This window comes from Carya illinoinensis, chromosome 1 (genome assembly GCF_018687715.1).
Source record: "Carya illinoinensis cultivar Pawnee chromosome 1, C.illinoinensisPawnee_v1, whole genome shotgun sequence".
Classification (NCBI taxonomy): Eukaryota; Viridiplantae; Streptophyta; class Magnoliopsida; order Fagales; family Juglandaceae; genus Carya; species Carya illinoinensis.
The window spans coordinates 50485186-50540096 of NC_056752.1; the positions used below are offsets into that span (position 1 = coordinate 50485186).

Consider the following 54911-nt stretch of genomic DNA (forward strand, 5'->3'; position numbering starts at 1 on the left):
TAATATAATATATATGCTTTGATACGATACGAACACGACTCGTTAATACGATTTGACACCCCTACTTGACAGGAAGAAAACTCCATATTTTGACTTGGGGATGATTTGAATATTTAGAATATTTCTATTATGTGAATTGAAATAATTTATGTTATTATAAATAATACTAAAATAGTTTAAATTAAAAACATTTTATTTAATTTTAAAAAAGAAAAGAAAAGAAATTAAAGAAAAAAATTATAAAATTAAAAAATTAAGTGACTGTACAGCCACTGTTGGAGACTCCTGCTAGTGTATTTTGTGCTTTTTTTTTTTTTTTTGTTCATATACAATTTTTTTAACTCTTTTAATTTTTTTTAAAATTCAAAACTTCATTAAAAAACACTTGTTTAATAATTAAGTTTAAAAAAATTGCAACAGGAGTGCCCAAAGGCAAGAGTAGCATTTTACTAAAAAATTATTTTATTATAAATTTATATATTTTTTTTGAGAAATTTGAAGTTTTTGATTGGTTTTTGTGTTTAAATAATGATTAATTAATGATTAGAAAAAATTATATAAAATATTCAAAAATTTAAAAAATTCATTTATTATCTCAATTAAGAAACGTTCGTTAGACCAAGCGGTACCGCATCCACAGAACGCATAGGTCAAAAGGAATACAGTTGAAGCCTAAAGAACTATTTGACTAGGGTTGGGCAAAAATTCCAAATTTTCAACTCTGGCCAAATCCAACAAGGCTCCAACTTCGACATAGTCGGAGTTTTCGGAATTCAAAATTTGAGTCGGAGCCTAACTCCGACAATTTTTTTCAAAAAACATATCTTCAAAACTTGTCAATATACAAGAATTCATCAACACATTAATAATTGTTTATATAATTTGTCAAGTCATTATCAGGACGATCAAATATTTCTTTAGGTATTCAAGGAATGCTTGGATGCTTAAAATGTCGTAATTTTGTGAATAATAGTGAAATAATTTGAGTGATAATATTTTATTAAATTTTAAAAAAATAAGATAAAAAATTGAATAAAAATATTATAAAATTAAAATTTTGTTTGAATATGATTTTTATTTTTGATGTTTATAAAAGTTATATTAATTTTTATGTTTTTTTTTAAATTATTAAAGTTGTATTATTTTTTGTGTTTGAATAATAATTACGTGCTTAATTATCAAATAAAAAATTTTCAGTATTATTTTTTGTGTTTGAATAATAATTACGTGCTTAATTATCAAATAAAAAATTTGAAAATTTAAAACTGAAAATTTTTTTATATTTGAGTGATAATTGAGAATGAAATTATAAAAAATTTTAAAAAGTCTTATATTTACAAAACGTCCCCTTAATCTATCATTAAATATAACAACATAAATTCAAGATAATCGAAGTCGAAGTTTTTCTTCTACGTTGGGGAGAGAGAAATTGAAAATTTAAGGAAGATACAAAGAAATTATTGGGGGGCGAGTGGCAGGTGACGCGTACCAAACATTTTAACAAACTGTTCCATTTTTTAAAATTTTAAAATAAAAATAATATTTTAATAATAATAATTTAAATTTATAATTTTTTATTTAATTTATTTTTTATTTTTTAAAATTTATAAAATACTGTAACTCAAACTATTTATAATTTATCTTATTTTAACTCAAATATTTTATTAATATTCATAAATCATCTTATTTCAACTTGCTATCCAAATCAGCCTTGGTTCCATTATTTATTGCTGGTGATCCTTTTATAACCACGTACAAAAGCCATCGATAGTGGCCACCGAATAGGCCATTAATCTTTCTTCTTCTTTTTATTTATTTATTATATCTTTAAATAATTTTAAAAAAAAAATCCACAATATCATTTAAAAATACTTTCTTACTCAAGAAATTAAAAAACGAAAAAAGAAAAATCGATGGTCGGCTTTTATGACTAGCATTATTCTTACTGCTGGAACACCACCCAGCCGTGGTCCCATTATTTATTGCTGGAACACCCACGTCGTTGGAGTGCTACTAATCCGATCTTCCTCTGCAAGGCACTAAAATATGGTTAGAAAGACAGAGATGGATACTGGCCGTGCAATTACAGAAATTCTTTTGGTTTTGAAAGGGTGCCTCTTTTTGGTTATAGCGAGTGCTGTTCTTGGAGTTAGCAACTCAGAAAACGTTGCTGCAGGGAACAATATTAGTCATGGTGGAAGAAAACTTGCTGAAATTCCAGGTATTTAAGTTATTGAAGTTTGGTTGCAAGTTTTCGTCTGACGCAAATTTGATACATCCTGCATATGTATATATATTAATAAAAATACAGCTATTTGTCTATTAAAGAGTTTAACAATTAAATTTATATTATGACATTATCTTCTCTGACGCCAACTCAATGAATAAGATTTGAATAATTCTTTAATTAAAGAATAATAATTTCTTCAATTAGATTTGCTTAATTTGATTACTTAAAAATCAAAGAAAGTCTTAACATTGTTGATAAACGAAGTACTAACCCCTGTTTTATGTTTGTATTATTTACATTCAATTATATTTCAGGACTTGATTTTTTTTTTTTTTTAATCTTTTAGTACTTCAAAACCAAAATGTTTGTCCTTCAAAAACTAGAATTTTTGTGAAGTTTTTAACTAAGTGAGATAAAGTGTAGAATTCGAATCCAAACTCAAAACTTTTGTTCTTTAACTATATAAAATCATCATTTGTCCCAATAGAAAAATGAAGATCTAATAATACGTATCTTTTTAACAAATAAACCCACGATTTATTTGACAAATAAACTCACATACGGTTTTTGGTGGCATGCGAGTTCTTTGACAAAAAGCTGTGCTAATTGATCATAAGGCTCAAGTCTTACCGTAAGCAGTGTTTGGAGGTTGAGCTGTTCGAAATTAATTTCGAACATGTTACAAGCTGGATTTCTAGTGTGTGCGCGACAAATTAAGACGCCGATTGATAATTATGATCTGGCTGAATTTATTTGATTAGAGCTGCAATAAATTAATCGATTGCTTTGTTCTAACTCTCTTTTTGGTGTAAAAAATTTCAAGGTTTCATCAGCATTGACTGTGGTAGCAATGAAGATAATTACATTGACCCGAGAGGTATTCCTTTCACGTCAGATAAAAGATTTATAGATACTGGAATAGTTGGAACGGTGTCTGGAAATAAATATCATGATCAGGTGAGAAAGACACTCAGAAGCTTTCCTCGCGGAAAAAGAAATTGTTACACCCTGCGACCTAAGCAAGGCAAAAACAACAAGTACTTAATCAGAGCTAGATTCACGTATGGAAATTATGATGGCAAAGACGAGGGCCCAGTATTTGACCTATATCTTGGGGTTAATAAGTGGAGAACAGTAGACAATACGAGTGGAACCTATCATGAGATAATTCACGTAGCTTCGAGGGATTACATAGATGTTTGTCTTGTGAACATTAGCCAAGGTGTACCCTTCATTTCAGCGTTGGAGCTACGGCATTTGGACTCTTCCATGTATCGCATCGAGAGCGGGGCACTGTCAAAGCTTTGGCGAAGCGATGTTGGCCCCAGAACAGACAATTCCATAATCAGGTGAATCATTTTCATACCATCCTCATGAGGGATCCAATTTATATTTTGTTAGGGAAAAGATTCCCACAGATAATTCTTACCAATAAAGTCATGCATCGATTTTCTCCCTCTTTTTTTTTAAGATTTGTCATTTGAGTTTTTTTATATTTTAGTATTGTATTTTTTATGTTTTTTAAAAAAATACTTTAAAAAAGAAAAACAAAAATTATACTATCATTACCACCATCGGTGCTCTAGTCTACTTTGTTAAGCAAGCTGCTCTATATATTCACTGTTAAATTTTTTTTAATCTCTTGTACCGGTGATTCTACATACATCTTGATTGCATGCATTATTACAATTTATTATAACATTGCGTTTAGAATTTTATAAACGAAAATTTTGATTTGTATATTAGATTTATTTTATAATAAAAATAATTTTATATATTTACTTTTAGTTATATCTCTTTACGTCTAAAACATATCTTCAATGCGTTTATTCATCTTTGGCTCGCGTTCATCAATTCATATAAAAGCTAGCGCTTGATTGTTCAAGTACGTATCATTTTGTTCTGACACTATCTGGGGAAAAAAAAATGCTGCCATTTAGGTATCCAAATGATACGTATGATCGGTACTGGCACTCTTCTCTAAAAGATGATTGGATTGAAATTGCCTCCAGCTCGACCATTAACACGGCCTCCAATAGTGATGGAGCTTATGGATTGCCAGCTGAAGTGATGAAGACTGCTGCCAAAACACAGAACGCGAGCATTCCCTTAAAAGATTACTTCACGCTAAATCCTCTTTTAAAATATTATTGTTACTTTCACTTTGCTGAGGTTGAGAAACTTGAACCTGGCCAGCAGCGGGAATTGACAATTTCTTTGGATGGTCAACGCTATCTGACTGAATCTCTCATACTTGATTATCTAAATCCACATACAATAGTCCAAGATAATCCGCCAATTACCGGAGAGTCGAGCTTGCACTTCTCAATAAATGCGGCTCAGGGAACTCATCTTCCTCCAATCCTCAATGCCTATGAGATTTTCGAGTGGGTAGAGCTACCAAATGAACCAACTGCCACAGAGGACGGTATGCCTTCTTCTCTTTTCTATTTTCTTGTACGGATTAAGTGCAGTATTTCGGTGTTTGGTGATGGTCCTCTGTATATATAAGGAGGAGTCTTTTCTCAACAAAACAAAACATAATTTATGTTCTCAATGTCGTTATTAAAGGTTGAACTATTGATTCAAAAGTTTTAAAACCGTTGATACTAATTTGATCAACTCAACTTTTTAACTATTCCCCTACTCTTCCGAATCCAACTTCCTTGAAGGTTTACTCTATTGACATTGACCTCCATAATGTGGACCTTATTATGATACTAATTATTAAATATCCAAACAATAATCTAAAAATTCTAAGACTGTGATACTAATTTGATTAAACCTTAACCAACATCATACCACTCGTGTGAGTGGTGATGGTCCTATATCTGAAGTCTTGGGAGGACTAAAGCCCCCAACATACTCTAACATTGCATCCTTTTGCAGGGGTGTCCCACACTGGGTGTAAATCGTCCAAGATGTGTACCAATTTAGTTGCATCAGTTTAGTGTGAACTGTGAACCGATCCTCTCATGGGAAATCTATCAGTACCATAGGGGAATTACATGTAACATGGTTAGAGTGTACACTATTATGATGTAATTACAACCACACATCTTCAGAAGAATAATTTTGTTGTTGTCAACAGTTTTTTTAATTTATATATCACTGAAACCTGGGTATCTTCCCTGTGGTCATACAATTAACTGCCAAAGCAAACTTTTGAGTTCTTAGAAATGGCATAGTATCATGGATGGCAATTTTACCCGTCACCATAGAATCCACAAATGAACCGTTAATGGTAGTTCTAATTCGCTTTAAGTATCATACATGCTACAACATTCAGGCAAATTTAGCCTCATGGAAAAGGCACATCTGTGCATCTGCTGTAAATTTTGGTTCAAAGTGTCACATTTCATATTACTCATGGGATGGTTTGTATCTAAAATTCTCCCTCCCCCTCTCTCCCACATTACTGTTCAATGATTGTCTGTTGATTCTAGTTTTGCCATTAATAATCTTAGTTCAAGCTATCATGGAAATCAAGACACGCTACAACGTGACTAGAAACTGGCAAGACGATCCATGTGTCCCTAGTGAATACTTGTGGGATGGTTTAAACTGCACTAACGACAATCCTCCAAGGATCATCACATTGTAAGTGCGCTTCCGAAACATAAAACTTCTGTGGAGGCATTCATGCTGTGAAACTTTCATTTTGACAGAAACTACGAAGATGGTGGCTCCCTTGTTCACAGGGGCCAACTACAAGAGATTCTTTTTTTTTTTTTTTTACTTGAATTAATTTATTATTTATTATTTAGTTTTTTATTGCATCTTAACATTAAACAATGGCAATAACCTCCTCGTTTCATAATTTCAAGCAGGAACTTGAGCTCAAGCAAATTGACAGGGGATATCACTACTTCATTCTCCAAGCTCGAACTACTGCAGTCCTTGTGAGTTTTAATTTGAAATGTGACAAATATTTAAACATTCAGTTTCTAAACACCAGTATTAGCCAAACACCAGCAGGTTAAGCAACACAGTCAGCCAGCTCGAGATTACCAATTGGTGGATGGACCCATGATTTCTGTAGATGTTAATAATTAGAGTGTGTATTAATTTGTGGGATTTGATTCCAGGAACTTTTACTTGGAAAGAATTATACTTATATGCAAGTCCTGCTATTTAATATTGGTTTTCAAGCACTGAAAACAATTGTTTAAGTTGCTAGGATTTTTATGCAAGATATTTTTTTCCTTTTCAGAGATTTGTCATTTAACAATTTAACTGGGCCACTGCCACAAGTTTTGGAACAGCTACCTAATTTAAACACTCTGTAAGTCGTGGAACTCTGATCTAGGTGTTGCAAACAATATCTTCAGGAAAGGAATTTGAAGTGATCTACTAACACTATCTTTGCAGGGATTTACGAGGGAACAAGTTCACAGGTTCAATTCCTGAGGTTCTTCTGGAACATTTTAGAAATGGAAAATTAGACCTAAGGTTAGATTATCTTCCTCCCTATATAAAATATTCCACTTGTTGGGCCATTCATTAAATGAGAGTATGGCCCACACGCGATGAGAAATGTTAATATATAAAATAAATAAAATGTTAATCCAATAAGGAGAATTCAACACTACTTTTGCCTGGAAAGATGTGGAAATAGCCATGTCGTGCGCAATATTTCTATTTCTCAATTTCCTTATTAATGTTATAACCACTTTATCCTTTTTTTCTGTACATTGCAAATGCTTGAAGAAGTATATTTCCAATTGTAATTCCTTTTTTTTTGCATGACGGATGGCATCATCTAATATATAATAACTGACCTGACATCTTTACTTGATGCCTTGATGCACTTTATAAAAGGGTTGATGCACGTCCAGATCTTTGTCTGTACAACTCATGTAAGGGAAAGAAGAAAAAGGAGTTTGTCATTCCAGTTCTTGCATCGTTTATAACAGCAGTCTCGATCCTTCTCTTCATCGTTAGTGCTCTTGCTATATATAGAAGGAAAAGAGGATCAGGTAGTTCCTTCTTTATTTTCTGCTGCATAGTTGTTATCCCAGTTTATATAGGCGAGCTTGCTTACAAAGATATAGCACTCAATGGAAATTAACCTTATTTTCTTGTGATAAACCGAAGTCTTTTATAATTAATTCGTAAAAAAAATTATAGAAAGATATAAAAAAGAACACGATCATGGAAGGAAACTGCAAATGATCGATAAATGAATTACATTAGCGGCACACCATGGTAGGTGAAAGCGATGAATGTGCTCATTCTACTCGCCTGATGCTTGGGTTCAATTGTCCCCATACTCATGTTTACACCTAGTTTTGAGAGGTCGGCAATATTTATCCTTCTTTAGATTGGCATCCTGATGCCCTTTCTTGCTCAAACATTAAGGTAATATTAAAAATAAAGAGTTTCATCCTCCCATTCATTATCCATTCATGTTTGTACTATCTATACCATATAACCATCGCAACACAATCCCCTGCTATTTTGTAAAATCAAGTATCCCCAAAATCTTGAGGCTGACCTTGAAAAGGGATCTAACACATCCCAAGCATGAAATCCAGGACTTCTTCTAGCATTACTCACTGTCAAAACTATAATGCAGAAACCCAAGCATGAGGGTTAATGTGCATTCCCCTTTAGGATAAGTGGTCTCGGCATTTAATTGTAGTTATAACAAGAATGAGAGATTTAAAACATAAACTAAGCACATGACAATGCAAGCTGCAAACTTATTTTTAGCAGAGGTGAATGATTCAATTTTGATAATCTTTCTTGCTGTAGCCACGGTTACCAAACCCAGCATCAAATCAAAGAATCGACAATATAGCTACTCTGAGGTTGTCAAGATAACCAATAACTTTAAAAACATCATTGGCCAAGGAGGATTTGGAAACGTGTACCTCGGAAAATTGAAAGATGAAATTCAAGTTGCCGTTAAGTTTCTCTCTCCTTCATCAAAGCAAGGGTACAAGGAATTTAGAGCAGAGGTTAGATGGAATAGAAGCCAGTGTTTGCAATTACTTGAAAGTTTCAATGACTACAATTTCGCGCAACTAAACAATGGAAGTCCTTTTCAAAATGCAGGCACAGCTCTTAATGGTAGTTCATCATAGAAACTTGGTTACTCTTGTTGGATACTGTGATGACGGTGAAAACAAGGCGCTCGTATACGAGTACATGGCTAACGGGAATCTGCAGCAACATTTGTCAGGTATTTGCAATCTTGTTTTTGCAACCTGACGCATGATTGCAAAAACCTGGGGTATTTTTTTATGACAACCAAACTGAATTAGACAAAATTGGAATGTTTTTGCTGCAGTGACAAACCCAAATGTCTTAACATGGAATGAGCGACTTTGTATTGCAGTGGACGCAGCACACGGTTTGCAAACAAATTAACCACATAATTATTCATCTTCAGCATCTTTGTATTTCTTTTTTCTTTGCTTGAATAAGTCCACGTTGTTTACTGGTGGAGTTACAGGGTTGGAGTATCTACATAATGGTTGCAAGCCACCTATCATCCACAGAGATTTAAAACCGTCCAACATCCTACTAAACGAATACATGCAAGCCAAGATAGCTGATTTTGGGCTTTCTAGAGCCTTTACCACCGAAAGTGATTCCCATGTGTCAACTCGCCCAGCTGGCACTTGGGGATACGTCGATCCAGAGTAAGTGTTCAGACCTACTGATTTCTGCATAGCTCTTTTTTTAGTTATACTGGAATCAATTATCATGTCCAAAGTTCTTGTACCAAAATTTTCTACTGCCAAAATATGTTTTTCCCTTGAGAATCCAAAATCTCCAAAATGTATGGCCTGCCCTTAATTCAACGTGCGAGTTGTGTAAATTGGACACCCTCGCTTTATTCACCAGTGCAAGTTGTCTAAATTTTTAGAATGCCTCCTGCTATTACTCAAGTAAGGATCAAGAAATCAAGCATTATTATAAGTAATAATTTGAAGCTTTAAATTAGTATTTGGGTTTCTTATACTGTTCTATTGACCCTCATCTGTGTTCTACTTGCAGAATTCCTACAGCTAGGAACTCCAATAAAAAAAGTGACGTCTATAGCTTTGGGATTATTTTGTTGGAGCTTATAACTGGTCGCCCTGCAATAATAAGAGGTCCTATGCGAAACAATCACATACTTGATTGGGTTAATCCTTTGATTGAAAGGGCAGATATTCAAAATATTGTTGATCCAAGACTTGAAGGAGAATTCAGCACCCATTCTGCTTGGAAAATTGTGGAAATAGCCATGTCGTGCGCACTGCCGGTTGCAATCCAAAGGCCAGACATGAGTCAGGTATTGACAGAACTAAAGGAATGTTTAGCTCTGGTATTGACTCGTGGAAGAAATCAAAGGATGACAACTGAGTGCAGAACTTCAAGCATGCCACACAACACATTCCATGTGGAGCTAGAATCAGAAATTGCTCCCATCGCTAGATAGTTTCTAAAGAAAACTATGCGCAAAAGTTCCTTCAATGCAATATGACAAGTGATATGTTTGAAGACCTTATTATATCCTTGTTTCATGTGTATCTTTTTTTCAATCGAGTATGAGACCGAATACTATTATGCATTTCAACAGCTTTCTAGGTTCCGTTGGACTTATGAAGTACAATGATTACTAGTTTGTATTTCGAATGTGTCTAAAACAGTGTTTGGAAATCCATATATGCTAATCTACATGAAGGAGAGGAAGTTGAATAGATTTTATGCAACCATGTTAAGGGACCAATAAATCAATATCAATTCAAGTCACTTTCAGAAATAAGATCCTCTTCTTTTAGTTTATCATCATCCCATTAAGAATCAAGTAAGAAGAAGAGAACTTTCCAGCAATGAATATGGGATGTAAGCTAGCAGCCTAGCAAGATGAAGCAGCGGAAGCAAGCAAAGTGTTTCAGGCCTCCAAAAGTCGGAAGAAGAAAATAATGCTTGTTGTAGAAGGAAGAAAGTGTGACTGAGTGAAATCCTATAATAAAAAGAAAACACTCTTAAAAGTGTTTACTTAGAATAAATCAATTAACTATTACAAAAATATTTACAATCACCCTTTTCCACAAAATCGTTGTTGAGGCTATAATCCCACTTCTATGTTTACTAACTTGTTTGCCTCACTGTAATATCAGTCAAAACTTTGACAATTAACTTGATTTTATTTATTAGAATTCCAGTAGCTGAACTCTCTTTAGATCATACGAAAATTCAAATTGGTGAAACTCGGTGGATTTGAAGTTTGATGAAAAGATATACATCAGGGTGCTTGCCTGTTTTATAGCCACTTGTGGAAAACAGTAAATCAGATGTCTTTCCGAGTTGTAGTTTTCATTTCTTTGATGGTAGTGATCACATATGTAATAAACTTATGGTTAATGTTTTGCGTGAGATTTCAATTCTCCCTTATTTAAATAAGGGTCTCTTGTATTTCAAAGCTACTCTGAAAGTTAGTAAGTAATGAAAAATATATTTTGGATATTGATGTCTTCGACATCTAAAACAAGTCGGCAGAGTCCGGGAAAATTTGTATGGCTTGTGTCGAGATTGGTTTGTCTTAATTTTTGGAAGTAAACCGACCCGAACTCCAATCACACCTCGTATGTATAAAATAAATATGAATATAGAGAGAATGTGAAACTGTTCTTAATCTTGAATTTCATCGTTTTCATTCGTATTGTTTGATGTATCCATTTTTAATGAAATAGCCTTTCTTGCTAACAGAATTGAGCATTGTCATGAATTGTCAAGTCAAGCACAATCCGGTTGAAAAACATTATAGTTAGGTAGGTTCATTCAAAGTCATAAATCACATAAATGGAACCTCCTATTTGTCAGCTCTTCCCTTCAATTAGTGAGCCATTGATTTGCATCCTGTCCGCGATGAAAATGACAGTGCACGGCTCATCCCAATCCTAAGGTTGATTTTAAATGATCAGCCACGTCTGAAGGGAACCTTTGGTCCAGATCTCCGATTAGTCAAGTCAAAACTCCTGGGACTTAGATAATCAGATTACGATCAAAACTATACCATTGACTTTGCTTTGTTTAATCGCCATCAACACAAATCATGTCCATTTGTACAAGCTAGCATGTATCAAAGTCGAAGAATGTAACCTTATATAATTGTTAGAGAGTGGGAAACCAATTTTCTCCCATTCAAACAAAGCTGCAAATATCTAACCAAATGCCGTGCCGAAACCCGATGCAAGGCCAGACAAGCTGTATAAATATACCTCACCATTTAACCCCATTTGTGTTCATCTTAGCAAATCTATTACATCATAAAAAAGAAAATGGCTGGAAACTCTTTGAGGTCTGCTTTCGTGACCCTCTTCGTGTTTGCAATCATCTTATCTCCAAAGGTAACATGCGATGCAGCTCGGTTCACTCAAGAAGGTAAAATCCCCCGTATCGCCTGATCATAAATATTACTTGTATCAATCATGATTACAAGATTTTTAGATTTTAATTGAACGAATCTCGTTTTGTTTTGGGTTTCAGTTGTATGTCCTGCTTGTGTATGCTGCACACCTGCACCACCGGGGTCTTGTTGCCAGTGCTGCGCTACTCCCATCGAGACATCGTCCGAGAATGGGTCACCCTGAGCTTAGTACTGATATCCATCTTTCAAATGCTGCCAAGACCTGTGCGGGCAGCAGTATAATACATATATTATGAATAAAAGGAATTTCTGCACTCTACAAATCACTTTGATTTCTGAGAATAAATTAGTCTGTTTATTTGCTGTAATCAAACGAAATGATTCTTGAATAAAAGAACTTCCTCGTGGATCCATCCTCTCTCTAAAAGAATTTCTGCAGGTTGTGATATATAATATATATAATAATATGCAGCCTTATGTGTCTAAGCTCCGTTTAACCTTTTAAAAAAAAAAATTTGGATAAATTTGTAATTTATATAAAAAAAATTATTATTTTAATAGTAAAACTCACTATATCTATATAAAAAAAAAAAAAAGTGCGCCTGACTTACAACTGTTTCTAATATACTTTATAATATTTTAAGAAACAGAGCATAAGAAAAAGGCAACGAAGACAATGGGCTTTGCTGTGACGTGCGTTGGGCTACTAATGGCGGGCCCATCCATGGAGATAAAACTCAAGGTGGTTGTATCAGTATCGAGCCCGTTGAGGTTCTAGCATAAATTATGATGGACAATGCAGGTTACCGCACTGCCATTTTATTTTTTATTTTACATTTTTTTAATCACTTTTTCCATCATTGAATAAAAAAATATATACTAATATATTTAAAATCATTTTCTTAATTATTAAAAAAAACAATTGACCAACGGTCAAAATGGGCAGTCAAGCCCGGACAGCAAAGACGCATTTCCCTAACTTTGACCCAGCTTTTCTCTCACCTCTAACTTCTCATACAAGAAAAATTCTAAATATAAGTCTATACACTATATACCACATATTTTTTTTTTAATTTTTTTATTTTACTAATTATTTGATATATAGATAATGAGTAGAAAAATTAAATTAGTTTAAAAAGAATAAATCTAAAAAAAAAATTAAAAATAAAAAAAATAAAATATATAATATGTGAGACTTATGAGTAACAAGACTCTAACATAAATGGAACCTCCTATTTGTCAGCTCTTCCCTTCAATTAGTGAGCCATTGATTTGCATGCTATCCACAATGAAAATGACAATGCAACGCTCATCCTAATCCTAAAGTTGTTTGTTTTTAAATGATCGGCTACCGGATGACGTCTGTGAGTTGGAGGGAACCTATGATCTAAATCTCAGACCAATCAAATCAAAACTCCTGGGGGCTCAAATAATCAAATTATGATCAAAACTAGACCATTGACTTTGCTTTATTTAATGGTCATCAGCACAATCATGTCGATTTGTATGGTAGCATGTATCAATGTCTTTTTAGAGAGTGGAAAATCAATTTTTTCCTGTTCAAACAAAGCTAAAAATATCTAAACAAATATCGTGCTGAAACCTAATGCGAGGCTAGAGAAGCTTTTTCCAAAAAAAAATGAAAGAACGTCTTTTTTTATTATTATTATTTATGATTATAGAATAACTTTTTCTTTTTTTAAAAAAAAAAAAAAATTAGACCTCCCATTTTGTTCATATATAAATTATAACCTCCCCAAAGGCAGGAATATCAATATTACAACATCAAACTGTCTAACCACTAAACAAAAGGAAAACGAGCCAACACAAACCAACAACAAATAACCCAAAACGTAACAATTTAAAGTCTAATTATAGGTAAGCCAATTTTGTCCAACCGAAGTAAACCTCTCAACTGCCTAGGTAGCTGCCTCCCATCCTCATATCTACACGTTCTTCACGTTGGCGAGCCAAAAAAATCGGTAGCTTGATTATCTTCCCAAAATTGATGTCCTATATTGTTGTCATATTGATGCAAGGCTAGAGAAGATGTATAAATATGCCTCATCATATAACCTCATTTGTGTTCATCTTAGCAAATCTATTACATAATAAAAAAGAAAATGGCTGGAAACTCTTTGAGGCCCGCTTTCGTGACCCTCTTTATGTTTGCAATCATCTTATTTCCAATGGTAATATGCGATGCAGCTCAGTTTGCTCAAGAAGGTAAAAACTCCATTATAGCCTGATCATAAATAATACTTTTAGCAATCATGACTATAAGATTTTTAGATTTTAATTGAACAAATCTCGTTTTGTTTTGGGTTTCAGTTAGGGGTGTGCATCCGGATCCGGATCCGGGTATCCGGCCATAACCGGATCCGGATCCGTATTTCAAAATCCGGGCGGTTATCCGCCCGGATTGAATCCGGACTCAATCCGGGCGGATAACCGGATTCAATCCGGATATCCGGATTGTAACCGGATATCCGGATTTTTCTGTTTTTTCTTACTTAAATTCCGGATAGCCGGGTCATACCCGAATTCAATCCGGGTTTTGTATAAAAAAAAAATTTCTTAAAATTCTAAAAATATCTTTATAACTTTAAAAAGAAATTATAGCACTTTTTTTTTTTAAAAAAATCTGATCTCATATTTAAATTGCCTAGATTTTTTAAAAAAAAATAATTAAAACACTAAGAATTTTCTAAAAAAAAAAAAATTGAAGAAAAAAATAAATAAAAATGCAAACTAAATAATATTGTTGTTACATCACAGTGCAAAACATAAATTTACAAAAAAATAAATAAATAATAATACATGACAACTAATTAAACTAATACAATATGATAACTCTTCACATCTTGAATCTTGAATTTTGAATTTGGGGGAATATTTGATTTCTTTCACCTTGATCTGGTAAATGGATGGCCTGTAATCAACAAATTAAAAAGTAAATCATATAGACATATGGATATTTCAGAAAAGAGTGCAAAGGGTCACCCAACAATGCATAACAGAATACATTAAAAGATACTACATTCAGATATAGTTGAAAGTCCATAGCGGAGCCATCTATACCCACACTAATGGGCTGCAGAATAGTAGCACACAAGAGAGCACTGTCTGATTCTGACATATCTTCATAGCCATCAATGGTTACGACTTTGGTTTCCTCCTGATTAAAGTAAAACATCATATATGAGACCAAATAAAAAAATGGTAAAACTTTTAGCAAACATTATGTTATATGTTTTGATAATGTTCACAATCAACATATTCTAGCGAAGGGGGAACCAAACCTTAGTAGTGAAATCTCATGTCACTACATAATGGTGTCACGTCAAAATGATTATTTAAATAGTAAATTTCATATGATTGGTTAGCAGTACTCTTATTTAAAGATAAAAAGATTAATAATTATGTATTCCTTAAAGTTCAAGGTATGAGTATATCCTTATCAGGAACTCATAAATTGTCATTATAAAATAAATGGTTGTGCTAGAATCTAGAAAGGCTACCAAACTCAACAACTTAAAGTAATTGCAAAACAGAGTGATTCATTTTCTTTTCACTTGAATTGTAGAAAACATGTTTCGATTCTCAAGATTTACATTTTTCTTGCAAATTTTTAGTACAAAACAAAACTCAAAAGGAAATAAACTCCACGACACAACGATCACAGGCGCATGTATCAATTTTCACATTTATCAATTTACAACCAATTCAATTAAGCAAAATGATGATAAAGAGAAATTACATGATTTCGCATCAGTTCCCATATCCCATGGGTTTCTTACAAGAAAATCTCATGCGGAGATTTGATGACCCCTGTCATGCTGACATCCCCCAAGTGGACAATACCAAGCTAAACCAATAACACATTTATAACCAATTGAATCATGACATAATAAAAGAACAAAACTATTATCCAAAACATCCAAAACAGATAGCGAGCTTATGAGATAGAGAATCAGGGTGCTGTCAAAACATCCAAAACCCTAGTTACAAGATAGAGAATCAGGGGCTGTAATAACTGCAGAAATACTTTTTGCCCTTCACATCCTCGAGCTTTCCTCCATTAACCCATCTAATAATTTCCCAAGCCGAGGTACAAAAATAGAAAGAATCGTAACATAAACAACTCAGATCTATTAGAAAGTTCAGAGAAACCCATTAACCTCACACATGGTTAGCCCCAAAAAGAAAGCAATAGCAAAGAAAAGAGTCTGGCCAAAAAAACCCAAATCTATTAAAAAGTTGAGAGAAACCCAGATATGTGCAAAACAATCTAGCCCAAAAAAACCCAGATCTGTGAAAAACAATGGAAACATGGCCATCGAGATTTCTATCAACCATTTAAAAACGAACTTCTTCTAGGGTAGAGAAATTAAAAACGAACTTCTTCTAGGGTAGAGAAATTATCAAGTCCACCGAAATTATGGACTTGATTACAAGAGCATATGTCCTGGATGAACGAAATCCTAAGGCCTATACAAAACCAAACCACAGAGGCATATTCAAAATGAGAGAGAGGGAGAGAAAGAGCCATACCAGAGAGTTTATTTGTGATGGAAACTGCCAACGACGTCGACTCAGAATTTGAGTTAGGTTTCAGTGCGGCAGCGAGAGAGAGGGAGATGGGATGAGGGATCTAGGGTTTTCTTGGTCCAGTGTTCAGATCGAGTGAGAGAGTGAGCGAGAGAGAGGAGACTAATTTTCTTTTCAAAACACACAGTGAACGAGAGACCTATCCGTAACCTGTCGGCTGAAATATTTTAAAACATAGCCGGTTACGGATAACCGGGTTAGAATCCGTATCCGTAACCGTATCCGGGCGGTTACATTATATCATTTAATCCGCCCGGGTTGAATCCGGGCGATAACCGCCCGGATCCATCCGGATTTCCGGATTCCGCACCGGACCGGAAAAAAATCCGGTCCGGATGCACAGCCCTAGTTTCAGTTGTATGTCCTACTTGTGTATGTTGCACGCCTAAACGACCGGGGTCTTGTTGCCAGTGTTGCGCTGCTTCCATCGAGACACCTCCCGAGAATGGGTCACCCAAAGCTTAGTACTGATGTCCATCTTTCAGATGCTGTCGAGACCTATGCGGGCAGCAGTATAATTCATATATATCATGAATAATGGGAATTTCTGCACTTTACTTACCACTTTGATTTCTGAGAATAAATTAGCCTATTTATTTGCTAAAATCAAATGAAATGATTCATGAATAAAAGAAATTCCTCGTGGATCCATCTTCTTTAAAAGAATTTCTGCAGTTTGTGATATATATAATATATATAATAATGAATAATGTTATATATCACACCACCATCCCACTTCAATCATACTATATACGATGTGATACATTTATCATCATTTGATGATAAAGAAGTATATAATAAATGATCATTCAATTGTGATAAATGTGCTACATCTTACTTAGTAAGATACAAGTGAGGTGATAGTATGGTATATAAAATTTTTCTATAATAATATGTAGTTTGTGATGTGTAAGTTCACATATTTTTTAAAAAAAAATTAAATAAATCTAGAACTCATATAAAAAAAAAAATTATTTTTTTAATAAGCAATACTAAGTTAAAAAAAAAAAGTATGCCCTTTATACAACTTAGATTGTATCTAGTATAATTTATAATATTTTAAGAAACAAAATAAAAGAAAATGATAAGTTTTAATAATGAGATGAAATGAGTTGAGATTATTTTTCAATACAAACGGAGCCTAGTTTGTGACTACGTTGGTCTATAAACGGTGGGCCCATCCATGGAGATGAAACTCAAGGTGGTTGGATAGTATCGAGCCCGTTGGGGTCTTAGCATAAATTATGATCGACCCAGCACTTCTTTCACCTCCAAAATTTAACAGCTTTTCATACAATCAGCCCTGCTAGCTACCAGCACTTGACCAAACTGAATCATATAACTTAAGGTCTCCTAGGATCCATGTAACAACAGTCTACCCTTAATTTTAATTTTATTTTTATTTTCCAGAGATCCATTTAAATGGTAAAAGGATTTAGAGAGGTGTTTGAAATACAAATTCAGGATTTACCTGCTAAAATAAAATATATTAGTAAGGCTTATACCATTGACAATAGATTTTGTAAAATACAATTTTCTATAAAATATAAAGAAAGATGAGTCATGACCAAAAGTCTCATCTAATGGATCGTCTATTCTATTTCTATTTTCCATTAACTATATAAATTAGAGGGTAATGTTCATTGTCTAAACAATTTTTTTTATTATTATTTCTCTTTCATTTCATCCTCCTTTCATTTTTATCTTATTTTCATTTTAGCCTTTTATATCACTTTCTCACAAGCACCACTCTCTTATCTCTCATTTACTCTTTAGCACTCTGGTTTATATGCCTTTGACTTTTATGCATCCAGAAGTTTGAGGATATATTTGGAAATAATTCTCATATTCTTTCTTCTTTTTTCATCTCATCTTATCTCATTTATTTTTTAAAAATTATTTAAATATAAACACTTTCAAACTACTCATTACAATTTGTCTAAACTTTCAAAAAAATAAAAAAATAAACTAGATTTTGTTTGGTTTAAGTCAAATTTACTTTAAGTGAAAATGATCAAGACACCATGCATTATTTCATTGTTCAAAAAACAAATTCTAGCCAAAGTCGTTGGAAGGTACCATATTTTTATATATAGATTCTCTTAATTTTTCTCTATTTTTTTAATTTAGACTATCATATTACAAAAATTTTATGTGCAGTCATTTTTATGCACTCTTTTATGCACTCCAATGATATGATTGGTTGGATATAAAAAAAAATTAATCCAATCAATCATATCAGTGGAGTGCGCAGGGAGTATGTAAAAATGACTGTATGTAACATTACTCATCATATTATATATGGGAGATATATATGAAAAGATATAAAGTTATTATTAGTAGTTAGAGAAAATATTTAAAATGAATAAAAAAATAATATTAAAAAAAGATATTGTAATATATGATATGTTGTACAAATTAATATAAAAAGTAAAAAAAATAAATTTTGATGATAGACTTGAAAAAATAAGATAAAGAAGTCATTGTATATGACAAGTGGTGTTCATTTCGTTTATTGGGACTTGAATTCTATGGTCTGTGATGGCCGATGGGGTACTACTATGTACCCACGGATGCAGACAAAGGATCAGAAGTCATAGTCAACATTACTCTTTGTACAATTTGTATAAATCATTTTTCTTTTTCTTTTTATATAAGTAACATTTATCCGAAGTAATTATTTGATATTAAACATAAAAACAAAAAAGGGTACAAGATAATCAAAGTAATTTTTCTTGACCATCCATCTGGGTCTTTCTAATTACTAATTTCTATTGTGCTATCGATTGAGCAGGAGAGAATATTTATGAGTACGTACGTACGTCGGTAGTTCGGTGCTTATTAACACGAATAGTAGTAGGGCTTTGTTAAATGCAGTCCATAAATACAGTTGATATGCAGTCAGCTGTACGGAATAAATAAAAAAGAAAAATGCTGAATGCAGTCGCAAGGAGCAAACGGCACACAAACGGCTTGATGATGTGGCAGCCCTTTATGGAAACGGCGTCGTTTCTGGGTTCTTGGTCCTTAAACCCATTTTCTCCTTAGACTTTCGCACACCACCACCCTTAGAGAATGCCGACAGCAGCAAACCAATGACCTGCAATAGAAGATGACCCACGGCAACTGAAAGCACCGAGAGAGCCACTGCCCAGCACCGTAGAAGTGGTCGACCACCACTCAGTCATCACCAGAAATTGCCGACAAACTCAGATGAGCTCAGCCACCACACAAAAAAAAAAAAAAACCACTGAGAACGAGAATAGATTTTCGTAACTCTGGAAACCACCGAGAAAAAAAAAAAACTGATAGTCACCAAAACTCAAACCCACAAAGTTTGTCATCGCAGAACGCATCGAATCCCACGAATAGCAAGAAAGGACTTGCTGGAATTGAAAAAAAAAAATTTATCTTGGTTCTGCTTTGTTCCCCCCTTTCGTTCGCCTCTTGTTGTATTTTTGAGAAATAAAAATTGTTTGAATTGCAAAGGATCTAAAATAAAAAAGAGAATAAGCTTTTTGCAGAGGATCTAAAATCGGAAAGAGAAAATCTAACCTCCGTTGGTTGCATTTTTTACGTTTCTCACAATTTCTGAAGCAAAATTGGAAAGAGATGGAGGCTATAGTACAGACTACAAAGAAACAGAGAAGAAAAAGGTTATGGGGTTGATGATTATGTAGACGAAGAAAAGTGAAGCTTCTATGGGCTTTTGCCACTCATTTGTTCTATATAACCTGTATCTTTTCTCTCTCTTTGTAGTCTGTACTGTAGCCTGCAACTAGAAATGGCAAGAAAGCAAAATCGGAAGGAGAGATAGAGAGTGAGTTCTAATTTTTGTTTTATTTTTATTTTTTTTCCACGTAAGCACTTTAAGTACGGCCGATTACCCCCCGCTTGCAAACCCCGCTTGTCCCTAGCAGAGCAGAATAAAAAAATATTATAAAATATTTTTTTTTCATGGCTGTACAGAATGAATAAAAAAAAGTTATAAAAATAATTTTTTTTTTTCATATAGGTCTTATATTAATTTATTTTTTTCAAAGCGACTGCACGCCGACTGCACAAATCATTTCTCACAGTAATACCTTCTTTTTCTGCAGCATGCACTAGTACTATTGGTTCTTGTTTTGAAATTCAGAAATACTTTCGGGCTCAATTTGGAACTCGAATTGATTTTTTATTTTTTTATTTAGTAATTAAGGAAGTATTTTTTAGTGATATTGTGAATATTAAAAATATAAACAAAATGAATGAAAAAAATAAAAATAAAAACTTGTTTACTTGTTGAGTGAGTTTTCGGGCTGCATCATTCTTCAGTGATGTAGCACCACTCTTTGAAATTATGGCCCTTTACTGTTTTAGCGAGTGCTGTTCTAAGCAACTCATGAAATCTCGCAGCAGGAAATGATAGCGATCTGCATGCAGGTGGTAGAAAACTTGCTGAAATTCCAGGTATTTAATCTTAAATTTGTGGGAAATGACATTTCTATACATGTACCGGTTGCTTTGTAGAGCCTAATTTTGTTCTTCTTGTTTTGTTTTGTTTTGGTTTTTTTGGCTTAGAATAAGGTCTCGTTTGTTTTTGCAATTAAAAACTAAAACTTTGAAAACTTCTCAAAATTTATGTATTGTCAGAAATTTTATAAAAATAAATACACATTTTAATCTATCAATTTTCATCTCAAAAGATCTCAAGTTTCTTCTCAGGTTTTCATCTCAAAAGATCTCAAGTTTCTTCTCAAGTTTTCATTTCAAAAGATCTCAAGTTTCTTTGGTAAAAAAAATTACACCATTGATAAATAAATAAATAAAGAAAGTAACAAAAAAAAAGACAATGGTTAAAAAAAATAGGAAGCAGAAAAAAAAATCACCATTAGTAAATAAATAAACAAATGAAGCAACAAAAAAAAAAGACTAAATGGTTAAAAAAAAGGAAACAACAAAAAAAAAATCACCATTGGTAAATAAATAAACAAAATAAGCAGAAAAAAAAATTGACCAAATGGTTAATAAAAAAGGAAGCAGCAAAAAAAAAATGTATCATTGGTAAATAAATAAACAAATGAAGCAACCAAACCAAAAAAAAAAAAAAGACCAAATGGTTTCTCTCAGTTAAAAAAAAAAGAATCAGCAAAAAAAAAATACACCATTAGTAAATAAATAAACAAAGGAAGCAGCAAAAAAAAAAGTAGAAAAAAAATTGCAGCATTGGTAAATAAATAAAATATTATAAAAAGTACTACAAGTACTTGTGGGTCCCATCATATTACTAACTATAACAAAGTCAAACTAATCTCATCTCATCTCTAAAAACAAACACGTATTTCATCTAATCTCATCTCATCTCATCTCATCTCAAAATATCTCAAAAAATTTTATCTCATCTCATCTTTAAAAACAAACACATATTTCATCTAATCTCATTTTATTTCATCTCATCTCAACATATCTCAAAAGATTTTATCTTATTTTATCTCATATTGTCTTATCTCTAAAAAAAAAAATGAACCATGCAGAATCAACATTGGAGCTACGTCATGAGAATCACTTTTATTGGCAAAAGGCTCTTGAAAGTCCAAAATCAGCTATATATATATATATATATATAAATCTATTCATCATTTTCTTATTATTCATGATGTGATATTAGATAATAATTTTATTAGTAAAATCTAATAAATAGTATTTAATCATTTAATATCACATCATTAGATAATGAGTAACATTATTTAACTGTTTCAAAAACTTGTTGCGATGGCCTATTAAGTTGTTAAATGATAAATTCTTGAAAAATAAAGAAAGATTTTGCACAAGAATATTAGCGAGTTAAGTTGTTTTCAGTGCTTGAAAATCAACATTAAATAACATGACTTATATACACTCTCTAATAATTATTAACATCTAAGCAAATTCAATCAGGAGTCCGTCCATCTACCAATTGGTAATCTCAAGCTGGCAAGCTGTGTTGCTCAACCTGCTGGTGTTTAGAAACTCAACGCTTAAATATCCATCACATTTCAAATTAAAGACTCACATGGAATGACTGCAGCAGTGGTTCGAACTTTGAGAACGATTGATTAACTAGCAATATCCTGTCAATTTGCTTGAGCTCAAGTTCCTGCATCCTTGTAATTATGAAACAAGGAAAAGTTATTGCCATTGTTTAATATTGAGTACTTGCAATAAGAAAAATTATCTTTGTAGTTGGCCCCCATGAACAAGGGAGCCACTATCTTTGTAGTTTCCGTCAACATGAAAGTTTCACAGCATCATGCATGCCTCCACAGAAGTTTTATGTTTCGAAAAGGTGCACTTACACTGAGATGATTCTTGGAGCTAGGATTGTTGTTAGTGCAATTTAAACCATCCCAGGACTATGAGTATTCACTTGGGACACATGGATCGCCTTGCCACTTTCTAGTGATCTCCTTCATGTACCGTGTCTTGATTTCCATGATTGCTTTAATTAAAATTTTTAATGAAGAAACTAGAATCAATAGAAAATCATGAAAAGTAAAGTGGGAGAGGGAAACATAAGAAAGAAATATGATCATCTAATACTCAACTTCTACATCTAATCATTAAAAATTTGAATAATTTTTTAATCATTACCTGATCATTATTTAACACACAAAAATAAAAACAATTTTTACGAATTTCAAAATATAACACAAATATCAATATAACTTTTTTAAATTTCAAGAAAAAAATTATACTAAAACTTTATATTCAAACAATTTTTTTATTTTATAATATTTTTATTTAATTTTTTTGTCTCTCATCTTTCAAAACTTAATAAAATATCGTAATTCAAACTATTTCACTATTATTTATAAAATTTAGAAATACTCCAAATGTTCAATTTTTTCTCTTAGGACTCATTTGGACACTTGGAGTATCTCATAATATTGTGAATAGTAATGAAATAGTTGAATTAAGATATTTTATTAGGTTTTGATAAATGAGAAAAAAAAAGTTGAAAAAAAAATACTATAAAATTAAAAAAAAAATTGAATATAATTTCCTTATTTCTCATTTCATCTTATCTATCAAATGTAATCTCAAAGTCATCTACTTCTATGGTTTTCAGTAAAAATGACTCTACTAATACTCAAGCTAAGATTATGCATTTTTTGGGTGTCCAACAACATCAAAACTATGACAAGTATTTGGCCTTCCTCCTATGGTGGGTAGAGGAAAATATCAAGCTTTCTCTGTGTTGCAGAATAAGGTGTGGACCAAGTTACAAGGATGGAAGGAGAAATTGTTATCTCAAGGGGGTAAAGAGGTGCTCATTAAAGCAACAACCCTCTCTATCCCAACTTACACTATGAGTTGCTTTAAGTTATATGGTTCTTTATGTTCTAAGTTTGAGAGTTTGATAGCAAAGTTTTTGTGGAGGCAAAAGAATGAGGAAAATAAAATAAACTAGGTTAGTTGGAAGAAGATGTGTGATTCAAAGATGCATGGGGGAATGAGCTTTAAGGACTTGAAGACCTTTAACATGGCCCTCTTGGATAAGTAGGGTTGGCATATTCTAAAGGAGGAAGGCTTGCTGTTACACAAGGTTTATAAAGCTAGATACTTTCCTTCTACCAGCTTCAAACAGGCTAAGTTAGGAGCATCACCTTCTTTTGTGTGGCGGGGCATATGGGAAGCTGAGAAATACTTACTACAAGGGTGCAGGTGGAGGGTAGTAGATGGTAAGGCAATTAATATTTAGTTTGACTACTAGTTGCCAAATCATAAGTTGGTCCCAGTATCGGATTCAATTTCTCAAACTCAGTTGAATTGGAAGGTCTCTAAGTTGATAGATGACAACACTAATAGGTGGGATATGGATAAGGTTAGAAGATGCCTACCTCCAAGGGAAGCTGAAGAAGTGCTACATATGGTGTTAGCTTCTAATGGTAGGCCTGATAATCTGGTTTGGGAACATGAAAAGAATGGACATTTTAGTGTTAAAAGTGCTTACAGGTTGTTCATGTCTTTTGCTGAAGATAGCCAAGAGGGTGAGGTATCATATTGAGAGGAGCATAAAAGAATGTGGAGGAAAATATGGAAGTTGCAGGTTCCTAATCGAGTAAAGATCTTTGTGTGGAGGGTGTGTAAAAATGGGATATCATCATTAAAGAATTTACAGGCAAAAAAAGACAGAAGCTTTGTGTCAGTGGTGTAAAGTGGAAGAAGAGGAAATCAATCATGCTCTGCTCAATTGTACAAGTTTCAAGGATGCCTTCCTAGCCCAACTTAAATTCTTGCAGGATATCTAAGTTTAGTTGGATTTTGTTCAGGTTATGACACAGTTGGCATCAAGGAATAGAGAATGTGAGATGGAACAACTGGCTCTATGTTCGTGGGGACTATGCTATAGAAGAAATAAATTTATGTATGAATAGAATAAGTTTTCTCTTGAGCAAGTGCTGGATCATGCCTTTTCAATTCAACAAGAATACAAATCTGAAATAGAGGAGTAGAGAAAAGGGGTGGTGCCTCAATGCAGTTGGAAACCTCCACCCTTGGGGGTCTTAAAGCTTAACATCGATGGTGCTATATTCCATGACCAGTGCAGATCTAGTGTAGGTATGGTTCTTCGAGATGAGAGGGGTCATGTGATTTTAATAGTTAGTAAACCAGAATACGAGGTGAGTGACCCTATGGAAATAGAATTCTTGACAGTTTTTGTAACAGCCCGCTAGAAATTCAATTGTGAAATTTCTATTAACTTTAGGAACCTCGTGAAAACCCCATAAGTTTTCACGAATCCATTAATCGTATAGGTTTTTGTCTAACTACATAGTTAGTGTTATTATTTACTATGGTATCAGAAATGTGTTTTTGATTATTGGAAATAGTTAGAAGTGTCAAAATGTATTATGGTTTGTGCCATTAGACTCGGAGGGCTATTTAAAGTCTTATGGCGCAATAACATTTTTTCATATTTTCGGACAAAACGTCTGTTCAAAACTGTAGATATTATTGGATAAAAAGAAATATCTTGAGGTAATTTTCATGAATATTATTAGGTAAAAATATTTTGAGTTGATTTTTATAGATATTATTAGATAAAAATATCTTAAGTTGATTTTTTGTAGATACTATTGGATAGAATATTATGAGATAATCTTTTATAGATATTTTGGGTAGGAGAAAACTACACTCAACTCTCAACTCCAGCCTCATCTCTTCCATATCTCATCCATAATTATCTCCAGCCATCTCTCCCCACGAAATTATCTTCATCTACACTTTCCATTGAAAGAATATCAAACACTCTCTCTCGGACAACTTTTAGGAGGTATTTTGCACGTCAATTTCGAAGCTGTTGTAAGTGTTTTATCATAAAGTCTCCTTCATATAAGTTGTTCATTTTTTAGTCTAGTTTACATGGATATCTTATTTGCCCCATTTGAAGATCATTTGGTTAGTCAAATATTGTATAAACTATAGAAAGGTCATTCTGGGAGGTAAACTGGAGAATATGTTATAGTTTGGAGTTTTTGACCAAGCTAATGGATAGATATTGGTTCGAAATTTTTATGGAGTATTGTTAACATGTATATATGACTATTGGTTGAGGATTTTTTCATGATTAATGGTTTTGATAAAAGATTTTCTTAGATTTAGAAACTTAGAAATTGGAAGAGGAAAAACAGTTTCTGTTTTGAGAAAGTTTAACTCTTTGGTAGTCTAAACCTATTCTAATGACTTTGATAATTTTATTGGAGGATCCTAAACATCTTATATACATGTTATATTATTATTTTGAAGATATTTGATGTTAGTTTCAAAGATATGAAATTTTATGCAAAGAGATATTCAGATAAGCCAAAGTGTGGATATTCTTGGCTAAATTTATGTTTTAATTAATTTCTAACCATGTGATCTTGAATTAGAAGCTTGTATATGTTTTAGGACATCTTTTTAAACCATGTAATGGTTTGTTTTGAAGATCATATATTTATAAGTCATAGATCAAGAGATTTATCAAAACTAGTTGAGGAAAAAGTTTCTGTTTTTGGACTAAGTGTAAAACCAAAAACTCCAAATTTTATTTTGTGATTTTGGTGACTTTAGTTTGATGATTTAAAGTATGGTTGATGTTAGGATGATATTATGAATATGTTAGAAGTAAGATTTGATTTTTGAAATTCTTGGAGATGTTTTGATTTAAGGTCAAAACTTGTGATTCAAGTGCTTGGATCTTTTTACAAAAAAGTTTGGTGTTGATTATTAGCTTTTTCTAAATGGATGTTTTAAGTATGGTTTTGAACTTAGGATTGGAAGATGTTTGTTACAAAATTTTGGTTTAAGCATGAGTTTTGAAGTTGGAAGGAATTGCAACAAAAATCAAGGGAAATGGCCTATGGATGTTTCGGCCATAGTGTGTTCTTCATAATTGTGTTTTGTTTTAAATTTTTCTGAGTTGATATTTAAGTTTAGGACAAAATTTACATGAGGAATGTAAATTTTGGAAACTTTTGGAGTTAGTATGCAAAATCCTTAAGTTATGGGTAAAACGGTCATTTTCCCACATGTAGAGAGTAAATTGAAAATTTTACTCTTTAAGTTAGTATTTTCCATATTTCAAATTATTAGTGATTTAGTTCTAACTTTTAGAATCACTAATTACAGTTCCTCGTGATTGCACTTGAAGTTTTATAAGAAACACGGAGATCGAGGTAAGTTAGCTTTTAACTTACTAGCAGTCTACTGTGTATGTGTGCTAAGTAAAGGAACTACAATGTATGTATGTATGTTATCATATATGTCATGCCATGCCAAGTTATCACGTAATTGTCTATTATACAGAATTTATTCTGTCATCAATTTTTATCTGTTACATAATATATTCTGTCATGTATTACTGTACATTACAAGTATGTCATGTTAAATATGTTGTCTATTATATGTTATGCCATGTTACGAAATGTTTCTATCTCAAGTTGGTCATGTATTTCAAGTTATGTTTAAATCACGTTATGTTACGTCAGGGCTCCAGTCCTTTCGTTTTCCAGTCACGTTTCATCTTGAATACATTCAATTTGTGTAGAATACATGGGGCCACAACAACTGTGGAGTATGTATTTACACGTAGAATACATGGGGCCACAACAACTGTGGAGTATGTATTTTTCATGTTAAGTCAAGTTTGTGTAGAATACATGGGGCCACAACAACTATGGAGTATGTATTTACACGTAAAATACATGGAGCCACAACAACTGTGGAGTATGTATTTTTCATGTTAAGTCAAGTTTGTGTAGAATACATGGGGCCACAACAACTGTGGAGTATGTATTTACACGTAAAATACATGGGGCCACAACAACTGTGGAGTATATATTTTTCATGTTAATTCAAGTTTGTGTAGAATACATGGGGCCACAACAACTATGGAGTATCTATTTACACGTAGAATACATGGGGCCACAACAACTGTGGAGTATGTATTTTTCATGTTAAGTCAAATTTGTGTAGAATACATGGGGCCACAACAACTGTGGAGTATGTATTTACACGTAGAATACATGGGGCCACAACAACTGTGGAGTATGTATTTTTCATGTTAAGTCAAGTTTCAGATCAAGTTCATGTCAAGTCAAGTTCAGTTCATGTTTCAATTTAAGTTATATCAATTATGCTATGTTGTACGCCAAGTTATGTTTTAATTACTTATGAATTTGATTATGCATTTATGCTTTTACTGTCATGCATGCATCATTAGCTTGTGTGGAAGTTTTTTGTTAACTTACTGAGATTTGTAATCAAATCTCACTTTGGTAGTCCCAACTACCATTCCCCCCAAATGGTAGATCTTGTTACAGGACCTGAAGGAGAATCAGGAGCTGATCAACTAGACACAGTTGACTAAGCGATGGTGCGACGTCAATGTTAATATAGTAGTTAACGTAAATTACTACTTGTACAATGGAGTTGCATCTTTAGTATTTTTTGGATCATAACCATTTTGGACTAGTGTTGTGATCTACTCAATGGGTCTTTATGTATGAAGTATATTTTAAGCATTTGAGATATTTTCAATTTGGTGCATAGTATTGCTAAAGAAAAAAATTATCCGCTGCGAATATTGCATAATGTTAGATGCATGTTAGGAACATTGCATCTTATATGTCATGAACGGGGGCAGGTAACCTTGTGTTGCATGTCTTGACGCTTCAAATGTCCGTCCGATCCCAAACGGAATTTGGGAGCGTCACAGTTTTGAGGGGTCTCCAAGTATGCTTTCCTTTGGGAATCAACAAGCTGGAAGTGGAAAGTGACTCTTCATAGGTGGTCCAAGAGCTTAATACAGAACAAGAATCTATGTTTATATGGGGGAATTTGGTCTTTGAGATTAGGAGACTGCTACAGAGGTTTCCTAAGGTGTCTGTTCAGCATAGAGGTCGCATGACCAATATTGTAGCCCATTGTTTGGCAAAACATTCATGGCATATAGATGATTTAGTGATTTGGTGGGACTCTTTTCTTGAGAGAGTTTCTCAAGTCATATGGTACGATGCTTTGATGTAATTTTTATGATATTTTAGAATAAAATAGTTTACATTGTTGAAAAAAAAAAAAAAAAAAACCTCAAAGTCACCTAAATATTTCCTTATTTTGATTTCATTTTTAAATAGAAAGTATAAATAAGATAGGAAGGAAAATGAAGCAAATAATACAAGCCCGTAGGGAACAAGGTTTGTTGCATTGCACCAATGCACCATGCCCTTTTTCTCACACAAAATAGTAAAGTAAAGTAATTTTTCTTTAATTAGAGTAGTAATACGTGATACGATCTGTAAATTTAATATGAATACGATACTAAATTAACGAATTTAGATTTAATGTTAACGAGGTTAAATTAAAACAGATTGATCTATTAATTTATAAATAGAATAATAATAGATCAGCCTACTTAAAATGAAATTAATTCATTTTGACCCGTTTAGAATTTATTTTAAAATTAAAATTTTATTATTCTTAAATTGTAATATTAGTAATTTTTAATATGCTTATATTTTTTTTAATTGTTGAGATTATAATTTTAGATCTATATTCATATTTATTATATAATATTTATTAATATATAATTTATAATATTGATTATTATAAAATTTTAAAAATATTAATATATATATTTTTTAGAGTGCTTTTACAATTACCGAGCTTTTGTTCCGAACTGTTATCCCGAATGACGTGTTATACCACGTGGTATGTCACATAATTTATTTAATTTTTATTTTTTTAAAACGAAGATAAAATTGATCTGAAATAGGATCCTTCTCCCGAAACCCACTACAGACAACCTAACCCAAAGAAATCCATACCGACATAATGTTTATACCAATAAGGAGTTTTCTTTTCGCAAATGTATTTTACCGTGCTTGCCACATAGATTAATTAGATGAAAATTTTAACTTTTAAGATTAAATATTAAAATATTATATTTTAATATTATTATTATATTGACATTTAAAAAAATTAAAAAAAATTAAATTATTTATCATATTTTATATAAAAATTTAAAAAAATTATAATAATGAGATGAAAATTTTATATTTAAGATTAAAATTTTTCGTGACCAAACATAATCTATAACCAATCAAATTTTTTTTAAGGTTTTAAATTCAACTTGGTTTTTTCATAATTAAAGAAGCCTTGTTGCTCTAGCCACGTCAGTCAGGATGCAAGGTTCAGGAGACTTCTTCGAGGGCTTTAGCATTTTTTTTATTTTTTTAAGGATCACGCGGAAACCACGATTTCTTACCCCTACTTCTGACATAGGAAAAGACATAGGACATATGGAGGGCTGGACGATCTAGTATGCTTGAAGACTTTATTCAAGTCATCAGTCAAGTCGCTGGATATAAAAGTTAGATAGCTGTGGAAATAGCCATGTCTTGCGGACTGCCAGCTGCAATCCAAAGGCCAGACATGAGTCAGGTATTGACAGAATTAAAGAAATATTTGGCTCTGATATTAACTCATGGAGGAAATCAAAGGATGACAATTGGGTGCAAAACTTCAAGCATGCCACACAACACGTTCTATGTGGAGCTAGAATAAAAAATTGCTCCCATCGCTAGATAGCTTCTACAGAAAACTATGCTCAAAAGTTCCTTCAATGCAATATGACAAGTGATTTGTTTGAAGACCTTATTGTATCCTTGTTTATTACATCCTTGTTTCATGTGTGTATCTTTTTTTCAATCGAGTATGAGACCAAATACTATTATGCATTTGAACAGCTTTCTAGGTTATGTTGGACTTTTAAAGTACAATAATTACTAGTTTGTAATCCGGATGTGTCTAAAACACTGTTTGAGAATCCATATATGCTAATCTACATGATGCAGAGGAAGCTGAATAGATTTTATGCAACAATGTTAAGGGACCAATAAATCAATATCAATTCAAGTAAATTCGAGAAATAAGATCCTCTTCTTTTAGTTTATCATCATCCCATTAAGAATCAAGTATGAAGAAGAGAACGTTCCAACAATGTATATGGGATATAAGCTAGTAGCCTAGCAGGACGAAGCAACAGAAGCAAGCAAAGCATTTCAGGCCTCCAAAAGTCGAAAGAAGAAAACAATTCTGATTGTAGAAGGAAGAAAGTGTGACCGAGTGAAATCCTATAATAAAAAACCCTCTTAAAAGAAAACACTCTTAAAAGTGTTTACTTAGAATAGATCAATTAACTATTACAAAAATATTTACAATCACCCTTTTCTACAAAACTTTTGTTGAGGCTATAATCCCACTTATATGGATTATAACTTGTTTGCCCCATCGTAATATCAGTCAAAACTTTGACAGTTAACTTGATTTTATTTATTAGAATTACAGTGAACTCTCTTTTGATCATACGAAAATTCAAATTGGTGAAAACTCAATGGATTCGAAGTTAGACGAATTGATATATACAACGAAGTGCTTGCCTGTTTTATAGCCAGTTGTGGAAAACAATAAATCAGATGTCGTTCTATGTTTTAGTTGACTATTTCATTTCTTTGAAGGTAGTGATCACGCATGTAATAAATATATAGTTAACGTTTGGCATGAGATTTCAATTCTCCCTGATTTAAATGAGGTTCTCTAATATTTCAAAGCTACTCTGAAAGTTAGTAAGCAATGAAAAATGTATGGCTTGTGTTGGGATTGGTTCATCATATTTTTTGGAAGTAAACCGACCCGAACACCAATCACACCCCGGATGTATAAAATAAATATGAATATAGAGAAAATGTGAAAGACTGTTCTTAATCTTGAATTTGATCGTTTTCATTCGTATTGTTTGATGTATCTATTTTTAATGAATTGGCCTTTCTTGTTAACAAAATTGAACATTGTCATGAATTGTCGAGTCAAGCACAATCCAGTCGAGAAAGATCATAATTAGGTATGTTCATTCCAAGTCATAAATCATATAAATGGAACTCCCCATTTCTCAACTCTTCCCTTCAATTAGTGAGCCATTGATTTGCCTCTTGTCCGCAACAAAATAACAGTGCACAGCTCATCTTAATCCCATAGTTGATTTTAAATTATCGGCCACCGGACGATGTCTATGAGCCCGAGGGAACCTATGATCCAGATCTTAGACCAATCAAGTCAAAACTTCTAGGACTCAGATAATCATATTACGATCAAAACTAGATAATTGACTTTGCTTTGTTTAATGGTCATCAGCACAATCGTGTCCATTTGTACGCTAGCATGTATCAAGGTATTGTTAGAGAGTGGGAAATCAATTTTTTCCCATTCAAATAAAGCTGCATATATCCAAGCAAATGTCGTGCCGAAACCTGATGCAAGGCTAGAGAAGCTTTTCCTCAAAAGCCTCTCTCTCTCTCTCTCTCTCTCTCTCTCTCTCTCTCTCTCTCTCTCTCTCTCTCTCTCTCTCTCTCTCTCTCTCTCTCTTAATTTTTTTTAATTTTATAGTTATTTATAAGAACTTTTTCTTTTTCTTTTTTAAATGGACCTCCCAATTTTTTCATAACCTCTCCTAAGGCGGACGAATACCACTATTGCAACATCGAGGCGTGCTAGGTACAGTCTGTGAATGCAGTCTCCGTGCACCTCTCTCTTTGTCGTTTTGTCCATATTAGCTTAACCGAATGACCAAATTAACCTCGTTCCAAATAAATGATTTCTGCATTTCACGAAGAGCTAAGAAATTCAAAAGTGAAAGATTTTGCCGCTATCATTGACTCCACGCGAGCCAAATATTTTCGTTGTCTCCACCAACGGCGTCAGGCTCATCTCCTCCACCACTGGCACATTGTTCTTCTCAACTCCAATATAGGTGAGCTTAAAATCAAACATTTAGTGAGCAAAAATAAAAACCCACAATCCAAATCATGTTTTTTCGCTCTCGTGTTATGCTACACAAATTACATCATTATTTCCAATAACCATAACATCCCCCCACCCCCATTTTCCAAGCAACCAACCAGAAACTCAAATACAACATAAATAACAAAAAAGATGACCACAAGAAAGATATATTCTGAACAAAAAAATTGTGAAACTGAATATAATCTGTATACCTAAGAGAAAAAGGCATTTAGGGCTAAGGAAAGGAACATCGAACTCGAGTTGGGGAAGGGGACAATGGTCTCTAGCTAAGGAAGAAGGAATGGGAGGATGAAATGGGACGACAGTCTCGTTTCCAACTAAGGAGGAAGGCTCGCTGAATGCCATCTCTGCTTTTTACAGGAAATATGAAGCAAGCGCTATGATTTCAGTTTGAGACCTCTTTCAGTTTTAAGTTTAATCACTGTTTTATTTCATAAATGAAACGAACCGTTTCATCTCACCTTTCCATGTCAGGGGTGCGCGAGGAGTCCCGTAATACGGGACTGCATAAAGACTTTCTCTACAACATCAAACTGTCTAACCACTAAACAAAAGGAAAACAAGCCAACACAAACCAACAACAGGCAGGTGAAATAACCTGAAATGTAATAATAGTAAAATAGTTTGAGTTACAATATTTTATTAGATTTTAGAGAACGAGAAATAAAAAAAATTGGATAAAAATATTATAAAGTTAAAAAAATTGTTTGAATATAATTTCTTAATATAATTTTTTCCTTGAAATTTAAAAAATTTGTATTGATATTTGTGTTATATTTTGAAATTCGTAAAAATTGTTTTTATTTTTGTGTGTTAAATAATGATCAGGTAATGATTAAAAAATTATTCAAATTTTTAATGATTAGACGTAGAAGTTGAGTATTAGATGATTATATTTCTTTCTTATGTTCCCTCTCCCACTTTACTTTTCATGATTTTCTATTGATTCTAGTTTTTCCATTAAAAATTTTAATTAAAGCTATCATGGAAATCAAGACACGGTACATGAAGGAGATCACTAGAAAGTGGCAAGGCGATCCATGTGTCCCAAGTGAATACTCCAAGTCATGGGATGGTTTAAATTGCACTAACAACAATCCTAGCTCCAAGGATCATCTCAGTGTAAGTGCACCCTTTCGAAACATAAAACTTCTGTGGAGGCATGCATGATGCTGTGAAACTTTCATGTTGACGGAAACTACAAAGATAGTGGCTCCCTTGTTCACGGGGGCCAACTACAAAGATAATTTTTCTTATTGCAAGTACTCAATATTAAACAATGGCAATAACTTTTCCTTGTTTCATAATTACAAGGATGCAGGAACTTAAGCAAAAGCAAATTGACGGGATATTGCTACTTAATCAATCGTTCTCAAAGTTCGAACCACTACTGCAGTTCTTGCATGCGAGTCTTTAATTTGAAATGTGATGGATATTTAAGCGTTGAGTTTCTAAACACTAGCAGGTTGAGCAACACAGCTTGCCAGCTTGAGATTACCAATTGGTAGATGGACGGACCCTTGATTGAATTTCAAAGATGTTAATAATTATTAGAGAGTGTATATAAGTCATGTTATTTAATGTTGGTTTTCAAGCACTGAAAACAACTTAACTTGCTAATATTCTTGTGCAAAATCTTTCTTTATTTTTTAAGGATTTATCATTGAACAACTTAATAGGGCCATTGCAACAAGTTTTTGAAATAGTTGAATAATGTTACTCATCATCTCATGATGTGATATTAGATGATTAAAAACTATTTATTAAATTTTACTAGTGAAATTATTATCCAATATCACATCATAAATAATAAAAAAATGATGAATATATATATATATATATATATAGCTGATTTTGGGCTTTCTAGAGCCTTTTGCCAATGAAAGTGATTCTCATGACGTAGCTCCAATGCTGATTCTGCATGGTTCACTTTTTTTATTTTATTTGTTTGATCAAGTTTCATGTCCCAATGTTCTAATGAGATCTGCAATGCACAACTTTTGTCTCATGTTATCTATTAATTAAATATGTTTTTTATATATATATATATATATATATATATAAATATATTTATAGATGTCCAGACCAATCTATGTGCATTTTAATTAAATTTACGGAATCTTGAAATTAACAGCTAAGTAAATCTCTTATAAATCTCCTATAATTCTAAGAGAACTTCAACTGGTAACTATTGAAAACCAACCTAAGACCTAATAGCTGAACTAGCTTATTTACTATTAAATATGTTTTGCCCCGTTATTTTATTTTTCATATAATTTTGCCTGTCACGCATGCATCGCCAGAGTGCTAGTCAGGGGCTGAACCGGAAGGCCAAGTTTGGGACAGGCAAAATTATATGAAAAGTAAAATAAGGGGACAAAAATTAATTTTTTATTTCTAATTTTCTTTTATAGAAATAATTGAAAAGATAATATTTTTCCACTTTTTGAAAATTTAGGACCATGGGGCACCGCATCTGCAGTGTGCGTAGGTCTGACGGTAAAATGACGATGGGATCAAAGTGACATCAAATAGACAACCAATTAAACTGTTGGAACTTTCTGGTGGACTCGTTTTGTTTTGTTTTTTTTTATTTTAATAGAAATTTTGAAATTATAATTTTGAGTTAGAAGATAAAATATTAAAATTATTATTATTTTAAGGTTTGAAAAAAAGTAATGATATATATAATATTATCGTTCTACTTATATCTTATTTTATATGATATGAACTATTTATTATTATTTGATGATAAAAAAATATATAATAAATGATTATTATTAATAATCATATAGAGAATTTTCAATTTAGAGAGTATTAACGATACCGTGATGTCATGTCTCCAACAATATTTTATTAATGAAGTTTTTAAAGAGAGAACAACGTAATCGATCTTACAATCATGGGGACTAAAGTTAGATTAAAAATTACAGAGCAATTTCATATGAACTAATCAAATAGAAACGGTAGGAAAATAATCTGACATGAAATGATCTCAGTCAATAACTAAAATGCAAGTCTTTACTCTTTCCTGTTTCTTCCCAATATAACACGTTAATATATTTGGACTTTAATTCGTATCAGGACGTAGTTTGTATAAACGCGTCAATACATAAGAATTCACGATCAACACGTTAATACTTGTTTGTATAGTTAGTCAAATTAGTCATTATCACGACGATCGAATATTTCTTTCGGTTCTTAATCTATCATTAAATATAACAAAAAGAATTAAAGATAATCGAAGTCGAAGTTTTTCTTCTGAGTTGGTGAGGTGTAGAAAAAAAGATAGAAATTGAAAGGAAAGTCCCATCATTTATTTATTTATTGCTGGAACACCCACGTCTTTGGAGTGCTACTCATCCTGTCTTCCTCGGCAGGGCGCTAAAATTACATTTAGTGAGAAAGACAGGGATCATGGATATTGGTGCAACTACAGAATTACTTCTGGTTTTGAAAGCGTGCCTCTTTTTTGTTATAGCGACTGCTGTTCTTGGAGCTCTCAACTCAGAACACGCTGCTCCAGGGAACATTAATATTCGTCATGGTGGAAGAAAACTTGCTGAAATTCCAGGTATTTAAGTACATTTATTAATATTCTTGTGTAAAACTGGCCTACATGTTTCTTCATATATGTATGTATGTCTTAACTTGGTCCATCGGCATCCTAAGTTATTAAAATGTATGTACGTTGTGACGTGACTATAATTCACGGAGACTGAGAAGTTTGCAGTAATCCGGAGCACATATGCATACGGCGAAAAGCTTGCTTTGTAGGGCTTTTTCCTTTTTGATAAAATTAGCTGATTACTTTGATACAAAGGACGCAAATTTGATACATCTTACATATGTATATATATTAATATAAATACAGCTATTTATCTATTAAATAGTTTACTGACCCCTGTTTTTTGTTTGTATTATTTACACTCAATTATATTTCAGGACCTGAATTTTTTTTTTTTTTCCAAATCTTTCAGTACTTCAAAACCAAAATGTTTGTCCTTCAAAATCTATTTTGTGGAGTTTTTAACTATATTTTTCCCAAACAAATCCCCATCACAAGTGACCCGATTCCTCTGATCAATAAGTAGGTCTAAATATAAAATATTTAATTAAGTGAGACCATAAAGTGTATAATTTGAATCCAAACTCAAAACTTTTGTTCTTTAACTATATAAAATCATCATTTATCCCAATAGAAAGAGGAAGATTTAATAATATGTATCTTTTTGACAAATAAACCCAATATTATGCGAGTTCTTTGACAAAAAGCTGTGCTAATTGATCATAAGGCTCAAGTCTTAACGTAAGTAGTGTTTGGAGACTGAGCTGTTCAAAATTAATTTCGAAAATGTTACAAGGATTTCTAGTGTGCGCGCGCGACAAATTAAGGAGCCGATTGATAATTATGATCTGGCTGAATTTATTTGAGCAGAGCCGCAATAAATTAATGGATTGCTTTGTTCTAACTCTCTTTTTGATGTAAAAAATTTCAAGGTTTCATCAGCATTGCGTGTGGTAGAAATGAAGATAATTACATTGACCCGACAGGTATTCCTTACACGTCAGATAAAGGATTTATAGATACTGGAATAGCTGAAACGGCGTCTGGAAATTATGATGATCCGCTGAAAAATACATTGAGAAGTTTTCCTCAAGGAAAAAGGAATTGTTACACCCTGCGACCTAATGAAGGCAAAAACAACAAGTACTTGATCAGAGCCAAATTCGCGTATGGAAATTATGATGGCAAAGTCGAGGGCCCAGTATTTGACCTGTATCTTGGGGTTAATAAGTGGACAACAGTATACAATACGTATCCAAGGTGTTATGAGATAATTCACGTAGCTTCGAGGGATTACATAGACGTTTGTCTTGTGAACATTGGCCAAGGTGTACCCTTCATTACATCGTTGGAGCTACGGCATTTGGACTCTTCCATGTATCGCATCGCGAGCGGGGCATTGTCAACGTTTGGGCGAAGTGATGTTGGCAGAACAGGCAGTGTGATCAGGTGAATGATTTCATACCATCCTGAGGGATCTAATTTATATTTGGGCGCTGCTATAGTCATCGAAAGACTCCCGAATACCCACTAAACCAGTGTATTTTTTTAATTATTTTTTAATATATTTAAATATTAAAAAAAAAAAACTCAAAACATTACTGAAAAAATTTTACTTAATCACTAAAACTAAAATAAAATAAAATTCGAGACACCTTTTGGGAACCCAAATCATTTTCCTTTATATTTTGTCAGGAAAATTATACTCTGCCAACAATTCTTATCAATAAAATAGAGATAGCAATATGTTACACGATCTGTTAATTTAACACGAATACGATACGATAATAGCGAGTTAGGGTTTAGTTTTAACAAGTTTGGGTCAAAACAAGTTGACCCATTAAGACACAATTACTTAACGGGTTGATAACGGGTCAACCCGTTTTAACCCATTATGATACGTTAAGAAAGTTAAAATTACAATTATACCCTTCTACCCAAAAGTAAAATTGTTAGAATTTTAATTTCGATATTTTTATTGTTTAGATTGTAATTTTAGACTTATAGTTAGTTTCATAATTTTTATAGATATTATGATTTTAACATTTATAGAAAATTATGTTAAATTTAATCAAGTCAAACAGGTTAATTTCAGACATATTCAACCCATTTACATAAACAGTTTGAAACGTGTCATATTATTTCGTGTCAACCTATTTAGTAATATTTACTAATAGGTCAAAACGGATTGACACGACACGACACGTTATGTTAACGTGTCGTGTTAAGGTTTAAGATTTTGACACGATAAGTTTAACGGGTCGGATTAGGGTTTACCTATATAGTATAATATACGTACTTTGACACGACACGAACACGATTCGTTAACACGATTTGACACTCTTAAAATAAAGTCATGCATCGATTTTCTCTCTCTCTCTCTCTTTTTTTTTTAAGATTTGCGCTTGTTTATATTATGGTATTGTATTTTTTGTTTTATTAGAAAAAATATAAAAGATAATTTAAAAAAGAAAAAAAAAAGTTTTGCACTGTCAGTAACAAATCACCATCGATGGCTCCAGCAGTATCCAATTTGTTAAACAAGCAGCTCTACATATTCACTGTTTTTTTTTCCTTCTCTTTTACGGGTTATTCATACATTAGAACTGCTTTGGGTGCCGAAAGATTATTTTATTTTATTTAGTGATTAAGGAATTTTTTTAATAATATTGTGAAATTTTTTCTAAAAAAATTATTTAAAAATATAAAAAAAAAAAAAAAAAAAAAAAAGAAGGGAAATGCTACACAACCTCCCAACACACCACACTCCACTTTTTTTAATTTTTTAATATTTTTTTTTGAATTTATTCTTTTTAAATTAATTTAATTCTTTTATTCATTATTTATATATTAAATATTTAATAAAATAATAAAATAATAAAAATTAAAAAAAATGTGGAGTGTGGGGTTGTTGGGAGGTTGTGAAGATTTTTTCTGATGAGAAACACTATTTCTTCTGAAAAAGTGTCTCGAATTTGTATCCGGATTCCATTTTTTTTCTTTTTTTTATTAATAAATTTAGTGTTTAAATTTTTTTTTTAAAATATTGTATTTTTTATTTTTTTAAATGTTTATGGTGATTAAAAAAATGTAAAAAAAAAAATAAAAAAATGAAATGCATTGTTCGGGAGCATTTTTTGAGATGGCTTTTAGTGAGTGTAGAAGTACTTTATCTTGATTGCGTGCATGACTACAATATATATTAAGATATGCCAATTTATGTATTAAGTTTTTGTAAGAGCTCTTCGTCATTAAAACATCTCTTGCACGCGTTTATTCATGATGTTTGGCTCACGTTCATCAATTCATATAAAAGCTAGCACTTGACTGTTCAAGTACGTATCATTATGTTTTGACATTATTTGGGGGAAAAAATGATGCCATTTAGGTATCCAGACGATGCGTATGATCGGTACTGGTACCCTTCAGTAGAAGATGATTGGATTGAAATTGCCTCTAGCTCGACCATTTACGCGGTGTCCAGCAGTGATGAAGCTTATGGATTGCCAGCTGAAGTGATGAAGACTGCTGCCAAAACACAGAACGCGAGCATTCCCTTACAAGCTTACTTCACGGGGCTAGATCCTCTTTCAAAATTTTATTGTTACTTTCATTTCGCTGAGGTTGAGAAACTTGAACCTGGCCAGCAGCGAGAATTGACAATTTCTTTGAATGGTCAACGCTATTTGACAGAATCTGTTAAACTTGATTATCTAAATCCACATACAACGGTCCTAGATAATCCGCCAATTACAGGAGCGCCGACGTTTTACTTCTCAATAAATGCGGCTCAGGGAACTTATCTTCCTCCAATCCTCAACGCCTATGAGATTTTCAAGTGGGTAGAGCTACCAAATGAACCAACTGCCAAAGAGGACGGTATGCCTTCTTCTATTTTCTATTTTCTTGTACGGATTAAGTGTAGTATTTCGGTGTTTGGTGATGGTCCTCTATACATATAAGCAGGAGTCTTTTCTCAACGAAAACAAAACACAATTTATGTTCTCAAGGTCGTTATTAAAAGTTCAACTATTGATTCAAAAGTTTTAGAACTATTGGATACTTGATCAACATTTTAACCATTCCATTACTCTTCCGAATCCGACTTCCATGAAGGTTTTACTCTATTGACATTGACCTCTGCAATGTGGACCCTATTATGGTACCAATTATTAAATATCCAACCAATGATCTAAAAATTCTGGAACTGTAATATAATTTGATTAACCTTAACCTCAAGATCATAGCACTCGTGTGAGTGGTGACGGTCCTATATATGAAGTCTTGGGAGGCCTAAAGCCTCCAAAATATACACTCTAACATTGCATCCTTTTATAGGGGTGTCCCATACTGGGTGCAACTCGTCGAAAGTGTGTACCAGTTTAGTGGTTGCAACTCCTCAAAGAGTTGCATTAGGTTAGTGTGAACTGTGAACCGATCCTCTCATGGGAAATCTATCAGTACTGTAGGAGAATTACATGTAACATGGTTTGGGTGTACACTATTTTGATGTAATTACTAGGGGTGGCAATATGTCACACGACCCATTAACCCAACACGAATACGACACGATAATAGCGGGTTAGGGTTTAACCTTAATGGGTTCGGGTCAAAACGGGTTGACCCGTTAAGACACAATTGCTTAACGGGTTGATAACGGGTTAACCCGTTTTGACCCGTTATGACACGTTAAGAAAGTTAAAGTTACAATTATACCCTTATATCTAAAAATAAAATTGTTAGAATTTCAATTTCAATATTTTTATTATTTGGATTGTAGTTTTGGACTTATAATTAGTTTTATAATTTTTATAGATATTGTAATTTTAACATTTATATAAAATTATGCTAAATTTAATCAGGTTAAAAAGGTTAATTTCGGGTCTATTCAACTCATTTACATAAATAGTTTAAAATGAGTTGTATTGTGTCGTATTAACCTATTTCGTAATATTTTCTTAATTTATATTTTTACTTATAAAAAAAAACATATTTCGTAATATTTATTAATGGGTCAAAACGGGTTGACAGGACACGACCCGTTATGTTAATAGGTCGTGTTAGGGTTTGAGATTTTGACACGATAAGCTTAACGGGTCGGGTTAGGGTTGACCTATATGACCCGTTAACACGATTTGACACGACTTGTTAACACGATTTGACACTCCTAGTAATTACAACCACATATCTTCAGAAGAACAATTTTGTTGTTGTCAACAGTTTTTTTAATTTATATATCAGTGAAATCTGGGTATCTTCCCCATGGTCATACAATTAACCGCCAAAGCAAACTTTTGAGTTCTTAGAAATGGCATGGTATCATGGATAGCAATTTTACCCGTCACCATAGAATCCACAAATGAACCGTTAATGGTAGTTCTAATTCGATCTGAGTATCATACATGCTACTACATTCAGGCAAATTCAGCCTCATGGCAAAGGCACATCTGTGCATCTGCTATAAATTTTGGTTCATGGTGTCCCAATTCATATTACTCATGGGATGGTTTGTACCTTAAATTCTCCCTCCTCCTCTCTCCCACGTTACTTTTCAATGATTGTCTGTTGATTCTAGTTTTGCCATTAATAATTTTAGTTCAAGCTATCATGGAAATCAAGGCACGCTACAACGTGACTAGAAACTGGCAAGGCGATCCATGTGTTCCAAGTGAATACTCGTGGGATGGTTTAAACTGCACTAATGACAATCATCCAAGGATCATCTCATTGTAAGTGCGCTTCCGAAACATAAAACTTTTGTGGAGGCATGCATGCTATGAAATTTCAATCATGCTGTGAATATTCATTTTGACGGAAACTACAAAGATAGTGGCTCCCTTGTTCAGGCCAACAACAAGAGATCCTCTTCTATTATTTATTTATTTTTAATTACTTTAATTAATTAATTATTATTTATTATTATTATTTTATTGCAACTTAACATTAAACAATGGCAATAACTTCCTCCTTTCATAATTTCAAGCAGGAACTTGAGCTCAAGCAAATTGACAGGGGATATCACTACTTCATTCTCCAAGCTCGAACAACTGCAGTCCTTGTGAGTTTTAATTTGAAATGTGACAAATATTTAAGCATTTAGTTTCTAAACACCAGTGTTAGCCAGACACCAGCAGGTTAAGCAACACAGTCACTCGGGATTACCAATTGGTGGATGGACCACTGATTGCTGCAGATGTTAATAATTAGAGTGTGTATTAATTTGTGGAAAGAATTATACTTACATGCATTTTGCAAGACCTGCTATTTAATATTGGTTTTCAAGCATTGAAAACAATTGATTAGCTTAACTTGCTAATATTTTTATGCAAGATTTTTGTTTCTTTTTCAGAGATTTGTCATTTAACAACTTAACTGGGCCACTGCCACCAGTTTTGGAACAGCTACCTAATTTAAACTGTCTGTAAGTCATGGAACTCTAATCTAGGTGTTGCAAACAATACCTTCAGGGAAGAAAATTGAAGTGATCTACTAACACTATCTCTGCAGGTATTTAAAGGGGAACAATTTCACAGGTTCAATTCCTGAGGCTCTTCTGGAACAGTTTAGGAATGGAAAATTGGACTTAGGTTATCTTCCTACCTCCAATATTTCTTTTTCTCGATTTGCTTATTAATGTTATAACCACGTTATTTTTTTTTTTTTCTGTACATGGAAAATGCTTGAAGAAGTATATTTCCAACTGTAATTCCATTTTTTTTCAAGACGGATTGCATCATCTAATATATAACTGACCCTGACGTCTTTACTTGATGCCTTGATGCACTTTATATACGAGTTGATGCACATACAGATCTTTGTCTATACACTCCATGTAAGGGAAAGAAGAAAAAGGAGTTTGTCATTCCAGTTCTTGCATCGTCTATAACAGCAGTCTCCATCCTTCTCTTCATCGTTAGTGTTCTTGCTATATATAGAAGGAAAAGAGGATCAGGTAGTTTGTTCTTTATTTTCTGCTCCTTAGTTGTTATCACAATTTATATAGGCGAGCTTGCTTACATAAATATAGCACTCAATGGAAATTAACCTTATTTTTTTGTGATACACCGAAGTCTTTGATAATTAAGTCACAAAAAAAAATTATATAAAGATATAAAAAGGAACACAATCATGGAAGGAAACTGCAAATGATCGATAAATGAATTACATTAGTTGAACACCATGGTAGGTGATGCATGCGCTCATTCTACTCACCTGGTGCTTGGGTTCAATTCCCACCAAACTTATGTTTACACCTAGTTTTGAGAGATCTTATCCTTCTTTAGATTGTCATCCTGATGCCCTTTCTTGCTCAAACATTAAGATAATATTAAAAATAAAGAGTTTCATCCCTCCCATTCATTACCCATTCATGGTTGTACCGTCTATGCCATATAACCATCGCATCTCAATCCTCTGCTATTTTGTAAAATCAAGTATCCCAAAAATCTTCAATAGGTGGGACACCACTTCGTACCATCTTGAGGCTGACCTTAAAAAAGGATGTAACACATCCCAACATAGAGAAGCATGAAATCAAGGACTTTAGCATTACTCACCGTCAAACTATAATGCAGAAACCTAAGCATGAGGGTTAATGTGCATTCCCCTTCAGGATAAGTGGACTCAGGATTTAATTATAGTAACAAGCTTGAGAAATTTAAAACATAAACTAAGCACATGACAATGCGAGCTGCAAACTTATTTTTAGCAGAGGTGAATGTTTCAATTTTGATAATCTTTCTTGCTATAGACAGGGTTACCAAATCCACCATCAAATCAAAGAATCGACAATATAGCTACTATGAGGTTGTCAAGATAACCAATAACTTCAAAAACATCATTGGAAAAGGAGGATTTGGAAATGTGTACCTCGGCAAATTGAAAGATGAAACTCAAGTTGCTGTTAAGTTTCTCTCTCCTTCATCAAACCAAGGGTACAAGGAATTTAGAGCGGAGGTTAGATGGAACAGAAGCCAGTGTTTGCAATTACTTGAAAGTTTCAAAGTCTACAATTTCATGCAACTAAACAATGGAACTCCATTTCGAAATGTAGGCACAGCTGTTAATGGTAGTTCATCATAGAAACTTGGTTACTCTTGTTGGATACTGTGATGACAGTGAAAACAAGGCGCTCATATACGAGTACATGGCCAACGGGAATTTACAGCAGCATTTGTCAGGTATTTGCAATCTCGTTTTTAAAGGCTCCTCTAATCCTATCAGTCGCTAGCTATATGTCACCTTCATCAAATCAAAAGTACATCATAGCTTGGCTTCTAGTTAAAGCAAGCAACCTGACACAATGGAGATCATCCCAAGTCCTTGTCAAGTCAATTCCTATAGGCAGTCCCATAAGTTTGTATAATGAGGATAGTGAATCTGCATGTTTCATAGAAATTCGACAAAGATTATTATTTTCTTGCATGGTTGCAAAAACCTGGGCTATTTTTTTATGACAACCAAACTAAATAAGACACAAAATTGTAATGTTTTTGCTGCAGTGACAAACCCAAATGTCTTAACATGGAATGAGCGACTTTGTATTGCAGTGGACATAGCACACGGTTTGCAAACAAATTAACCACATAATTATTCATCTTCAACATCTTTGAATTTCTTTTTTTGTTTGCTTGAATAAGCCCATGTTGTTTACTGGTGGAGTTACAGGGTTGGATTATCTACATAATGGTTGCAAGCCACCTATCATCCACAGAGATTTAAAACCGTCCAACATCCTACTAAACGAATACATGCAAGCCAAGTTGGCTGATTTTGGGCTTTCTAGAGCCCTTGCCAACGAAAGTGATTCCCACGTGTCAACTTGCCCAGCTGGCACTTTGGGATACCTGGATACAGAGTAAGTGTTTAGACCTACTGACTTCTGCATAACTCTTATTTCAGTTATACTGTAATCAATTATCACGTCCAGAGTTCTAGTGAAATCTGTAACACACTAAACTTTTTGTCCTAAATTTTCTACTTCCTAAATATGTTTTTCCCTTGAGGATCACCACAGGGAATTTCATGTTCCCAATGCATCCAAAATTTATGGCCCACTGTTAATTCAAGGAGCGAGTTGTGTAAATTGGGCATGCCTAGCTTTATTCACCAGTGTGAGTTTTATAATTGCTATTCAAATGACCCTCATCTGTGTTCTACTTGCAGATTTGCAATATCTGGAAACTTCAACAAGAAAAGTGACGTCTATAGCTTTGGGATTATTTTGTTTGAGCTTATAACTGGTCGCCCTGCAATAATAAGAGGACCTATGCTAAACAATCACATACTCGACTGGGTTTATCCTTTGATTGAAAGGGCAGATATCCAAAACATTGTTGATCCAAGACTAGAAGGAGAATTCAACACCAATTCTGCCTGGAAATTTGTGGAAATAGCCATGTTGTGCACACTATCGGTTGCAATCCAAAGGCCAGACATGAGTCAGGTATTGGCAGAACTGAAAGAATGTTTGGCTCTGGTAATGACTCGTGGGAGAAGCCAATCGATGGCACTTGAGTGCAGAACTTCAGGCATGCCACACAACTCGTTTCATTTGGAGCTAGAATCAGAAATTGCTCCCGTCGCCGGATAGTTACTGAACAAACTATGCTCAAAAGTTCTTTGTATGCAATATGACAAGTCTGTTTGAAGACCTTATTATATCCTAGTTTCGTATGGCTGTCTTTTCTTCAATCGAGTATGAGAGCGAATACTATTATGCATTTCCACAGCTTTCCAGGTTTTATTGGACTTATAAAGTACAATGATTACTAGTCTCATGTATTTTGGACGTGTCTGAAACAATGTTTGAAAATCCATAGATACTAATATACATTATGTAGAGGAAGCTGAATAGATTTTATGCGACAATACTAAGGGAACAATTAGTGTTGCAACAAATAGACCCATTGATCTACAAATTTAACACTCTCATAAGCCAATTTTAATATTCTCTCTCCCAAAGTTTTTTTAATTTTTCAAAATATTTTAGTAGGATTTGTTTATTCTGCAAAGAACATATTTGTAATCTTTTGGTTAAATTGTAGAATTTGACGGTATTCGAATCTAATTTTGTGTGTACATAATGTAGTTAAACATATAAACTTGTTATGAGCTTCATTGTATCTTGGAGGTAAATTCGTTTGTAACCTTTGTGTATATCATTACTGGTGGGAGCAAATATTATCTTAAGGAAAGTGACATTATAAGGCACTTTAAGCAAACTATTTTCTCTCACAATTTTTTTTCAGCCCCTTCGCACAACAATTAGTCAAATATTAATTCAAGTCTAAACAAGATCCTTTCCTTTTAGTTTATCATCATCCCATGAAGAATCGAGTAAGAAGAAGAGCACGTGCTAGCAATGTATATGGGATGTAAGCTAGCAGCCTAGCAGGACGAAGCAGCAGAAGTAAGCAAAGCATTTCAGGCCCTCCAAAAGTCGGATATATATATTTACTAGAGTGAGTTGGCAATTTGGAGTCTGAATGATTAGTGCCAAACTTGGCATGTTTTTTCCTTTTTTCTTTTTGTTTTGTTTGAGTTGGCTTATCTCTGAACATAGTGGGAAAATGACACAAACACATCAAAGAAAGGCTAGATACATATACATGGAAGGAATCCTTAGAACAGAGTTAAGATTTCATCAGGACATTGTTAATATTTGTGTGCTCACGGGGGCATTGAGACATGCTTCATTCGTGCGAAGTATGGTGCCCTTTGTCCACTTGTCGTGGTCAATGCGTTACGGGCTTGTTCATGTTTAAAATAAAGAGATAGCACATTGCTTTTCTTTAATTTAATTTCCTCGAAGCGGTCAATGGGCCTATATATTTGACCGCAAAGATCTACATTTTGACGAGTAATGAAAATGGGCTTGACAAACAACAGCATTCAAGGTCCTCATGAGCTTTGCACCCTGGACATTTGGGCTTTTGTTTGTGTAAGATGCGAAAAATCAACAGATATGATCGGCAACCAACACTACTAATGGTCTTTAATTACTTCCTTGAAGTCCGTAGCTGAATCTTTACATCTGAATTTCAGGACAGACAATCCTTAAATTCAATTTATATACATAACAATCCTTTATTTTACCTACAGAAAAGGCTTTCAACCGCAAAGATAAAAAGTACAAACTTTGAACTTGTACCAACTTCAATTATTTCTTGCTAGTGGAAAAGCTTCATTTGAATCAGCAAGCCAAGTCAAGTCTTCTTTAAAGCTTACACATAAACTTTATCCTTTTTTGGCAAAAGAGCTGGCGTGTATTGCACTCATAATTTGCCTGATTGCTTTATGATCTTAGCCTTCACACCTTTCGTAAAAGAATAAAGCTACAGCCGCCGAGGAAGACCCAAATTTGGATCTGGATGGGTCAATTTCAACTTTTTTTTTTTTTTTTTTTTTTTTTTACATGCATCTTTTTAACATCTTTAAATATTTAAAAAATAAATAAATTCACAATATTATTAAAATATATTTCTTTAATCATTAACTTAAAAAACAAAAAAAATTGCATCGGGACCCAACTTTGATGTATTTAGCATTTCTGTTTGTAAAATGCCAATCGATATTTTTTGCATTCTCAAAAGGTAAAGTTGTGATTATCTAAAATTTTTATGATTATTTTTGTTTATTAACGTCTTTTTAAAATTAGAACTGCATTTTGTATTATCAGAAAAGAAAAACATGTTGTAGTCAAATGAACTTTTTAATTTATTTAAGATTAAAAAATATTTTAATATATAACATTTAAACAATCTAATTTTATTATTAAATAATTTTTAAAACTATTTAAATACTTTTTAATTCCTCTAATGAACCTCCTAACAACCCTCAGAATGAACACGTCAACAAGAATTCATCAACACGTTAATACTTTTTCGAAAGGAACACGTTAACACTTGTTTATATAATCAGCCAAGTCATACGACAGTCGAATATTTCTTTCGGTCAATAACGGAAAGAGGTATAACAACCAAGGGTTTGCTTTCATTCCAAAATTCTGATCACAATTTATCTAATCCTATCTTATTTTTAAATATTATTTAAATACAAATTTTTTCAAATTAATTATTATAATTTTTTTAAACTTTAAAAAAAAATAATTCAATTTTTCTAAATTTATAAATAAAAATAATATTAAAAAACTATATCCTAACAATATTTTAATTTTATGATATTTTTATTTAATTTTTTCTCTCTCATTTCTCAAAACCTCGTAAAACATTAATGACTTGTTCGTTTTTACAAATTAGATAAGATAAGTTGAAATTATAGTTAAAAATTGAATAAAATATTGTTAAAATATCTTTTTAAATATTATTTTTATTTTATGATTTGAAAATTTTGAATTTTTTATTTTATTTTGTATAGAAATTTGGAAAAGTTATAATAATTAGATGAGATAAGTTGAGAGGAATTGTAAAAACAAACTATTTTTCTATTATTTACAAACTATCTTAGGGTTGCTTTGAAAAGTGTGATGAAATGAGAATTTTGTGAATAGTATTATAGTTAAAAATTGAATAAAATATTGTTAAAATATCTTTTTAAATATTATTTTTATTTTATGATTTGAAAATTTTGAATTTTTTATTTTATTTTGTATAGAAATTTAGAAAAGTTATAATAATTAGATGAGATAAGTTGAGAGGAATTGTAAAAACAAACTATTTTTCTATTATTTACAAACTATCTTAGGGTTGCTTTGAAAAGTGGGATGAAATGAGAATTTTGTGAATAGTAGTAGTAAGACAGTTTATGAATAGTTGTGAGATAGTTTGAGTTGAGTATTTTTTATATTTTAGAAAAGGAAAGAAAAAAAGTTGAATAAAAAATATTAAAAAGTTAAAATATTGTAAGAATATAGTTTTATAATATTATTTTTGTTTGATGATTTGAAAAAGTTGGAATCAATTTTTATTTTTTATTTAAAAATTTGAAAATATTGTAATAATTAGTTTAAAAATTTTGTATTTGAATTATGTTTAGGAATAAGATAAAATGAGATTAAATAAAAATTTTATGTATCATCCCATACTCCAAACCTACCTTTAAATAATAGAGAATTTAGGGCTGCAAATGAACAGAGCTGCTCGTGAACAATTCGAGATCGACTCGTATAAACTCGACTCGGACTCGGTTCATTTAATAAATGAGTTGTTCGTGAACATTAATATTGGTTCGAATATTAAACGAGCAAAACTCGTATAATCTCGACTCGATTCGGTTTAGGCTCGTGAACAATATTCGTATAAACTCGATTCGACTCGTTTTGAACTCGTCACAATACTCGTAATATTTATATATATATTTACATATATATACTTACATGTATTCTTTTATTATATATATTTTATACTTATACATATATTATTTTTTATACTTTACATACATGTTAAGTAATATATATATATATAAAATAATATATGTTGTTAGTTTAAGTTTATGTATAAGTAACATGTTTTAGTATTTTACAATAATAATGTATTATTGTAATTAAATGTTTATAAAAATAAACAACTCTAATTGATTGCGACACTTTCTTAACTAATCATATTTTGATTATTTGGCTATATTTAATATTATATTAAGGATAATTGAATACTTTAATATTAAATTAATAGCTTTATTATGTAATTTTTTAAATGACTTTAATGTATTAGACATTCTTGATGCCATATGCATTTTTATTTATTTCACTATTAGCAGTGACTAGTAGTGAAATTTTTTAATTTTTTAATTTTTTTTCTTAGTGATTAAAAATAATAAAAAAATACTTGACAAAAATAAAAATTTTAATTACATTATAGTTTATAATTCATGATTCTATAGAAAAATAAAATAGTACAATCTCAAATATATTAGAATATTTTTCCTTTTCCTTTTAGACTATTTAGCGCCTAAAGGGTTTAGTTTGTTTATTTCCCTTATTTTGAATTTTGGTTATTTGCACGGCACCGTTCCCCAACAGCTACTTGGTGGGACGTTTACGGCTTAAGAAGATGGATAGCCGTTGAGCTTCTCAGAAGTCAGACTGCAAAGCGAGAAAGCGTGCCATCTACAGACTTGAAATGTTCCAGACTTGCACGGTTCCAAACTCCAGTTCCTCAGCTCATCGAGCAAGCATGAAGCACGGTTCTAGTTCCAATTCCAGTTCCTCTGTTTCTTCAGTAGTTTTTGGATTGGTAAGAGGTACTGCTCTGTTTTAAGATGAAGGCTGAAGCTAACACAAATATCTCTGTGTGATAGTGCTCTGTTTTAAGATGAAGCTAACACGTAGGATGCTCTGTTTGGATTTCCTCTTTTCCCTTTATATTTCTTCCTCATTAATCTGATTTCCAATGAAATATATCTAAGGAAAACAAAAGCAGAGGGTTTTGAAGCAACGGATTCATCTTCTTTTGTAGATTGAGTGATCTTCTTCTTATTCTTTTCATCATTAACTGAAGCCAAAGCCAAGAGCCAAATCGTCTTAGAGGTAGAGCTTTTCTGATGGTGGCTGTTGGGCTTTGAAGAAGTAGAGCTTTTCTTGTGGGGGCTACTGAGCTGCATACTTCACAGGTTTGAGAATGGCATACGGAGATTTTTTTTTTTTAACTCATCCATTGTTATGCATTGGCAAATTAAGAAGGTTCATGGATGTCTGATCTTTCTTAAGTTAACAAATTTCCATTTTGTTTTAAGATTCTTAAGTTGGTATTTGATAATTCTTATAGCTTTACCTTTTCCATAATGATAAAACATTTGGATTTGCTTCTGCTGCTGTGAAGTTGGGGGGGAGATCTGGAACATTGGCTTGAGTGAAGTGTCAAGCGAAGGTCGGCCGACACATTCTATCTGAGTTCACTCGAGCGCAGTGTCGAGCGTTCAACTCTGCCTGAGTTCGCTCGACACTCGCTCGACACTGAGTTCGAGCGAACTTAGGCAGAGTTAAACGCTCGACACGTGCTCGACACTACGCTCGAGCGAACTCAGGCAGAGTTGAACGATCGCTCGAGCGCCCTGTTGAGCGATTGTCGAGCGAAGACATCTGTTTTTGTTTTTATTTTTATTTTTTTACTCTAGCTATTTGTAGCTACATTTTCTTCTTAAAAAAATATTAATCTGCAATATTTGTGTCTAACATTGCCACTACTTGTCTAAAATTTTTTGTTTAGACATGTCTGAACAAGTACCAACTGTTGAATACTCATCTGCAAGTCCACTGGTAGAGATTGAAGTTAATGGTATTACTGGTAGAGAAGAATTTAATGCTATAGAGTGTGATAGTAATGATGGGAATAATGAAGTTGATAGTATTATTGGTGGAGAAGAAAACCCAAGTGCCCCTATAGATCCCTAAAAATATGCATACCAAAGGAAGGCTAGGAAGAAAACTTCAGCAGTTTGGAAAGATTTTAAAATAGTGGAGAAGAATGGTGTCAAGAAAGCTGAGTGTAACTTTTGCAAAGATCTCTTGTCCATTTCTTCATCAGGTTCTACAACTCACTTTCATATGCACTTGACTAGTTGTCTTCCACACATAGCTGCTTTTAAGAGGCAAAATGTTTTGACTATTGACATGAAGGGTTCTGAATGTGTGAATGTTGTAAAAAATTTCTCGTATGATATGAAAAAGGTAAGAGAACTAGCTTCTCACATGATACTTTATCACGAGTATCCTTTTTCCATGATGGAACATGTGGTGTTTAAATAAATTTGTGAGAGCTAATACTCCTTATTGGCAAAAAATAAATCGTACTACAACTAGAAATGATTGTCAATCCACTAATGAGATTGAGAAAAAGAAGTTGAAGACAATATTGAGAGGTGTGAATAAAGTCAGTATAACAACCGACATGTGGACTTCAGGTCAAAAGATCTCATATATGGTTATTACGTGTCATTTTGTTGATCCTGATTGGCATTTACAAAAAAGAGTCTTAAATTTTTGTAATGTCCCACCACCACACAACGGGATTATTATTGCTGATGCTCTTCAAAAGTGTTTCACTGATTGGGGAATTGAGAACAAAGTATCTACAATAACAGTGGACAATGCTAGATATAATGATGTAGCTTTAAGGGTTCTCAAAGATGTTTTCAGTTTGAAAAAGAAGTTATCCATCAGGGGGCAGCTTTTTCATGTGCGTTGTTGCGCACATATAACAAATTTATTGGTTAAAGATGGACTAAGTGAGATTGGTGAAATTGTCGACTGTGTTCGAGAAGGGGTGAAGTACTTGGTTGCATCAGAAGCTCGTATCAAGCAGTTTAGTAATATTGCAAAACAATTGCAATTACCAAGCAAAAAACTTTTTTTGGATGTTCCTACCAGATGGAATAGCACTTATCTAATGCTAGCTGCAGCCTTAGAGTTTAGGGAAGTCTTTTCGAGATATGGAGATAGAGATCAAGGCTTTAATTATGTTCCAAGTGTTGAGAATTGGACCAAAGTAGAAAATGTCTGTCAAATTTTGGCAGTTTTTAATGAGGTTACAAACATTATCTCAGGAACTGAGTATCCAACTGCTAACTTATTCCTTCCTGAGGTATGGAGAATAAAAGAGGTGTTGAACAAGAAGTCTCTTGACCTAAATGATTACATACGAGCAATGGTTGTGAAGATGAATACAAAATTTGATAAATATTGGGGGGAATGTAATTTGCTTATGGCAATGGCTGCTGTTTTGGATCCAAGGTTCAAGATGATGCTAGTTCAATTCTGTTTTCCAGTAATTTATTCAGAACCCGAAGCCACTAGAAACATAGATACCATCTTGAGAATCTTATATGAGCTATATGATGAGTATGCTGAAGATTATAATTTAGCTAATGTGGAGTCGAGTGGACATGAAAATGCTCGAGACATAGGTTCTTCTTGTAGTAGCTCTATCAATGTTGTGGGGAAGAATGTGATGAGTGGCAAGTCTATATTTGAATCATTCGTTAGAAGGAATGATACCATTCGTCCAGTGAAATCTGATTTGGATGTTTATTTAGAGGAAGGTGTCTATGTTTGTAGTGAGGATTCAGATTTACATTTTGATGCCTTGGAGTGGTGGAATGTTAATGATCTAAAATACCGCATTTTATCTAAGATGGCACCTGATATTTTGTCAATTCCAATTACTATAGTGGCTCCAGAATCTACATTTAGTGCTGGTGGTAGAGTAATTGATCCTTATCGCGCATCAATGTCTGTTGAAACAGTAGAAATGTTATTATGTGGAGCTGACTGGGTTCGGGTACTTCATGGTTTGAAAAAATATCGAATGTAAGTATAATTTTATTTAATAATTTTTTATTGTCATCTATAACTTGTCTTAACTTATTGAGAACTTGTCTTAACTAATTTTTTCTTTCATTTTCTAGAGAAGGTATAATGCTATTTATTTTTGAATTGTTATTTTGTTATATCATGTTGCTAATTATATCGTGTGTGTTTTGCATTATAGGTTGATGGTGATTGGCATTTGACTAGTTTTTAATCTCTTTTTCTTTTTGTGAATTGATCTACTAGAAATACTACAAGGAACAATGATAGAACATGTTATTTAAGACAAAAGTTGTAATTATTTTTGTGGATCAAACTTATTGACTCATTGGAGGTTGGAGGCTTGAAGCTGTCCAACTAGACAAGGTTGGGAATTTGGGATTTTTTGGAAGCTTGGATCTAGGTGATTTCATTAATTGAATATCTGACTTACTTGAATTGTAGCCCTAGTTTTTTGTAAAAGTATAATTGTGTTGAATGGAGAAATATGGATAATTATAAGAAGGTATTTTGTAGTGTTTCTTTTTGCACTTGGTGATCAAAGAAAGGGAATTTATTATTTGATAGAGATTTGTAAACAAAGGTAAGTGGGCTTGTTTTTTGATATTTCGTCTAATTTTTAGTCAGATTTCTGAATGTGTGCCATGGAGGCTTTGATATTGTTCTATCAATCTACTAATTTATTTGTAATAATTTTTTGTTTATTATTATTATTTGTCAAGCTCTAAAGCTACTAAGAACTAAGTCATTGAATTGTGTTATATTTGTAATGGGCATTATTTGTAAGTTTGTAAGCTTTTGAAGCTACTTAGTTTATTCTTTTAGTAAATTTGCTGGAAATTGTAACTGTAATTAGTGATTTATCATTTGAAATTATAATTTATTATTTTTGTAAGTTTGCTAGATTTTGTAATTGTAATTAGTGATCTACCATTTGAAATTGTAATTTATTGTGATACGATATCTTATATGTTGGAATTATTATTTTACCTATTTGTAAGTTTTAATTATATTGTGGTAAGTGATAAATCATTGATTTATGTCTAATAACCATTAAGAACTCAATTTAATATATATTATCATAATTCTAGTTAAAGTTGATTAAGAGAAATAATCTCATTTCTACTTCAGCCAACAAAAAAAAAAAATTGTGGGTCTGATTTAAATCGAGTTCGAGTCGAGCTACTCGAGCTCGTATCAACTCGAGTATTTTTTGTACTCGAGTTTGAGTCGAGTTCGATCAGAATTTACATTAGACGAGTCGAGCTCGATCAGAAATTCTCAATCTTTTTCGAGCTCGAGTCGAGTTCGAGTAGGTATATATGCTAAACGAGCTCGAGACCCCCTGTTCGAATTCGACTTGATTCGGTTCGTTTGCAACCCTATAGAGAATTACTATAAATACAAAGAGATCGTACAAAGTAAACCCACAAACTGATGTGTTTTCATGAAATCTATTAAATCTAATTTATAATCAAAGTAACTTTAATGTACCACGTCAAAT

The 54911-nt window shown here is 32.8% G+C and overlaps 3 protein-coding genes and 3 long non-coding RNA genes across 6 annotated transcripts; 5 read left to right on the forward strand and 1 right to left on the reverse strand.

The window, feature by feature from the left end:
- The first annotated feature begins 1966 nt into the window (after window positions 1–1966).
- LOC122281721 (putative leucine-rich repeat receptor-like serine/threonine-protein kinase At2g19230) lies at window positions 1967–9857 on the forward strand. The gene is made up of 13 exons (XM_043093471.1): window positions 1967–2221; window positions 3054–3579; window positions 4171–4658; window positions 5698–5830; window positions 6061–6132; window positions 6444–6515; window positions 6602–6682; window positions 7052–7209; window positions 7988–8193; window positions 8291–8417; window positions 8526–8588; window positions 8691–8880; window positions 9239–9857. Exons 1-13 carry the CDS (start codon window positions 2047–2049, stop codon window positions 9663–9665), a joined length of 2718 nt encoding a protein of 905 aa, XP_042949405.1. The 5' UTR covers window positions 1967–2046; the 3' UTR covers window positions 9666–9857.
- A 1488-nt stretch (window positions 9858–11345) lies between these two features.
- LOC122281746 lies at window positions 11346–12013 on the forward strand. The gene is made up of 2 exons (XR_006230307.1): window positions 11346–11614; window positions 11720–12013. It is a non-coding gene; the product is annotated as an uncharacterized LOC122281746 (long non-coding RNA).
- A 1544-nt stretch (window positions 12014–13557) lies between these two features.
- Window positions 13558–16862, forward strand: LOC122281760. The gene is made up of 2 exons (XR_006230310.1): window positions 13558–13826; window positions 16567–16862. It is a non-coding gene; the product is annotated as an uncharacterized LOC122281760 (long non-coding RNA).
- On the reverse strand, window positions 14370–16329 carry LOC122281750. The gene is made up of 3 exons (XR_006230308.1): window positions 16155–16329; window positions 15361–15468; window positions 14370–14778 (listed from the first exon to the last, which is right to left on the reverse strand). It is a non-coding gene; the product is annotated as an uncharacterized LOC122281750 (long non-coding RNA).
- Window positions 16863–35936: 19074 nt separating the features above from the next.
- LOC122281738 (putative leucine-rich repeat receptor-like serine/threonine-protein kinase At2g19230) lies at window positions 35937–46040 on the forward strand. Its single transcript, XM_043093494.1, has 13 exons — window positions 35937–36150; window positions 37077–37593; window positions 39533–40023; window positions 41741–41873; window positions 42131–42202; window positions 42494–42565; window positions 42652–42731; window positions 42956–43096; window positions 43895–44100; window positions 44198–44324; window positions 44646–44708; window positions 44812–45001; window positions 45310–46040. The coding sequence occupies exons 1-13, from the start codon at window positions 35994–35996 to the stop codon at window positions 45734–45736; spliced, it is 2676 nt and encodes an 891-aa protein (XP_042949428.1). The 5' UTR covers window positions 35937–35993; the 3' UTR covers window positions 45737–46040.
- A 5270-nt stretch (window positions 46041–51310) lies between these two features.
- LOC122300867 (zinc finger BED domain-containing protein RICESLEEPER 1-like) lies at window positions 51311–53621 on the forward strand. The gene is made up of 4 exons (XM_043111808.1): window positions 51311–51473; window positions 51627–51769; window positions 51927–53378; window positions 53589–53621. The coding sequence occupies exons 1-4, from the start codon at window positions 51311–51313 to the stop codon at window positions 53619–53621; spliced, it is 1791 nt and encodes a 596-aa protein (XP_042967742.1).
- The last annotated feature ends 1290 nt before the right edge of the window (window positions 53622–54911 follow it).

Bases quoted from the DNA above. Each gene is read 5' to 3' on its own strand.
- LOC122281721 (XM_043093471.1), top strand. From the start codon at position 2,047: ATGGTTAGAAAGACAGAGATGGATACTGGCCGTGCAATTACAGAAATT. The intron at 2,222-3,053 runs GTATTTAAGTTA...AAAAATTTCAAG, and splicing joins AAAACTTGCTGAAATTCCAG to GTTTCATCAGCATTGACTGT. The intron at 8,418-8,525 runs GTATTTGCAATC...TTTTTGCTGCAG, and splicing joins TCTGCAGCAACATTTGTCAG to TGACAAACCCAAATGTCTTA.
- LOC122300867 (XM_043111808.1), top strand. From the start codon at position 51,311: ATGTCTGAACAAGTACCAACTGTTGAATACTCATCTGCAAGTCCACTG. The intron at 51,474-51,626 runs GTGCCCCTATAG...TTTCTTCATCAG, and splicing joins TGGTGGAGAAGAAAACCCAA to GTTCTACAACTCACTTTCAT. The intron at 53,379-53,588 runs GTACTTCATGGT...TTTGCATTATAG, and splicing joins GTGGAGCTGACTGGGTTCGG to GTTGATGGTGATTGGCATTT.
- LOC122281738 (XM_043093494.1), top strand. From the start codon at position 35,994: ATGGATATTGGTGCAACTACAGAATTACTTCTGGTTTTGAAAGCGTGC. The intron at 42,566-42,651 runs GTAAGTCATGGA...CTATCTCTGCAG, and splicing joins CTACCTAATTTAAACTGTCT to GTATTTAAAGGGGAACAATT. The intron at 42,732-42,955 runs GTTATCTTCCTA...ATGCACATACAG, and splicing joins GAATGGAAAATTGGACTTAG to ATCTTTGTCTATACACTCCA.